The sequence below is a fragment of the Vitis riparia genome, chromosome 10 (genome assembly GCF_004353265.1).
Source record: "Vitis riparia cultivar Riparia Gloire de Montpellier isolate 1030 chromosome 10, EGFV_Vit.rip_1.0, whole genome shotgun sequence".
NCBI classification, from domain to species: Eukaryota; Viridiplantae; Streptophyta; class Magnoliopsida; order Vitales; family Vitaceae; genus Vitis; species Vitis riparia.
In genome coordinates this window covers 13,565,306-13,637,394 of record NC_048440.1, presented here as the reverse complement: position 1 = coordinate 13,637,394, position 72,089 = coordinate 13,565,306, and the positions used below count along the sequence as shown (strand labels likewise).

Genomic DNA, 72,089 nt, shown 5'->3' with positions numbered 1-72,089 from the left:
TCTCTGTTTGAACAGAGCACAGAGCAGAGCAATCATGGTTGTGTTATCGCAGAATGGTCGTCAGCAGTTGCCTCTGATCAAGGCATGCAAGCCCAATTATGGCTTCACTGGAATTCCTGTGATTGACATGACAAGCCCTCACGCCAAGGCTCACATGGTTGAGGCCTGTGAGGAGTTTGGATTCTTCAAGCTGGTCAATCATGGAGTTCCAATGGAGTTCATGTCCAGATTGGAGGATGAGGGTATCAAGTTCTTTAGCCTGCCTCAGTCTGAGAAGGACCTGGCTGGTCCTCCTCAGCCTTTTGGGTATGGCAACAGGAGAATTGGCCCCAACGGTGATGTAGGGTGGATTGAGTATCTCCTACTCTCCACCAATCCGGATTCCATTTCCCAGATATGCTCCTCCATTTCCCCGGAAAACCCTGAAATTTTCGGGTAAAAAAGACTTGGGTCTTTCTGAGTGTGGGTTTAATTGGAAAAAAGTGATTTTAACTAAACGAAAATTCTGATAAGAGTTATTGGTGTCTTGCTTTTATGGATGGTGTATGCAGGTCTGCAGTGGTTGATTATGTGTCATCCGTGAAGAACATGACATATGAAGTGCTGGAGATGATAGCTGAAGGGCTGAACATAGAACCAAGGAATGTGCTGAGCAGGCTTCTCAAGGACGAGGAGAGCGACTCCTGCTTCAGGGTCAACCACTATCCACCATGCCCAGAGCTTGAAGCATTGCGCGGCCGAGTTTTGGTTGGATTCGGAGAGCACACAGACCCACAGATAATATCTGTGCTCAGGTCCAACAACACCAATGGCCTGGAAATATGTCTCAAGGATGGGACTTGGGTCTCAGTCCCACCTGACCAGGACTCCTTTTTCATCAATGTTGGTGACTCTCTTCAGGTACTGTTCACCCCAACCCCTTCAAATTTTGTTTTTTTTCAGACGACAAAAAGCAAAACCCAACCAGATCACTCCTATTCCCAACTTCCCACCTCCCCTCTTCCCTTGCTCATAATTTCTCTCTGTTTTATCTCATCTCTCAAGAATTTTTCACCCAGAATTCAAACAAATGGCTTCCTCTGTTTCTCTCCCTATCTCGTATCAAGTCCGGTCTCTTGGTAATCTTCTTCTCCCTCTCTCTCTCTCTCCCCTGTTTTTTTTTTTTTAATGGGTATATTCTCTTCTCTTTCACCTTTTTTTCCCTCTTCCTTGGCTCTGTTTGGGTAATATTTTTAATTGGTATTTTCCCTTTTATCTCTTTGTGGTTTCTTTTTTGGCCTTGTGCATGTGTACTAACTTGGATGTGGACTACGAATGATGCAGGTGATGACCAACGGGAAGTTTAAGAGCGTGAAGCATAGAGTTGTGACAGAGAGCAGGAAGGCCAGAGTGTCAATGATCTACTTTGGAGGGCCACCTTTAACTGAAATCATAGCACCTTTACCCTCACTGATGAAAGAAGGAGAAGAAACTCTCTACAAGGAGTTCACATGGGCCGACTACAAAAAATCTGTTTATAAATCAAGGCTGGCTGATAACAGGCTTGGGCTCTTTGAGAAAAAAGAGCAGCCATGAATCATGATGGAGTCAATTTCCCCGTTTTAGGAAAACCCATGGTTTTGTCAAAGCTCCTAATAGGTTTGAAAATGTTGACTCTACTTACCTTAGTTGGAAACCGAATAGGATCGGATGGCTCCCTTTCTTTGTCTTTGTTGGTGTGCCTTCCCTTCAGTTTTATGATCATCTAGTGTAAGTTTAGTCTACTCTAGTCTTAGTACAGTCTAGTTTAATGTAACAACTACATTCCTAATAAGAAAGCTACTTTTATATATATATATATATACATACCATCATTGTCTCGTCATTTTTCATGTTTTAATCACTATTTACATATGATTATGTTAAATTTCCAATATCACCCATCAGCGCTGTTATTACTTGTAAAGGATTTAGGATTCACACTGTCAAATGGATCTTTCACCTTCAATGCTATCATATCACATCAAACACCACCTTACATTTGCAACCTTGACCACAATAATTATGTTGGAAATTATATCTGAGTGTTGATGTTGTTTGCAAAGTGATTGTTAAACATTGATGCTACCAAATGAGTCTTTCATTATAAATTCTATTCTATGAAACATTCATACTATCAAATAGATCTTTCATCTTCAATACTATCATATCAGGCTAAACACCGCCTTACATATGCAAACTTGATTACAATAATTATGTTGGGAATTATATAATCTAAAAACTTTTATTTGCATTTTTACCATGTTCACTATTATCTCTAAGTGTTGATGTTGCTTGCAAAGGGATCATTAAACATCAATGCTACAAAATGAGTCTTTTATTATTAATTCTATCTTATGAAACATTCATACTATAAAATAAATCTTTCGTCTTCAATACCATCATATTAGGCCAAACACTGCCTTACACATGCAAGCTTGGCCACAATAATTATGTAATCGAAAAACCTTTGTTTACCTTTCACCATATTCACTACTATCTCTGAGTGTTGATGTTACTTGCAAAGTAATTATTAAACATCAATGCTACCAAATGAGCATTTCATTATTAATTCTATCCTATGAAAGATTCATACTATCAAATGGATCTTTTATCTATAATGCCTTCATATCAGACCAAACATTACCTTATATATGCAAGCTTAATCATAAAAATTATGTTGGGAATTATCTAATCGAAAAATCTTTATTTACCTTTTCATCATGTTCACTATTATCTGTAAATGTTGATGTTGCTTGCAAAGTGATCATTAAACATCAATGCTATCAAATGAGTCTTTCATTATTAATTCTATCATAGGAAATTGAAGCATCCTTCTTTTATACACAAGCTTGAACACAGTAACTCTATCAGGAACTGCGTTATCAAACTTCGTTTACTTGCTTTTTCATCATGTTCATTGTTCGAGAATTGTATTAAATTTTCAAATAACCCCTAAGTATAGATATTACTTGCAAAGTCATTTCTAAACATTGATGCTACTAAATGAATCTTTAATCATCAATTTTATCATGTGAAGCAAGCTACTTCCTCACTTGAGGGGACACAACCACAATAATTCTCTAAGAATTGTATAATCAAATTATTATTTTTTTTCTTTCTCATTACCTTCATGTTAAATTTTTAAAATAATCCTTAAACATCAATGTTACTTGTAAAGTGATTCCTAAAAATCAATGCTACTTGTAAAGTGATTCCTAAAATCAATGCTACCAAATATGTCTTTCATCATTAACTCTATCATATGAAGTCAAGTTATTTATTTATTTTTTTCCATATGCAAGTATGAACACAATAACTCCCCTAAGAATATCAAAATTCTTTTATTTCTTTTTTCATGTTAATTATTGATAATTTACGTTAGATTTCCAAAATAACCCCTAGGTATCGATGTTACTTGTAAATTTATTTTGAAACAGTGATGCTAGCATATGGATCTTTCATTATTATTTCTATCATATGAAATCAAGCTATCTCCTTAGCTAAGCAAATATGACTCTAATAATTTTATTGAGAACAATGTAATCAATTAATGCTTATATTTGTTTTTATTTTATTTATTTTTAATCATGTTTACATATTTAGCGATAAAAAATGATATTAAACTTTTAAATAATCTCAAATTATGATGTTACTTGCAAAATGAACCCTAAGCATCAATTTTACCAAAGTTCTATTACATATGGCAAAGCCACCTTCCTTTTACATGAAAATCTAAACACAATAAGTGCACTTAGAATTATGTTATCAAAATTAGTTTAATTACTTTTTCTTCATGTTTATTAAATTTCAATGTTATTTGAAAAGTCATTCTAAAACACCTATCGTATGGATCTTTCATCATTAATTCTATCCAATGAAGTCAAGTTATCTCCTCATATATGCAAGTATGATAATAATAACTTTGTTGAGTAACAATGCTTATTTTTATTATAACGTTCACATGTTTACTGTTCAAGAATTATTTTAAATGTCTAAAATAGCCCTTAAGTATTCATATTACTTGCAAAATAATCCCTAAAAATTAATGTTAAATGGGTTTTTTGTCCATAATTCTATCTCATGAAGTCAACTTGGTTCCATATGTAAGCAAATGGTTTTACTAAGAATTATGTTATCAATTTTTTTACTTACTTTTTCAATGTCTTTTTCCCCAAGTGTCAATGTCACCGAATTGATTTTCTATCATCAATATTAGGATATGAAATTCAAGTTATCTTTTTCATAGGAAAAATATGACTATATTAACCTTATTTATGATGGTAGTATCAAAACTCTTTCCCTTATTTTCTTATATATTTCCTCAAATATCTTAATGTGAGAAAACTTATATTTCATTACCAATATTATGATATCCAATTCAAGCCACTAGTAACACATACTAGTGCAATTTGAATAAAATTACTTAGAAAGGGTGTTATCAAATTAATATTAATGTCACATTTCTATTATTAATATTAAGATATACAAATTCAAGTCACCTTTCTCATAGCATAAAACATGTCTATATTAACTCCATTTTTTACGGTGTTATCAAACTTCTCTCCTCTATTTACTTGTATTTTTCCTCAAATATTTGTGTGACAAATCACTAAGAAAGGGTGTTAAAAAAAATCGTTTTCTTGCATTTCATTTGTTTTTCATGAATATTGATATTAGCGAAAGGTATTCTATTGTAAAATCTTAAGTACCTACATAACTTTGTTTATAGTTGATGATGATATTATTATTATTGTTGTTGTTATTGTCATTGTCGTCGTTGTTATTTACTTTCTTAATAATTTTGCTACTTAGAGTTAGTTATTGCTTATTAAGTAACTTTTTTTCATACTTTTCTAAAGTTATTCTCTAAATATAAAAGAAAAATAAAACAATACTAATCTATCTTATAATTGATCTCATGGAAATATTTTTATTTATTCCTTTTTTCTAGTACTAGACTATATGATCCATGTCACCTCCTTACATAGAAAAACATGAATCTTCTCAATATTTTTGGAGTAGGAATTTTTCCATATTATAAGCAAAAACAAATTACCACTTATATGAACGAACATAATCATAATAATTTTACTTAGAATTGAAATGATCAAAATACATGTATTCAGCTTTTCCAAATTTATCCTTATATTTGATGAATATTTTGTTTTCTTTTAGTAGAAAATTCAAGTTGACAAAAAAATTCATAATTAAGGTTATTTAAAACCTTTACTTATTTTTCCAATGGATGTATGTATGTGGGGCATTTCATCACCAACATTTCAATAGAAAACCCAACTTACTTCCCTACCTTGATGATAGACATTACTTAATGGATACTTTATTGTATTGAACAAGCATGACCATAAAAAAAAAAATGAAAAGTAAATTATAGAAAATGTCAGTCGTACTATTTCTTTTATTATTTTTTCTGTCATCAAATTTCCCTTTTTAATCACGAGTTTGATGTAAACAAACAATATAAAAATAGGAAATAAATAATAAAAGCAGCAATGCATGTGGTACAAATGGCAAAAATCAGTAATTCCCAATAATTAGTGGGACCACCATTCCAAGAATGGGTTTGAAAAAGAAAAAAAAATGCTACAATGTGAAAATGGAAATGAAAAAAAAAAAGGGAAAAAGGGAAAACTCAAAGTGATATGACGGCTACCCTTTAAATGGCATACAATGTCCCACGACTTTCTATCATTGATTATGGAAGGATAGCCATCCAAAGTCATGGGTGTATGGAGAGTCCAACACAACTTGAAGAGAAAAAAGCTTTTACTTAAACAAACAGTCAGTCACTCTCACAAAGAGTTTGTACTGACCATCCAAGTGCACACCCCCCAACCCCAACCCCACCCCCCATCTCAATCCAATCCACGCTTTTCATCATTATGACAACATTCAAGATTTGCAGCTGTTTCTGCCGTCTCCACCTTTGATTTTTCACTCCTATTTCCACTTTCCTTCTTCTCTTTTGCTTTACCACAATCATGACCTAATGGAATGGAGTCTTAAGTTTAATTCAATATTACTGATTTCAGAAGAAATTATATTAACATTGATTCATTGAAGACAAAGGGTACAAAAGATGGTCCCTTGGACCTACTCCTGCTGGCCCGGTCAAGCCCAACTCCGGTGGTCTCCTCCTCATTTGTTTCTCTTTTTTTTATTCCCTTCCCTCTTAGCATCTTTCCCACTTGGTTTCCTTGTTCACAAGTCTCCAAAGACCATATAATAGCTGTTATATGGTATATAAAAGTATTTACCATTTTCTAATTTTAAAAATAAAAAGGAAATTATATCCAAACAAAAACTTAATTAATCTATTAATAAGAATTGTGACAGTGCCAACATTTTACTTTAGGGGCAACATTTAATAGCAAATAAAAATAATATTTAATAAATTATAAGTCCAAAAAAATTATATTGATCGATAACATTTTAATTGAATACATTTTAAAACTGCCTTCATTTTGAAAGTACTGTTGCATAATATATAGTTGCATTATTAATGTTATAATATATATATATATATTTTTCTACATATACAAACAACAAAAATATACTTCATTTTAGAACAAACTCTTATGGTATTAATTTAATATAAATATAAAATATAAAATATTAATACAAATTTCAATAAAAATGTATTCTATTTCATAAACAAACTCTTATGGTATTAGTCCAATATGAATAAAAATATAAAATGTTTATGCAGATTTTAACAAAAATATATTCTATTTCATCACAAATTCTCATGGTATTAATCTTATATGAATAAAAATATATTACAACATATTCATCATCATAATATATTTAAAAAATTATATAAACTAAGAGACCTAATATTAAGATGAAATTTCAACAACAAATTTCGTTCTTTTCAATAATAAATTTAACATTAAATACTAGTGATTATTATTAATAATAAAATCTAAAAAATTAACAAAGCATTGATATAAGATTTATTTATAGAAAATTCAATAAAATTTATGAAATATATAAGCAAAAAAAAAAAACTTACAAATTTTTTTCCTCCCCCTTTTTTTTTTTTTTTCTTCTTGTTTTTATCATTTCTCTTTCTTTTAGTATTACATTGTTTCTTAATGGTCCAGGCATCCCCCCCAATTTGATAGAAGTTAAGAGATTTTTTTTTTTGTTTTTAAACAATTCCGCCTCCATACCTAATTCCCATCCCCAACGGACAAGAAATTCCCCATCCTCACCCCATTTAATTAAAATAAGAAAATCAATTAAACTATATTTTTATTTAATATTATATTTGATCAGGACAGGACATGACATATATGAAACTATCATAAATAAGAAAATCAATTAAACTATATTTTTATTTAATATTATATTTGATTAGGGCAGGACGGGACAAAGTCATATATGAAACTGTCGTAAATCCATCCCAAGTTTTAAAAAAATTTCAACCCCGTTCCTAATGTAACAGAAATGATATGGATGAATACAAAAAAATAACTCATTAAGTTAAAAGAATTTTTTGTTTAAACAATTTCGCTCCATACCTAATTCACATCCCCAACGGACAAGAAATTCCCCATCCTCACCCCCATTTAATTAAAATAAGAAAATCAATTAAACTATATTTTTATTTAATATTATATTTAATCAGGGCAGGACAGAACAAAGTCATATATGAAACTGTTATAAATCCATCCCGAGTTTTAAAAAAATTTTCAACCTCGTTCCTGATGTAATGTAACGGAAATGGATGAATACAAAAAAATAACTCACTCAATTATAATACCATGTCAGACATTGATTTCCCCGTTATAAATTTATGCAAATAGCAATAGCCCATGAACATTCGAAAGATGCTTTGATAAAAGAAATCATATTAGATTTTTGTCCCCTTATCATGCTCCTTACCAAACAATACAAATTCATTTAGATTACAACCGCACTAAGGAAACCCTTGAATCCATCACCATCACTTAATTATAGATTTTCACCTTACTTAATCTGAAAAAGTATTGACAGAAAATCAAAACTTCCATCCATCAAGCTATTGACCATTTCTCAAGCCTTCCTCGAGTCCATTTGCCTTGTGATTAGAAACCATACACAGCCACTAATGAGTGTCGTTTTTATTCAGTCAAGCACAACTTATATATGAACTCAGAAAATGACTCAACAATCTAATACTTGTTGTCCACAATAGATGAAGATAGGCACATTACCAAATAGGTTGTTTGTACTCATGTAAGACTTGAAACATAGGTTGTTGGGGAAAAAAAAATTATTTTATTTTGTTCTCCTTTCTTTTCTTTTCCTTTCTTTCCATAGTTGACAATTTTGGTACTATTATCGCATATGATAAAAGATGGGGAATAAGCACCCACAAAAGTATGATCAAGAACAAGAAATAAGTTTTTTTGTTTTTTTTTTTTTTTTGTCCAATGTCAATGAATAAGTAGATGTTATACCCCTGAGAAATATCCTACCTTATATCTAGTCTGAAAATATTTTTTTATGAAGCATTATGAATTAGCCATACTTATTCAATTTTTATTTTTATTTTTAAAATTTTTTTCACCCTTTGTGGGGAATAATGCCTAAAAGTTACACATTCATTCCATACCATGTCATTTATGCTTCTAATTCCATTCCTCTGAACACTCCAAAGGAGGAAAATTACATATGGATACTCCTAGAAATGGTATGTTGAACCTCATTCTTTCAATAATTTTTACATTTTATAGTCCAACTAGAGGGCATTGATGTGATGTTCCTACGAAGAGTCAACTACACTTACATACCTTCTAGACCCACTTTACACTTGTCTCTATTTAATATAATTTAATTTTAGCTTTGCATATATTTGTATTTTTTGTCAAATATCACACTAAAAAAAGTAAGAGAAAGGCCTTGTACCAGTGATGATTTCACTAAAGTGGAGGTGTAGTTGTGATTAGTTAATTGATTTGGGATTAGAATCCAATACTAAATGGCATCGAATAAATATAAAAGGGTAAAAGAACCGTTGATGTTTAGGATTTCCTCAAAATACAATGTCAAATAAAGTTGTCCATCAGAATATATATATGACATTTTACTAGGATACTACTAATCCTCTGATGGATGATGCTTTGGAATCAATTTTGTTGGTGAAAGCTACAATAGATGACTTTTTAATTTTGGTTTCTCATTCTTCCAAATGCTTGAAAGTTTAAGAAGGGTAAAGTTGATTATCATGGATAGCAGTGTGTTTGCTTAACTTTGTAAAAATGAAAATAATAATAATAATAATAATAATAATAAAAAAATTAAACCATAGGATCTTCGCTTATGAGATTTTATCAATATTCATCACGTTATTTTTTAGTTTTATCCATCATGTCTTGTACCTTGATTGAGTATAATAGAAGAAATTAATCCATTAACTTTCAATCATTAATTTGTTTTCTTTTATAAATATCCTATTCATTGTGAATTGGTTATACTTTAAATCAACCTTGATTATAGGAAATTAGGAAACATCCCATATTTGTATTATTTGTACAAATATGTGTGTATTCATCAAAATAAAAGGAATATTGTTGTACCATAATTTACCAAACTCTTATAGGTGTAATATGGTATCAGAGCTATTAAGCTCCTTGGCTTGAAAACCCTATTTGTCACTAGTTTCTCTTCTTTACATTTTTCTCTCTGCCAAGTTGCCTAGTGTTGCTTCTCACTCTCACCGCCTCATGGCCACCCAAGACACCACCACCTCTATAACTTCCATTCTCACCATTCTCAACACCCATGAGTCACACCAAACACTAATCTCAATAAATGTTTATGTCCAAACCCCACTAAAACTCACCATTACCAACTATGTATCATGGAAGCTTCAATTCCAAACTCTCTTTCATTTGTTGTGACCCCCTTGACTATATTGATGGAACCAAATCTTGCCCACCCACTAATCTCAATGCCAACGACATTATAACACCAAACTAGACTTATTCCTCATGGCTTTGTCAAGATCAATTAATCCTTAAATGCTCTTATTGGCTCTCTTTCACCCACCATGATTCCATTCATTGCTCATGCCACAACCTTTTGTGAAGCATGGACCATCCTCACCAACGCCTATGCCAAACCATTGCATGGGCAAATTAAACAAGTCAAGGGCCATCGTAAGAGTCCCATCAAAGGTTTGCAAAGCATCATCGATTTCCTAGAAAACGTCAAAGCCTATAAAGATGAACTTGTTCTCCTTGGTGTCCCAATGGATGAAGATTATATGAAGAAAATTTTTAATGATCTTAGTGACGAATACAAAGAATTGGTCTACATTGTTCAGGCTTGTTATATCTCAATCATGTTTTATGAGCTACATGAAAAGCTCTTACATTTGAAGCATCTTTCCACAACAAGCAACCCGCATCTGATCACTTCCTTGTTATTGCCAAGCTTACCTACCCAAACACAAGTTAATACTTGTCCATTCCTCTAGCCATAACAAGGGTTGGTGTTTGTTTTTTTCCTCCAACAATTGCTACCTCCTATTTCCCAATGTTAGGCCATATACAACACCACCATGAGGTGACCATTCACATCCATGCCCCTACCAAGGTTTTTTTTATCAAATTTGTGGTGTCCAAGGTCACACTACTAAATGGCAACCATCATTCCACTTCATACTATTCAATCTTTAATTCATTCCCATCCTCGGATAACACATCCACAAACACTATGGCAATTCTATGCCCATTTTGTTGTCACCACCGCTTTTGACACTCCATCGTGGCTTCCTGATAGTGATGCTTCTCATCATGTCACCACTAACTTAAGCAACCTATCCTTCCACTCACTATGGAACAACATCGATGACATCATGATTGACAATGACACACCTCTTCTTATCACCCGTACTAGTTCTACCTTTGTTACCACTCCCACTGCTACATTTGCTTTAAATAACATCCTCATGCACCTATCATGAAAAAGAACTTGATTTCAATTTCTCAATATTACACATTTAATCATGAATCGATTGAATTCTTACCCTCTTCTTTTCTTGTGAAGGAACTTTGCATGGGGATAATCCTCTTAAAGGGTTGAATAAAGGATATAGTGTACAAGTGGTATGTTTCCCCTTTTAAGTCATCACCATTACTTGCATTCTCCCATGTCAAGACCACTTCATCTGAGTGGCATTATAAATTAGGTCACCCTATTTTTCCAATTTTGAAACACATTGTTTCTAGTTTTAAATTAGATTTTTCATCTTCTATGTCATCTTCTATGTTATCAAATCAATAATATCATGCTTGCAGTTGCAATAAAGTTCACAAATTATCGTTTAATACTTCATATCTTTCTCCTCTCAACTACTTGAAATTTTTTTAGAATATCTTGACTGCTTCATTCCAAACCTTAGATTGTTAAGAGCATGTCTCTAGATTTATCTCAGTAAAATTCAAAACTTTGAACCTTAGATTTAGGTGCTAAAAAAACAATACTTATGATTTAAATGTTCCCAAATCAATTCCAGTCGGTGAAGAGGGTGGCAAGGATCTTGAATACCTTACAATTTTATGCCTGATCTCTATCTCTTGAACTTTGACACTTGAGGATGATGAAATCCTTTCTATGGGAATGGAAGATAGGGTTTCTCTTTTAAAAGATTAAATGACAAAAACCTTAAGCCCTAAACTCTTAAGGAGGTTTATATAGGTTTATATGCGGGCTTAAGTGGCTTGATTTTATCTTGAGCTTGGGTCATTTAATTTAGCTCAATCTAGAAAGAGCATATAAGCTCTTATGCAACCTTGTGTTGGGATTAAGTCCTTAAAAACAAGACATGATGTAAAAAAGTTGGACTTTACTTTCCTTTTGCTATTTTAATTTTTTTTATGCATTGACATTAATTTGAACGTTTAAACCTATATCACTAGCATTGTAAATGACTTGGGTACATTAGAAGTTGCATAAATGATACAAGTCGTGAGTTTCTTGCAATATGAGAAGTTATTCATAGTCAATTCATAGATTTGAGCAATCCAGTAAAAACTATATTACACTACCTTCTAATTAGAATGATGATTTGTTCTTGTCGTTAGGATGGTTTCCGATGCTAAGTGCATAGTGTGTATAGTTACACATTGGAAATGACCTATAATGAATCATGGCGTAAGGCTATTGAGTTGTCATGATTCACTAAACTACTCTATTGCATAGACTCATAACCTTGAGAGAATGTTGAGTTTATGTTGAAATCAATAAGTAGCTTTGACCTATGGATGAGACCTTAAAATAGTCATACATTTCTTATGGGTTGAATCACTATTGATGAAAACTGATGGCAACAGGTATTCTCAATAGATGCACCATGATATCTTATTGAATTAAGACATTTTTTCCTCTTAGGTGATCCAAAGGACATGTGATAATGAAATTCATGGTCGTAGTAATTCCTTTAATGAAATTTGGCATATGTTTCTTAGAGTTAGAGTAGGAGGATCTATAACTCAAGGATTTGAAAGGTAATCTTGATGGATTGATAACACTACTCTATTATATTATTAACACCAATTCATGGGGAGTTTATATGCAATGGATAGTATGTCATAGACCTAAGCTTTGTCTAATTGTAATTTTATAGGATACTAGAGTGTAGTTGACTTTTTTAAGTGGAATGTTGAGTTAACTTCAAAGTTGGATTATGAGTGAGGCATTATTTTCTTATGGGTCCTAATGGCCCTCGCTTGAGCTCCTGGTTCATGGTAGCACACACTTTGAAGGTATTTTGGGTATATAATTCATAAGTGCGAATGAAGGCGTTTTGGTAAAAACATAAGGTTGCACTAGATCTTATGAATGATCTTTCTTAACTAGACTAATTAATTAATTAATTGGAATCTATTAGGGTTAATTAATTAATTAGGCCTTAAGTGAGCTAGATTAGGTTATTTAAACCTAATTTGGGTTCAAGTCACTTAAGCTCATAAGAAAGCCTATATAAACCCCTTTAGAGGTTAGGGTTTCAGTCTTCCTGCTCAGATGTTTAAGATTTTAGAGAGAGGAACCCTAGCCACCCTCATGGAAAAGAGAGAAACCCTTTATTTTCTTGTGTTGGATAGGATTTGATTTAGGAACATTTAGATCATAAGTTTGGGTTTCTATCTTTAAATCTAATATGTAGTTTGGTTTTTGAAACTATTTTTTTCCTATTGCATTATATCTAAATAGCCTTAAGGATAGATAATATGCACCCTACAAGATTTAGGCTCAAGGAATGGAGTAATCTAAAATTCCCATCAACTGATATCAAAGCCTTAGGATAGGTTCTAGCATATCCCTTATAAGTTGTGCTAACTCTATTTTGCAAGGTTTTTTTTTTTATTTATCTCATAGTCCAAATGGGTGGATGAATGATTTTTAATCATTCTTATATATATTGAATATGATAATCATAGTTGTGATTAAAATATTCATTCCCTAGATTGGGTTATACACCTTATAAGGGGTGTCAGATTTTCATTTCATTGTAAAAATGTTTTCTTTTCAATAGATGGATTATAAGCTCCATTATAGAAACATAGGAATTTTCTTTAGTTTTATAAAATAAAATAAAATAAATCCTTTTTTTATCTGTCTATAGTGACCCAAAAGAAAATAAGGATTCTTGAAGTTTCTTTTTAAGATCCAAAGGTGACCCAAGATAAAAAGAAGGATTATTGGAAGTTTCTTTTTTTAAGATCCATGGTAGCATAGTAACATTGACTCAAAATTAGGGTTGTCTCCTATGGGTTTCTTGGGGCTAACCACAGATGATTTTTAAGTTTAAGAAGTCAAGAATCCAACACTTTAAATGGTTTATAAACTGGAGTTGAAATGAAGGAGATATGACCAATTAAAGCAAGACTATGCAAATTAGATGTTGTTTTGGGATTGAGTTTAGGCCAAGTTGGATTTGGTTGTTTGGGATCATTTTAGGACTTCCTATTGGGCTCAATTTTTAGCAACAATTTTTTTTTATTAGGGTTTTTTATTTTTATAAACCCTAATATTTGGTTGTTGAGCTATTTTGGTGGTTTCGGTTTATCCAAATTATTCCTAATAGCCATGGGGAAATTTTTATTTAATTATTTCTTATTTGTTTTTTATGCTTGTTATATTAAATGCATGTGGCCTAAAATAGGATATTTTAGTTTTCTTAATTGGAAATAAATTTTTATATATTTTTCAAAATTAGAAAACTTATTTGAATTGGAATGTATATGGTTAGAAAATTTTATTTTAAGAAAAAAGATAATTTGGAAAATGATTCCTTTTTCAAAATTAATTTTTAAAGATTTTAATTTAATTCCAAATCTTTGAGATCTCTAATAAAACTTTTCTTTCTAAGGAAGAGCTCTTAATTTTCCAAATCTTTATAAAATAAGTTTTTTTCTTATTTTGCACAAGATTCCAATTTAGGAAACTAAGTTAATTTTGGAGATTCATGATAGATGATTTATAATTAAAGAGGTTACCAAAGTAAGTATTATAAAGAAAAATTATTTTCATATCTTAGTAAATTTCCATGAGAAGATTTTTCCAAAGTTATTTATGTAAATTGGTTATTGATAATAAGATTGTTATTCTTTTTTGCACTATTCTTTTGGTCTAAATGGTTTTTCAAGCTTTCCCCCTTAAGAAAATGAGAATGAGACTCGTGTTGGTCCTTCAAGCTTTCCTCCCTTAAGAGAATATTTTATTCATTAAGGAATCAACTAACATACTCTAACTCTAATGAACATATGTCACATTTCACTAATGGAATTATTACAGTCACAAATTTCATGATCACATGTCTTTTGGATCATCTAATGGGACATACTATCTCAATCCAATGAGATCATAGTGTCTCTATTGAGAACACCTGTTGTCACTAGCTTTCATCAATAGTGACCCAATTTGTGGGGAATATATAACCACTTTAGGATCTCACCTTTAAGTCAAAGCCTTCTTTTGATTTCAGCACAAGCTCAATATTTTTTCAAGGTTAACAATTCATGCAACACAGTAGCTTGGTGACTCATGACATCTTGATAGCCTTAGATCATGATTCACCATAGGTTCTGTCCAATGTGTAACCATATATACTAGTGCACTCATCATGGGAACCTCATTCTGATGACTAAGACAAGTCATCCATCTAATTAGGAGGTAGTGCACTATAGTCTCTATTGGATTGCTCAAATTCATAAACCGATTATGAACAACTTATCATCTTACAAAGAACTCATGACTTGTATCATCTGTGCAACTATTAATGCACCTAAGTCAAGTGATAAGGGGTGAATGCTCAAAACAATGTCAATGCGTAAAAAGGGATAGCTAAGAGACAATCAAGTCTAACTTCGTTACATCATATCTTACTTTCAAGGGCTCAATCCTAATAACTGGATTAGGTGATTGAAACCTAATTTAGGTTTAAGCCACTTAAACCCATAGGAAGCCTTATAAATATCCCCTTAGGGGTTAAGGTTCCAAACTTTTTTTCATATCATCTTCAAGAGAGCCTCAAAAGAAAGAAAACCTAGTTATCTTCTAGAGAGAAAAGCCCACACTTTTTTCATGTTTAAACCATTGGGATGAGAGATTAATTAGAAAAACATTGGGTAGACAAGCTCCATAGAGTTATCTATGGTTTCAAATTCTCCTTCATTATCTTTATCATCTTGGAAATGATCTAGGAACATCCAAATCGAAGGTATGTTATCTACTTCTCTAGATTTAAATTATTTTATGGTTTTCAATACCATATATTCCGCTATAGTAGATTTAGATAAGCCTATGGTAGATAACATGGTCTATATATGATCTAGGGTCAAGGAATGGAATAACATGGAGTTCCCAATACTAGAGAACCCTAAGAATAAGATGCATGCACCTCATGAGATCTAGGGCTAGGAATGGAGAAATCCAGGTTCCTTATCGACTGCACCCTTTTTTTATAGTATGATAGTATGGTGATATAGAAGGATTAATCAAAGCTCTAGAGGCATTATTTTGATTATGATACATTAAATTCTCTTGCCTACTTTTTTTGGTGTATAAGTTGTTCTACACAATCATGGGTTTCTTCTCTCACAACGTTGATACATTGTGGATTTACTTGCTCAAACCAAAATGATCGATGCCAAACTAGTTATCACACTTCTTCCCACTAGCTTGCCACTTATGCTCCACTCCAGCTCCGCCCTCACTAATCCCACAGCCTATCAAGCCCTTGGTGGTAGTTTATCGTACTTATCGCTTATATGGCTTGATATAGCCTTTGTGATGAATAAACTCTCTAGTTTATGCATTGCCCTACCACCAACCATTAGGCTACTATGAAGCATGCCTACTAGACTATTTACGCAATACTTCTGATCATGGACTTCTTCTCTTTTATAACTCTATGTTGTTGCTACATGCCTTCTCTGGTGCAGATTTAGCTTGCAATAAGGATGATTTCACTTCCATAGGCGCTTACATTATTTATCTTGGTTGTAACGCAATCTCATGGAGTTCTAAGAAGCAATATACAATTGCCCACTCATCTATAGAAGCCAAATACAGGCTCATTATTGCTACAGTTATAAAACTTAATTGGGTGTGCTTTCTCCTCTAATTGAACTTGGAATTAAGCTTCCAGAGACACATGATATGATCTATTGCAACAATGTTGGAGCTACTTATCTATGTTCTAACCCAATCTTTCATCCACACATGAAACATATGGCCACTAATTTTCACTTCATTCATGATCAACTTTAGAGCATTAATGCTCTTCACATTGTTCATGTATCATTTGAGGATCAACTAGCAGATGCTCTTAAAAAACCACTTTGTGTACCTAATTTGTTTCTCCTATATTCAAGATTGGACAATTCACTTGGAGCTCCATCTTACAAGGGCTTAATAGAGGAAGTTAACCCAATTATCTTTTAATCATTAATTTGTTTCCTTCTGTAAGTATCTTATTAACCGTAAATTGATTATATTCTAGGTCAACCTTGATTCTAGGAGATTAGGGAACTTCGTAGATTTATGTTCTCTATACAACTGTATATATTTAAAACCAACCTAAAATTACATATTATTTTTATTTTCACATCAATTTCTTTGCTCTATTACACACATGGAAGTTTGGTAAATTTCTCTTATAATTATTAAAATTTCTAAGACTTTTTCAAATTCAAGCTTGTTGTTTCTACAATAATTAGAACCTTGCTAGCATAGAGAGAAATTTGCCCTAAAATTGGCCCCAATTTATATTTTACAAGATTCATTGTACTTGGTCTATATGATTTCTCAAGTGTATATCATTATCATGGAAATAACTAGAATTCTTTGTCACTTGTAGCAATATATTCTCGTGGTTGACGTAGCAATCCATCAATAACTATACCAGATCCATTGAGTGATTCCTAGAATAAGGATGCCATGATATACTGAATCCTATATTTCCACTAAAAGTACTATTCTTCCACCCTCCTTTGTCATCATGGCTTTTACCATTTCACAATAAGAGGACAATTTGCAATGAGAAAGATAGAAGTATTAATACTTAGTAGTCTTTTTTATATGATGTAGCGGATTGCAATGTGAGAGGATTTTATGTCTCACATTTTCACTCCTTTATAATTATACAATTACAAGTTGACAACAATTGACCAAAATAATGATAAACATTTATATATTTATGGGGGTAATTCATAGGAAATTCACTATTACAAATTTTTTTAGACCACATATGATATAATTCACAATCATTATTTAATCGTATTTATTAGTATATTAAGTTATTTAAATTAAGTCAATAATTTTAGGGGTGTTTGATAAAACTTAAAACCTATTACTTAATTATTTAAGTTAACTTTAAGTTAAATTATATTTAAATTATTAATTTAAAATTTATTACTTAATTCTTACTTTAAGTGTTAATTTGATAAAATTAACTTAAGATATATTTGAAATCATCATATTGACATATTAATCCTCATAAATTATAATTAAGGTAAAGAAAGTCGAGTAACAATAGAGGTGGTGAAGTAGTAAAGGAAATTGTGAAACTAAGGCAACTAGGGTAAAAATGTAAAATAAAAATGTAGACTTAAAAATAAATTAATTTGTTTTACTTATTACTTAAAATTATTTTTTACTTTAAGTCATATAATTAAATTATTTTACTAAATATACTTAATTTATTTAATGATTTAAATTAAGTTATTAAGTTATTAAGTCGCTTTAAGTTATTAAAGTGGTTTACTAAACACCTACTTAATTAAATATGATTGAACTTTATATATTGATTCCTCATACATGATGTTTTTATTCACAAGACTCTAGTTCCTAATTTTATTTGTCAAGTAAAATAATTGAGGATGTCAAATCCTCAATTTGAGTTGCTGAAGTGAAGATACGAACAAATTCATGTGGCTGTGACAATATGTCTACATTTCTTAGGTTGCATGGTTATGAAATTCAGATTCGTTGAATTATGGTTTTTTATTTTTGTAGTCTTTCTAAATTAATATGGTTTTGAAAGATTTGGAAGCAAATGTAAGAAAAAAAAAAAAGAAATAATAAAGAAGAAAAATAGAAGGAAAGAAAAAATTAAATAAAATAAAAAATAGATTTATAATCACAGTTTATAATCAGATGTTGGTTATCATACAAAGCATAAGAAAAATTACATTTTAAAATTTTAATTGTAAATAAAATCAAAAACTATAAAAATAAATATTTTTTTAGTTCTTAAAATTGAACAATTAGAAATTTTATAATGATAAGCCACACATATATAGCAAATATTAGGGGAGAACAATGGAAATATAAGGGAGTAATGGATTCCTTGTCACCCCTTTGTTTTAAGAATTGATGAGAAGTGGTTTCATTGGATCTAAAAAATCTTGTTTTTTTTAACATGAAGAATTAACGAAGTCATTGCAATTGTCGAAAATACTAGACCCGTTAAAGGTACCAAAATAGAGGGTAAGTTAAGAATTATGATGGAATGGGTCCCCAAGGATAGGAAATAATTTGACAAGACAAGATATTCATACTCTTTGAACTACATTGGAGTGGTGAGATGTGAGGGGAAATAGGACATTAATGAGATATAAAATGCATGTTCGAGGATTAAAGTCTCACTTGTAGACTAGTTGGTGCCACGATGCATCATCCAACGATGAACTTTTAGGTCCACACATATCATTGAATGTGTGGAAACGTGTCGTCCATGTGTGACTCATTTTACTTGAAAATTTTTTTAAAAGCAATGATAGCTATAAAAGTAATTTGAGATTCATCTCAAAATCCATGTGGGTTAAACTAAAGACCATGTGATTAGGGTTGTTGAAGGTGACCAATTATGGCATTCCTTCTCCTTCGTGGCTGAGGTAACAAAGCATGCAACACAATTCTCACCAAAAAAATAAAAAAATTGGTGTGACCTCCATTATCTCCCGGGGGAACATTGATTCCAAAACCATTTCCCACAAACATTTATCAAAAATATTTCAACTGTAGAAAGAAGTAAAACATCAAGAATGACTCCCACCATCCTCTTCACCTTCCACAAATGCTGTTCCACTTCTTAAGCTCCTATGTCTTTTGTTGCACAAGCTTCTTGAACTCAAACCCCTCTCTCTCTCTCTCTCTCTCTCTCTCTCTCTCTCTCTCTAACTTCTGTTTTATTGTGTCTTGCCAAAACTCATGATCAGCCATCGGCCATGCATGCTGCTTAGATCAGATTTTATTTTTTTAATCCAAATCTTTAGAAATACTTTCAAAATGAATTGCCTGTTTCAGGGCTGTAAAAAATAATGGCAAAAAGTAGCAGGTACAGAACTCATAGGAATTGGCTTGAGGAAATGCCCTCATAAAGTTACCAAATAGTTTGCTTTATGTTGACATAGACTGGAAAAAAAAATTATTCTTCCTCTTATCATCACCATAATTCTGGCCGCCAATGTTGGTGGTTCTGTCATCTGTAAACACCTTTTATCTACCTTTATTCTCAAAATTAGAATGTTTCTTCTTCAATTTTAATACTTTCACACTTTCACAATTAGAATATATATTTTGAAACTCAATTAATCTCAATTATGACTCGTTTATTAAAATTAATTTTCACATATTTTTAAAAATATCATCTCATGAAAAATGTGCTAGAGTTGATTTTCCTCGAGTATTCACCAAATCTTAGATATTGTGGGCAAAGGAGGATTTTTTATTTTATTTTAATTGTATATATTCAACCCTTTTGTTAGAAAAAGAAAAAATAAATTTTTAAAACTTTTTATCCTTGATACGACTTTGACATTCTTCAAAATACCTTTTTTATTCATCTCTAAATAAGAGTTTACTTCATTTGATGTAAATATTATCGGTTACAGATTCAATGAACTTTTAAAACTTTAAAACATATCTATAAAATTGCTCGGAACATACATATATGCCGTTAAAATTGTTTTCTCTTATGTTGTTATTGGCATTAAAAGTAAGTCAAGGAGTGAGCTGGAAACTTGAAGGGTAGAGGAGGGAAGTAGGTAGGAGTAAAAGGTATTGAGGAAAATGTTGTGACATATATGGCAAAGTGTGAGGCATCAGTTGAAGCCTAGATGGGGTAGTCATTTGTTGTACATGAATTTTGCTTGGAAGGTAGGAGGCAACTCCTTCTAGCAATTACTTGATGATAAGCATTTGCCTCAAACTAACTTGACAGCCATTGGACCCGACCTGCCTCACTTTTTTTTGGGTCTTCTCTTAGTTTTGTTTCTTCCTTCGTGATTTTCTGTTTTCCTGCTCCAACTCCTATGTATACATCTAAGATTTAATTCCCAAAATATATGTAATTCTCAGAGAATCGTCGGTGGTTTCAAAAGACCAAAAGTATGACACTGACCAAAATCGAACTTTTTTTAAATACACCTTCCATCAGGGCCCTCTAATTTATTACTACTTTTTTTATAAATTGGTCAGTGACAACCAAATATTTTTGGGATTTCTGTGTCGTATAATTTCTTCCTTCCTCACCATTCAGCAGCCAAGTGGATGTTCTTTGATTTGCTTGTTGCCCTTTTGTAATTAATGGATTCAAGATGGACATGAAATGATATTTCAATTGTGGCCTCCAATTAAACGATTCAAGTAATTGGCATTTCAGCCTCATGAAAATTGGGTTTTTCTTTGAGCTAATCACGTGCTTTATTTAATTTTAAAGTTTCTTTTCCACAATAATTATTTGAAAATTGAAATCCCACGAAATTTAAGGCATATTTGGTAATTGTTTTTAAATTTAATTATAAAAAACTATTTTTGAAAATTATTTTCTAATATTTTATCGAATAAAAATCTATTTATAAACCTGAAAAAATTTAACTTGATTTAATATTTTTTAAATATATTTTAAAATTAAATTTATATTTACTGCTTTACTCTTAATCATTGTTAATGTTTGTATAATTATTTTTTTAAATGACTTTTCAAAAACATGTGAAAATAAGCGACATATTTTAATATTAAACCAAAAGTCATTTTATTAAAAAAAAATTAATTTAATAAATATAAATTTTAGATCTGCACAAATCACCTTTAATGACTACTTGTAAGTTTTTTTTTTTTTTTTTTTGGACTTTTCATACCCTTGGGTTTCTTGCAAAAATTATGTAGAATATAAAGATACTCGATGTATAAGACAAGTACATCAAAAGTAACACGAGTCAATATCTATTGATGGAGTATTTCTAAGCAGACAATTAGGCTTGTCGTAAGAGATAGGTAAAGTACAAATGCGCTTAATGTATAAGAGAATTATACTTTTGTTTGTACTTTTTAAAACATGTGTAGACCATTTTGAACATGTGTAGACCATTCCAAAACAAACTTTTTTAGTATTCACAAGATATTCAAGTTCCTTATCAAAATTATACACATCATAATGCACTAAGTGTATCAAATAGACACACCAAAACTTTGTCTACTAATCGCAACACAAAGTCAATATGATATGATACAAAATAATAAAGTATATTATAAAAGATGGGTATAAAATAAATGAGCGGAACAAAATGAAGAAAATGTATTAAAAGCATAATGTCATATAATAGAATTCAACATTAGTTTTTTGAGTATTATATCAAGACATTTAACCTTCTTATTAAGATCATAATGTAAGAAATAAATGAAATAAAATTACAATGACAATGGGTGGATTCAATGCATGTCGAGGAAGGACATATGCCTTCCCTGAAATTTTTTTTTAAAAAAAAAAAGGTCTTCAAGGGGATTTGAAGATCTTCTCAAAAATAAAGAAGAATTTCTTTATTAATATTAAAATTGTATTATATGTACTGGGTAGAGTAGCCCAATTGATCAAAACATAGGAAGTATGGTCCCAAAAGATGCACATGATTCTGGATTTGTAATTGGTTGTTATAGGATGGTCAGCATCCTGATGTTTAGATCTCTATGGAGAGTTTTAAAGGCTTAGTCATGAAAGGCTTCTCGATTATCCAAAAAAAAATTATGTTATATGTACCACAACTTTTGTCACAATTTTCACATCATGCTTACATGATTGGTGATGTCATGCTCTCAAATATATGTTAATATGCAAAAAAAAAATAAAAAATAAAAATCTAATATTCAATAATTATAAGTTATTTGGCAAATATGTTAAGGATATAATATAAGTAATGGTAACTTGTTAAAAAAATAATATAAAATAGTAAAAAAAAAAAAAAAAGATCTAATTATTTTCTCATATTAAAATTATTATGTAAAATATAAAATCAAATCAAATATAATTAAAATGAATTATAATTTATGTGTATTTAAATTATTTATTCTTTATATAAAAAGAGAATAAATAAAAGAAAGATATAAAATTACTTTATTAACTCTAAATTTAATTTTTTAATACTTTTTATCATTTCTTTCTTTATATTTGTCTTCTTGCCAGGTCTTTTCCTTCAAAAATTTCGGCAACCAAACGGAGAAGAGAAATATAAAGAAAACACCTGGCAAGAACAAATGGACAAAATTTTCGGGTTTGTACTAAAATTTTCAACGAATGCACATACACGACTGCACTTGAAGTAGATTACGGTGGGAATTTTGGATGTCTGTTCAAAAGAAAGGAAAAAAGAAAAGAGATATTTTCTCTGGGGTGAGGAGAGAGAGAGAGAGAGAGATATGAAAGTGATAGTGTGAAATATGGTAGAGTCCACCTACTAGATAGTGATTGTGTGAACTAAAACTCGTAGATAGTCATCGTGGGAAGTATATGTAGTGTTTAAAGGCAAACAAAAAAAAGTAGATGTTGGAGGATTGCCATTATCCTTCTCCCTATTATTTAAAAATTTGGTGATGACAAGTCATTTCTGTTTTATTTCAGGGAACACCCAACCGAATACTTGTGATCTCTTCCGTACTTAAATCAATCTCCATTTTACCTTTGTGGGCATTCTTTCTCCCAACTCTCCCCTCTCCCTTTTAAGTTTTAACCCCCTCTTGTCCTTTCAAACCTCAAAAGTCTACCATTTATGATTGCCCTCCAGTCTACCATTATATTGCTACAAATAAAAACAAGCTTCTTTGCAAGGAAAAGTCACTTTCTGTGACTACATACTACCCTATCACCCTCCGTCTAACTCCATCTCCCATGCAAAATTTCATGACACCTAATGCTAAACTCTCTCTCTCTCTCTCTCTCTCTCTCTCTCTCTCTCTCTCTCTATTGTCACACATGCACGTATTGTGTAAAATTTAATTTTTAAATTTGAATTTGAATCTTTGGAACTATTCTTTCCTTTTAAAGTCATGGTGTTTCCATTTTATTTTTATTAGCAGTTTGATTAATTATGAAATATGATGTATTTTTCCTTTTTGTAAATTGTGATTTAAAGACAACCTTTTTGGAGTTGTTTTGATTGATTTTATTTTTTATTTTTTATATTTGAAATAGTAGCTTTATTTAGGATTTAATATTTTGTGTTTAATTAATATTTATTGTTAATTTAAAATAAATAAAATCGATATTTAACGTTCACACAGAGAAGGCAATCACTCACAAGTCATAAATCAAAGCCCACAACACGCAAATGGTCCCCTGGTTGAGATTTCCTTTTCCATGGGTGACGGAAAGGGCATAGCATTAGGCTTAGGATCGTGGAAAAATAAAAATGAAGTCACTTTCAATTACAAAGACCCACAAGAGAAATGACATCAAATCAAAGGGCAAAGGGGAGATGAGGAGATGAAGAAACTTCCTTTACGAATATGCCCATCCATTACGGAGTTTTCATTGGTTGAATTGTGAAACCCAACACATATTGTAAATCAAAATCAATCGTAGAATGTTTGCCAACTCAGTGGCAGCTAGCTCATGCCCATCCACCGTTGTTTTCAAAGGCAAAGAATAAGAATAGAATAGAATGAACGTATGTGGCAAAGACAAATATTATTGCTTTCATGGTCGGACCAAACTTTACCTTTTTTTGACATTTGTGGATTGTTCCCACATTTCTTTCTCTTGCTCTCACTCTTTTGTTAGGTCTTTCAGATGTGAAAACCAACCCATTCTAACCCCCTTGTCCATTACTTGTCACCCTCGCTTTCAGATTCTGCTCTCCTTTTCTCGTACATTATGTTCCTTTACCTCGCTCAATGCTCTCTCTCTCTCTCTCTCGCTCTAACCCCTTTAATTCTTTTCAGACACTCCCTAGCTAGCTAACTTCTTTTTTTATTATTATAGTTGAGAATAAAGGGCATGGCTGCATGGCTGCATGGCTGCATGGTTGCATGGTTGCATGGTCGGAAGGAGTATTTGTAGAAAGGATATGATTGGGAGGACATCATTCATCATCATAATAAAAAAAGGTAAAAAACGAAAGGGCATGGGTTTTGCCTAGTTTGGGCATACAATGAAATAATAGAGTGGGCGGTGGGCACCATGATTGTCTAAAATGTGGAAAGAGGATAGAGGAGAAAGGAGATAGAGTTGGTTGGGGGCCAATTATTTGAAATCATTTGGGCATCGTTGGACCAGGGAATTTCAAAGGAGAGGACAACAATACAAAGGTGTGGTCCTAAGGTCCAGTCTGCTGTTAGGTATCCATCAATGAGAATCAAGTGTTGGAAACCATGGTAAGTTTCAGGTACTTTTGTCCCACTTTCGTATCGCTCCTAGGGGACCTGACTCTACCAGTACCTACTTTTGCACGTGTTGCTCGCCTTCTCCTACCCTCTTCCTTCACTACCCTAATTCTATTCTTTCTCATTTCACCTCAGTTCTCTGGATTTTTTTTTTTCTTTTGGGGCTGTGTAACCAACTTCATTGCGTTGCTTTCAGGGCCTAATAAGCCCAACCCATCTCTCAAGCCCATTAGTTCCATACACAACAATCCAGAAAAAGGCTTAAGGGAAAGTTTCTTGGGTCCAACATCCTTGTTGTTGGTGTTGGATGATTTTGTTGGACCCACTGCCCCCAACTTTGGGCTGGGTGTTTGTTGCTTGATTGAGACTTCTCCACTGATTTGGGCCTCCAATGAAGACAATTTAGGCTCTTTCCATCAGGAAAATCCTCACGGCGCAAAACTGGGCTTTGCTTGGGAATCAGCAGAGGCCTCATTTGAAATTTGGAAGCTCAAGTTCTCAACAACCTCTTGGAAAAGAAATTACAGGTCGATTTGACCATGTTTTCGAAAATAATTCTTAAAAAAACAATTTTACACAATACAAAAATTTTAAAGGTATTCTTCATCTTGTCAATTATTGTTATGACGATAAAATAAATAAATAAATAAGAATTAAAAACACCTAAAATTTGTTCTAAAAAAATAATCTTTTTTTAGAAGAAATTCTTTAAAAGTTTTTTTTTTTTTTTTTTTTTGTTAAAAGTATGTTAAATATATTTTCTAAGTTGGGAAACTGGTTTTTTGTTTTTAAAAATAATGCTTTTTCTTTTTTAAGAATAGTTACCAAACAACCCTTTAAGTGCTGAAAATCGTACACTTGCACCACCTCTCTAGAATATACAAATCACCATCATACCTGTTTTGGGCTGGGCCATGCATAGCCCAATCTGAGCCCAATCATTGACACTGATATCTATAAACACTGCAATAAAACAATTACTTTTATAGTATAAAGAGATTAAAAAATAATCATAGTAAGTGTACCAACCAACAATATTCAAATTAAATATGAATAATAAAAAAATTACAATTAATTGAATAATTGAGTTCTACCAGGATTGTAGAAAGGGAGAGAAACAGATGGAGCTTTTATGGTGAGAGTGTTCTTACCAAAAAGACAAGTTTTATCTTAGCCATATTTTAATCAATTTCAAATCCAAAATATCCTTCCACTTTCACCTTTTTTCAAATAAAAAATAAAAATTATACAAAAATCTCACCTTTATGGTTCTTGAAAAATACTAAGAAAATAAAAAATAAAATAAAATAAATTTTTCATATTTGATTTTATTATATAAAATATAAAGAAAAAAATCAAGTATAATTAAAATTAATAAAAAAAAATTTGATATTTATAAAATTGTTTAATCTTGATATAAAAGTGATAAAAATAAGTTAATTGAGTTTAAAATAATATATAAAGATAATTTATAGATTTTGGATCTACTTCTTATTCTGCTTCACTTTTTTTTCATTCTATTTTTCTTTTTTATTTTTTTTCCCTCACATTTTCTATGAATTAAACATGGAATTAGTAATTCATTTTTATTCATAATACATCAAACTTTTGCAATGAGAGGCTTTCCTAGTCATAGACCAAACAATAAAAGAACATTTTCATCTGGACAACAACTCATTAGGGCATTAGATTTCAATAAACCATGCCGCTAATAGGTTCAAATGCATTTGGGCCATATTTGATACATAAAAATAAGAAATGTGAACCAATATTTTGTTTTCATTCTTATTTCTCCTTAAATAAAAATGAATTTAGTGATTCTATTTTTTAATGTTTGAATGCACATTAGAAATGTAAGGTTATGATTATATGTTTCTATTTTAACGTTAGATACAAGAATTAGAATGAAAAAAAGAAATAAATTAACAATAATATTTATACATTAAATTAAAATAATTTATATTTTAATTTAAAAAAATTCTCACATTATACGTGATTTAATTTATATATATATATATATAAACATCTTTTTGAGAGATTTTTAAATGGGTTGTACACCCCGTAAGGGGTATAGGATTTTTGAAGGATCGTAAAATCCTTTTCAATTTAATAGATGAGTTGTAAACTTCGGTTTGAACAAGCATAGGACTTTTTATCTTCAATGTAAAAGTTCAACTTTTATTCACGGGAGCAATTTGGACGTACATCTATGGTGGAGAATCCAATGGAAAAAAAGTCAAGCGCGGAAGTGTTGCATCTCGTGGTGTAGGCTATTGAGGAGCAATTTTTAGACATTTTGGGCGCTCAAGTGCTCTCCTGGTTGTGGTAGCATGGAAATTTAGGGCAATTTTTAGGGTTTTTATTTTTGTAACCCTTATTTTTTATTGTAGGGCTATTTTGATAAATTTAAACCTTTTGAATTCCAAATTTCGATTACCAAAATGTGTGATAAGATCGTTAAGGACATGAGAATAATTACTTTTTCCGATTCTTATATATGTTATTTATGGCATAAGAGAATCTTTAGTAATCTTATTGGAAATAAATTTTCTTGAAAATTGGATTCCAAAAAGATATTATTTATTAAATTTTGGAATAGTGTGTATTAAAGAAATAAAACTTGAGAAAATAAAATTATGAGAGCTCTTTTCCAAAATTATTCTAAAGGATTTTAAAATATTTTCTTTAAAATTATTTTGATAAGAATCCTTGTAAAATAAAAGATATTCTTTTTTGGAAAAATGCTCTCAAAATTTTTTATTTTTAAAATTTTTGGAAATTTCCTTATTACACTAATCCCCAATTTGGAGAACAAATAATTTTTGAAAATTTTAAGATGGTAATTTATTTACTAACAGTTCTATTTTTGACCCGAGAGAGGTAAAGTTCCTCCTCTAACTTTTATTCTTTAAATTTATTTTTGGTAATCTTTGAAAAATTAAATTTTTCCTAATTGGAAGTTTCCTTATTACACTATAGTTTTCAATTTAGAGAATAAATATTTTGAAAATTTTCTTGAGGTAATTTATGACATTACCAAAAGATTTAAAGGAAACTTAGTAATTTGATAAAAATATTTATTAATTGGAATTGTATAGATAATGAGATTTTTTTATGAAAATAGGGTTAAAATTCGAAAATAGAGGTTTTATCAAAATTAATTTTTGGATGAAATACTTTCATAAAAGTTTTTAAAATTTTCAAAATTACATTATGCTATTACACTAGGTTTCTAATTAAGAAATAAATATTTTCAAAAATTTTCATAAAAGATAATTTATTCATCAAATTAATTACTAATGTTTTAAAAAAACTTTTTATTTTTTCAAAATATCAAGTGGGAAAGGACCTATGGCAAACCCAAAGCCTCCAAGATCAAACCCATCTTGATTTGGGTCATTACCACCCCAATGGTAGGTTGGTCCAAGGAATCAAGGGATATGAACTTTAATTATCATCTTAAGGCCTCTTTTGATTTTGGGCTATCACCACTCCAATGGCGGGTTAGGCTAGAGATGGACTTTCTTAAGGACGAGACTAGATATGTTAGTAGTAGAAGTAACCACCCTAATGGTGGGGTTCTTTACTTGGTAACAATGATGTCAAGGATCTTAGTTATACATTTAGAATATGAAAGTGACTTGCCCAATGTAGGGGCCTTCATGCATGGACTAAGGGCTAAACTAAAAGTTGTGTTGATCTTATCGTAGGAACTTTCCAAGTTTAAGACAAAGAGATCAATTTGAGAGGGTCTCTACTTAGTAATAAGATCAGAACCTGTCAAATATAGACTTAATACTTATGATACTATGATACTTAGTAAAGGCTATGTAGTCTTAAGAGCTTTACATTTACTAAACTATTGTTTGCCTTGAATGCTTAATGTTAAATGCATGACTATATTCTTTATTATAGATATCATGTATATTATTATTGTCACTCTCATTCGCATAATCAATTAATGGACCAGGCCCAACTATATGGATTGGAAATTTAATCTGGATATAGTAACTAAAAATAAAGAAGCTAAATAGGTTACTTGTAGAGTTAGCTAAAGGTAGCTCAAGATAGATTAGAACACCAAGTGTCTCATACTTTGGTTTTTAGATAATGTGTTGCAACAATGATACATGTCTATTGTCACGGTCTTTGATATGCTCTTTAGTTTGTAAGGGATATATGATGATAAGGTCAAGTTAGTTAGACAAGCTGCCCTTAGGACTATCATGAACATAAGGTTTGTATCATCTTAGAGACTGTATTAGATTCCTATGAGATGGCTAAGAGGATTCTTAAATATTATAAAGGTGTTCATATGAGAGTCAAAGGTTTTTCTACTAAGAAGACAAAGAACAACACCAAAAAGGAAAGTCTAAGAAAGGGAATACGATAGTAAACTCAAGGTAGGTGGTTCCTTTATGGCCTTTGAGGCATTGGAAAGAGAATGTTCGAATTACCTAAGGAAAAAGATGTTGGGATAGAGCCTTGGAAATCATGACAGGATGTAGTAGTTTTAGATTCATTAATAAATTTATTTATTTATGTTGCTTGTTCACTTTACTATACCATATGTATTAATTAGATATTTAAACATATATATCCATATCATTTGTATTATACATGACTTAGGTGCATTAAGAGTTGCCTAAAGGATACAAGTCATGAGTTTCTTGCAAGATAATGAGTTTTTCACAGTCTATTCATGGCTTTAGGTAATCTAGTAGTGATTATAGTGCACTACCTCCTAATTAAATGGATAGTTTGTTTTGGTCGCCGAGACAGGTTTCTCATGATGAGTTTTCTTGTGTGTATAGTTACACATTGGATAAGACCTATGGTGAATCATGATGTAAGACTATTAGTTGTCATGATTGATTACTACTCAAAAAGTGCTATTTGATAGCTTATAATTAATCCTTTTAAACACTTTTGAGTAGTAGTTATTGCCTTTTAACCCAATTAACATGTTAAGGCCCCTTGCAATCAATTCTAATCAAATTGTGTTAAGTTTTGGTGTTTTGATAGCTTTTTGATCACCAAAGCAATATAAGATTGAGGAGAGTTATATGGAATCCTAGGCAAGAAATGGGAAGCTTAGAGGCATGAAGAACCAAAGCTTTGAAGTCCTTTGCCATAAGCAAATCCGGAATGCAAGAAGAAAAGCAAAAAGGAGAAAAGCAAAGAGGAAAACAGAGTGAAGAAAACAGAGGACAGTAGCTGCAGTCTTACTTTGCATTTTTGGAGCACTTCCTGAAGTCCATTTTCTACATGCTATATACCATTTCAAAGCTCAGGAAGTCAAGAATCCAATGCTTCAAACCGTGTACAATTTGGAGCTGAAATGAGTAAGTTACAGCTGTTGGAAGCTGATCACTCCAAGCTGAAGGAAGGATTCAGCAAAGTGTTGCTGAATCACCCTTTTGTTGCGAGATATTTCGCAACATTTTTGCACAGTGCTATGGAGTTCCCCTGAAGCTTCACGCCGCGATGGAAGCCAAACACCTCAAGATGGAAGTCCGCTTTGCAAAGGTGTTGAATCAGCTGGTTGCTATGAGGAAATTTCGCAGCTCTTCTTGTGCACCTGCGAAATCTCGCAGACCTCACTTTTCACCTGCGAAGTGGTCCTTAGTGCTTCCCGATATTTGTAACCGACACTTGGAGATATTTTTCATTAGATTTTTGTTGCCCAAATGCCCAAATTCTCCTTGTAAGTCACCAATGATAGGTTTCCTTAGTTTTTAAGCTAGGAATTTGGCAAAATATCAAGGGAATAGCTATCATTGTAATTTTGGTTTAAAGGGAGCCCGAGGAGCCTGTTCTGGGAGTGGTAGAGTTTTGGGTTCCAGGGGATCCTTTGTACAGTTTTGGGAAGGAAGTAAAATACAGAGCACTTGCTTTGTTTTTCCTATATATTCTTGTCTTCTCTTTTATTTTCATTTTCTTTCTACCCAATCAAACTCTGAGGATTTTTCCTCAGATGATGAAAGGCTAGGCTCTTTGTCTCTTGGAGCTAAGGTAACCGGGTAAGTTTCCATATGCATAAATTGGAAGTTTTGTTGTTTTAGTTTTTAATGAAGAGAAAGTGTGGCCCGTTAATGGTTTTTATCTTTTTAGTTAACTTAAAACGCCTTTAAATCACCTGGGCCAACACTTGGTAAGGCAAGTGATCTCCATCCATGGAGATTCGCTAGTTTACCCCTTGCGAGCCTCTAGGAGGTGACTTGAAGGTAGGATTTTCTAGAATTGCCAACACTTGGTAAGCTTTTGGACTCCAAGGAGACATCCATTAGTTATCTCTTGCGAGCTTGTGAAGGGAAATCCAAGGTTAAAGATCACCTTGAATGGCAAGTGCTAGGTGAGAGGCACGAGCCATTGCAAGTTGCATCAGTGAGAGAGATTTAGTGTTTGAACCCATTAATGGGAAGCATCTGTACAACACCGATTGGAAAAGGAACTATATGTTAATTCTCTAATGCGAGGAAAAGAAACAAGTGACCGGAACTCTCCTTTTTGTATGATGAATCCGAGCCCAGTGATCTAAACTCCAAGAAACCTTTTCTTTGTAAGTAAAATCAGTTACTATTTTTGATTAGTTTAAAACCTTTCCTTTTTCATTCAAATATCTTTTTGTCTTCTTTTAAAGCTAACCTTGAAATGAAAAGACACCAATTCATCTTTGAAATAATATCATTTGTGAAGTGAAAACCCATCCCAGTGAACGATCCTAGAGCCACTATGCTATAGTAGCTTTGTCTTTGCTACCCTAGTATATGGTGTAATAGGTTATAAATTTTGTTGATTAATCCCTCAATCAAGGAGCACCAGCTGGACACGAATCAGCTGAGACACCAATTAGGCATGAATCAATGATTCACCAAACTACTATACTTCATGCACTCTCAACATTGAGAGAATATTGAGTTCGTGTAAAAATCAATAAAAAGTTTTGACCTATGGGTAAGACCCTAATATAGTCATATATTTTTATGAATTGGGTCATTGTTGATGGAGGTTGGTGACAATAGATATTTTCAATCGAGACCTCATGATATCTTATTGTATTAAGACAATGTATCTCCTTAAATGATCCAAATAACATGTGATCATGAAGATTATAGTCATAACATTTCCTTTAGTGAAAATTTAACATATATTTCTTGGAGTTAGAATATATCAATTGATCACATAATAGATGAGATCTATAACTCAAGGATTAAAGATGTAATTTTGATAGATGATAACACTACCTTGTTAGATTACAAACACCAGCTCATGGGGAGTCTGCATGTAGTGGATAGTAGTAGGTCACAGACTCAACTTTCATCTCATTATTATTTACATAGGGTATTAAAAATTAATTCTTTATAGTGAGATGTTGAATCAATTTCCGAATTGGATTTTGAGGGATCTAATGTTGTTTTATGGGTTCCAATAGTCTTCGCTCGACATCATATGCCTTGATGGCATGGTTTATGAGGGTTGAATAAGCTCTAAGTTCACTTATGTATATAAAGTCATATTTGTAATTTCATAAGGTTGCACATGAGTTAGTGAACAATATCTCTGGTTGAGGTTAATTGTTTAATTAGACGACCTTATTAGATTAATTAATCAATTAGGATCCTTTTTAGGCTAAATTAAGTGACTCAAACCCTTAATGGACTTAAGTCATTTAAGTCTAGTAAAGAATTTTATAAATACCTCCTTAGAGGTTAAGGTTTTTTATTTTTCAATCGTCTTCTATCATCCAGAGAGAAAATAGAGAGCTGTAGTCTCCACCCTCCCAAACAGCCCATAGTTTAAGTACCAAAGATCGAGGTGGAGTCATTGGGTAGAAGATCGTGGGTATGTGAGACTTTTTGTGACTACAACTCTTGTCTTCTTCGAATAGAATTGATTTGAGAACATCTAAATAAAAGATGATATTTTCTAAAGCACTATTGCAGATACTATTTATGTTAAACATTGATTTTTTTACTTCCATTACTAAGGTCTAGTTGACTTAAGGAGTTTTCATGCACCTAACCTGAGCCTGACATAGGGAATTAAGAGATCCGAGATTCCCTAGAATTGGTATTAGAGCCTTAAGGTTGGCAAAAACATGTTACAACTTTTATAGGGTCTATAAATCTTGATTTTACATTATGTTTTATTCATCCCATGGCTTTAGGGATTAATATACGTTCATGTGATTTTATCATCTTTTAATATGATGGTTATAATTGTGAATATTATGGTTGATGTGTTTTTTATCTTTCTTAGATGGGTTGTAAACCCCATAAAAGGTATAGGATTTTTTGGTTCCTTGTAAAATCTTGTTTTGTCCTTAGATTGGTTTGTAAACTCCAAACCAATGGAGTATAGGATTTTAATGTAAAAATCTTATTTTTACCATTCTATGTAACTATTAGAAAGTTTGGAAGTGATCCGAACAATCATGAGGTAGTTATGTGCATTCCCTTACTAGAAAGAACAATTCCCATGGAGAAAACAACGATTGGAGATGTAGAAACTAGTCATCGAAATCTGGGTTTCTACAAGAGTGCTCAAGTGGCTAGATTAGTGTTCAAGCATTCACAATGTTCAGGCGCTCAAAGCTACATTAAATGCTCAAAGCCTTTCAAGTGTTCTAAGTGATTTCCAACACCCTTTTTAGAAAATTTGTATGCTCGAGTGGTCATGACAGATCGATAGTAAGGAAAGATGTATTGGTTAGATAAGGCTTTTTGGGATAATTGTAATAGTACAAGGTTTGCTTGTAAATTGCTTACTAACCCTATTTTGTGTTGCAAGTATTATTTTGGTAAATTTGGATGGAATCCAAATGGTATTACCAAATTTATGAAATAGAGTCCCAAAGGCCATGGGAACCATTATATTCTATTATTTCTTTTATGTCATATTTATTTTTAGCATGTGTTAAAGATTAATAAAATATTGGAAAAGTGATTTTGGATTTTTCTTAAGAAATAAATTTTCATTAAAAGTTTTTCGAATGTTATTTTCTTGAATTGGTTATTGTTATTCCTTTTGACTATCCACTTGGTTTTAAATAGGTGGTTCTCCAGGCTCTCCTCCTCCTCCGTAAGAAAATAAGGAAACCACCTAGTTTATTAGGCTTTTCTCCCTTCAAGAAAAAAGACCTTTGTGGATATGGATAATTCAAGGATAGCGAATAAGATAACAATTCTTTTAGCACAAGAGTCTTAATTTAAGATATAAATAATGGATTTGGAAAGTCTAATGATAGAGAATTTATTTGAGAAATGTTACAAAAATTTCTAAATGTTTTTCTTTTAAAAAAAAAAAAGTAGAAAAGAGCCTTAGCAAAGCCCATGGTCTTTATTGTTGAGCCTATCTTCATTTGGATTCATTAGCACCCTACCAGTGGGTTGGGTTCTAGGAATCAAGGGAGATGGATTTTCCTTTAGGATGAGATTATATATGTTTATAGTAGGAGCAATCACCCTACTAGTAGGGTTCCTTAGTTGGTGACATTGATGGCTAGGACAATGGTTGTACACTCAACTTAGATATAAAGTGGTCAAATGGCCCACTATGGTCTCACTTGCATAGTCCATGGGTATGTTGATCTTGTCTTAGGCACCATTATGGTTAAGGTAAGGAGATCAATCTGAGATGGTCTCTAAATAGTAATAAAGTCATGACTTACCCACCATAGGCTTGATTTTTATGATACTAGGATACCTAGTGAATAGATATATAGTCTTGAGAGCTCTACATTTTTGCTAAATTTAATCTTGCTTTATATGCTTAGTTAATTAACATGTTTCTTATTTTTGTTACAAATATCATGTTGTACAATCCTCTTAACTTGTTTCTCACTACTAATAAATTGACTAGTCCAAACTTTTTGGATTGGCAAAGGAATTTGGACATAGTATACACTTTAGAGGAGTTAAAAGTGGGTAACTTAGGAAATCACTCGATCTTTCCCTAATGAACATTTCACTTAAGAGGAAAAGGATGCTTATCATAGTTGACATAAGGCGGATCAGAAGACTAAGTGTACCATGCTTGGATCTTTGGATAATCTTGAATCTTTGGATAACATGTTATAACATCAACACATGTTTATGCCTTAATGGCATGATTTTTAAGGGTTAATAACTTCTAGGTTCACTTATATGCATAAGGGCATTTTGATAATTTCATAAAGTTGCATATGGGTTAGTGAACAACATCTTTGGTTTAAGCTAATTAATTAATTGGACAACCTTGTTAGATTAATCAATTAATTAAAACCTTTTTTGGGTTAGATTAAGTAACTCAAGCCCTTAATGGGCTCAAGTCACTTAAGCCTAATAGGGAACCTTATAAATACCTTATTAAGGGTTAAAGTTTTTGACTTTTTAGATTCCATCATCCAAAGAGAAAGAAGAGAGCTTTAGCCTCCACCCTTCCAAACACCCCACCATTTGCGTACCAAAAATCAAGGTAAAGTCATCGGGCGAAATATCATGGGTATACAAGACTTCTTATAACTATAAATCTTGTTTTCTTTAAACAAAATTCATTTGGGAACATCTAAATCAGACGTGGTGTTTTCTAAAGCACTATTCTAGATCCTATTTATGTTAAAAATTGAATTTTTTTGCTTCCATTGCTAGGATCTAGTTAACCTAGGGAATTTTTATGCACCTAGTTTGAGCCTGGGATACAGTATGAAGAGATTCAAGATTTTTTACAAGGGAAAGTACACATCATATTGTTGAATAAATAGTAGTGGATACATTCTCGACCCACCATTTTTTATTCTTTATAATTCTTTCAACAAGTGAGAATGACATAATGAGAATGTACTTACTTTAGCTTCAATTTCAAGGTTAGCCATGTAGGCTAGTGGGACATACTCTTTCTTCCATATATTTTCATTACTAGTTTTGCCAACTAATGAAAATAGTTAAATCTTACTAAAGGGAAAAATCTAGAATTGATCAAACATTTGATATATAGACCTATATCATATTAATTTAAACAAGATCCAAAGATTGGTTAAGTTTAGATACTTTGATTCCAAAGGGTTTTTCAATCTACAAATCTTGTACGTATGATAAAATGACCAAAAAGCCCTTTTATTACTAAAGAACATAGAACCAAAGAACATTTGGAGTTAATGCATACTGATGTATGTTGAACTTTTAGTGTTCATGCATATAGAAATTCATCACCTTTATTAATGATTACTCTAAGTTTGGATATGCATAGGAGTATGATGCCTTGGATAAATTCATTGAATTTAAGGTAGAATCAGAAAACCTATGGAGTAAAAATATCAAGATACTTTGATCAACTTGTAATGGTGTGATTAGTAGGTTTAATTATTTACTTAGGGAGTATAGAATTTGTACATATTACATTGCAATGACCTTTTAGTACCAAAATGATGACTGATGTGGTTCAATGGAATTGGTAGATGAAGAATCTTTGTCTTCTTGTTAGAGATAATATTGCTATCAACTCATTAAACCTCGATAGTATTGATTAAAAATTCGAACATGTCATTCATAGATCTCTTGAGTCCGACCCACTACCTCTACATGGATGGGATACTTGAGGTTCACTCATATGCTCGTGTCAAATCCTCATTGCATCTGATATGGAACTTGGTATGACATTTACACAAAAGGAGAATAGTTTGACATGCCATACTTTTCATTGGTTGAACTTGAAGGTTGACCATAACTTGTCACATAAGAAGGGTAAACATTAGTCTCATTTGATGAGTCACTAAATTGAGTCTTTATACTCAGACTCAAAATTGTTTGAACATAACTCTTCTTTATGAAAAAAAAAAAAAAATCAACTAACAAGTAAGCTCATTGAATTCAATAATTTAATTCACTTTTTTCAAAAAAATTCAACACTTTCAATTTAAAGATAGAACCAAATAATATACTTTGCATAATTAATTCATATTTAAAAATATTTCATAAACAAACATTTTACTTTGGTCTACTCATATTAACACTATGCACAAATAGTTGAACTTGCACTAGGTGACTAACCTCAAATTGTTTCTTTTACTGATGGATGGAAAGGTTTCCAATCAATAATTTACGAAATGCCAATAACACCCTTATTAGCTAGAGTTGCACTGCATTACTACTCCCGAAGGTTAACAACTTATCCTTTGTTGACCAAGACCATTAATAACCAGAGTTTTAAAATTTTTATAATAAATTAAATGATAAAAATTTCCTTGTAAAATAATAAACAAATCATAAGATATTCTCAATTTATTTTGTAAACCAAGAACAAATGAAAATATATTTAAAAAAAGTATAGCTTGATCCATTCTAGGGAATCCAAATATTTTGATACTTTAAAAGACAAATGAAAAATAGATAGGGAATTATAAATGACTTACTCCACCATTAACCCTTTATTTCAAAGAAATCACTAAAATTTATGAAAGAATTAAATCACACCTAACATAAACATAAATAAAAAAATTATTATTATTAATTAATTATCTAAAATTAGTAAGTTAAAGAATTAATGCACACCTAACATAAATATAAAATATATATATATAATTATTAATAATTAATTATCTAAATTAGTAAGTTCTTAAATTTTGTAAAATTGTATAGGTTCCAACTCTCTTCCAAGAATATATTTTCTTCTATTTATTTAAACTAAAACTCTTAATATTCAATTTCTTTTATTATATTATTTTATTTTTATCCTTCTTAATTTTTGCCACTATTTCTACCCAGATTTATCAGGCATAGGGCCTTGGAGTGAAGATTTCATACCCTAGCAAAAGTTGGTTGTGCAGTAGGGTGGGAACCACTAGCCTGCGCCCACTTATGAAACCTTGCACTACCCTTGACTTAGTGGCATTGACTTGCCCATACCTGGCATGGGAAACAACATTTTGTTTTTTCACGGCAGCAATACAGCCTGCAGGTGAGCCATACACCATCCAAAACCATTTTTCTTCTCTTTCTTATGGTACACATGCACCGCAATGCTATGCTACGGCCCTAAAAAAGCCCTTAATTCTTTCGGTTCCCAACCAAATCTTTTTTTTTTTATTAATAAAACGTTTAGTATTTTGAAATCTTAAATTTTAAATTTTTTTCTTTTATAAATAAAAGGGCAAATGTGGTATTACAAAAGTTATATTAAAGTATATCGAACTTCCCATAAAAGTAAAAAAAAAAAGTCTTTTCGAAAAAGCTATATTATTCTTTTTTTTTCTATGTAAGCTACTTTAAAAGTCATAAACATTATGATTAAAACTTCCCAAACATTACTAAAATATTCGTATTATTTAAAATTTTAATGTTTGTTTATATATATTTCTTTTTTATTTTTTAATAAAAAAAGTAAATAATAATAATTTTTATATAAATATAAAAACTTTTAAGGGCTAATATTAAAAAGATAAAAAAAAATTTAAACTATTAAAAAAATTGAGATATTAATTTTTTTTTTACTAACTCATATTTAAAATTTTTAAAAAATTAAATTTCTAAATAAAAAAATAATAAAATATATAGTAAAATAATAATAATGCATGTTAAAATAATATTAATATATGTATTATTTTTATATTTAATCATATAATATATTTTAATTTATAAATTTTAATAATTTTAATCATAAATATTATTAATAAAGAAATAAAAAATGGCTTACTAATATAAATAAATAATATTAAATGTGTGTGATATTTCATATTTTTTTTAATAGCATATAAGAAATTGTTATTATTTTTTATTTTTAAAAATACAAAAAGAGTAAATTTATCCCAATCATAACTTAATTAATTAAGAATATGTTTGATAGTGATTTAAAAAAATATTTTTAATATTTTTAATATTTAAAAGATAAAATTTTTTAAATATTAAAAATGTTAGAAACACTTCTCATAATTACTATCAAACACACTCTAATCGATTATTGGTAGTAATTTAGAAAATGAAACTAAGAGTTTGTTTGGTTTTATGATTTAAAAACAATTTTTTATTTTAAAAAATATAAAATTATTTTTAAAAATTTATTTATCATAATTGTTTGAAAATAATTTTTAAAAATAAAATGAAATAGAAAATAAATTTTAGAGAATGAGTAGGAGTTGCTATTTAATTATATTTTTTAGAATTTATTTATAAAAATTGTTTTTAAGTTGAAGAATGAAAAAAACGATTTCTAAAAACAAGTTTTGTAAATATGTGAAAACGAGCCCTAAGTGTTGGTCACGTGCTTTGGCAACTCTATTGTCATAACCTAGAAAGTTGTAGTGTTGTTGGGACCCCCTGTGAATTAAAAGCTTCAATTATGCTCGAGTCTTGTGCCTGGAACATTTTACGCATCTATCTAATCATGCAATGTCTTCTTAAATCAACACGTGCGGTCTAACCATATCACAACTACGCAAAATAAAAATTCTAGTACCCGAAAATTTTATTTTCTAATAAAAATACTTTTTTAATAGGAATAAATTTTTTTATAAAATCATGAATTAATTAATTGGTTAAAGGGGTAAAATAATTTTCATATGTATGAATTTAATTTCTTTGATATTGTTATTTGAAAAATAACTCATTTTGATATAAATAATACCCTTAATTATTTTAAAAATTTAGATATATAGGTTTTAATAAAAATGATTTTTTTTATAATTAAAAAATATGTGTAATTTTATTTAAATTTGACAATAAAGAAATAGAAGATATTTTAAGAAAATTAAAAAAGATAGGGTAAGAATTCTTAAAAGTGAACAATAAAATATTAACATATGTGTCAATTTACTGATTAAAAGGGAAATAAAATAAAGTTTGTTTAATGTGGGTGAGAATTGAAGGACGAAGGCATGTTATTTAATGTAATTGTGGAAATTGTGGTTGTCACTTTTTGCTTTGTGCACTTCAGTGTGACAGCTCAGCCACACTCTGCTCCAGCTCTCCTGGGAATCTAATGTATCAATGCATTTCTGAATTGATTTCTATGATATAGTTTTCACGTTTTTACATTATTTTTATGTGGCTTCTTTCTTCTACTCCTTTTTCTTCGTCCCTGGTCTCCACCCGGACAAGGGATCAAAGAAGAGAGACAAGTATCTGCTGATCTCATCTGAATATATTTCTTCTCATTCTCTCTAGATTTTCGTCAATGGCTGACGAGCCTTTTCTCACTCGCTGGTCCTTTCAGGTGCCAATTCTCTATCTTTCACTCTGTTTGGTTACTGAGAAAATTTAGGGAGGATCAGAAATCGAAGTCTTGAATCGTAACCTTTTTTTTTTTTTTTTTTTATCATTGTGAAGCCTCTACTAAATTGCGGTTGGTTATTTTATTTGTTATGGAAAATTTTCGAAGTTTTCTTTTGCCTTCTTCCTTTGCCTCCACAGCCAGAGGGTTATGATGATTTTTATTGCGTTCAGATCGGATCTTATTACCATTTTTCTTGTAGTTATTTCGTTTTAATCTATCTCTCAACTTGAAGCCTAGATACGAGCGGTTTTATTTTTATTTTTTTGGTTTCGATAATTGGTGCTTATGCGATGTTGCCTGTGTGAGTGTGAATCTTGTAATGAATCAAAATGTGTGGGCAATTTATGCCTTAAATTGAGCCAATTTGTCAATATTTAGGATTTTAAGATGTTTTATGATGTCAAGTTTGGGAGAAAGAAGGAGCCCGAGAAGCACGATGCGGCAGAGAGTTCTGGTAAACCTGTGTCAAATGGGAATTCTTCAAATGGGACAGCTAATGGGGGTGGACATGTAAAAAACACATCTGACCTGGCCATTTATGAGCAGTATCGGACTCAGGTAGTTCTGATTTGGTTCCTTGGAAGGCGATGGTAAAGGTTTTTTTAGTACTTGGTTGGTTATTTTATATACTTAATTCTGTTTGATTTCAGGAACGGGGATCAGCCAACGGCAATGGGGTTCTGTCAGATAGATATGATGAGAAACCGTATGATTCATCATTCATTACCTGAAATAGTTGGATAGTTTATAATGCTTCTACCAGTAGTCTTAGAGCAAGACAATCCATACATTTGCAATCCCACCACCTTAGTTCTTAACTGCATTTATAAGTGTAGCCGGTTGAGAAATGGCAAGATGATGCTATCCAGCCTACCCTAATATACTTTGAAGTGAACTGTGGGATGAGGCCTGCAATCATGGAGGATAGATCCACTATTGTCAGGAGTAAGCAAAAAATAAAAAATAAAAAGAATATCCAGTTCCTCAAAATGAAAGAAATAGGAACACCTTAAACCTATTATTAGGTTTAGCATAGCTTCCATCTTCTTATTCGAAATTTTACTATAACCATATATGCTAACTTTTAAAAATTTCTCTAAATTACAAAGTTTTGTTACTATCTGGATCAAGAACAGCATAAGGAGCTAGACTTCTAACATTTGTTTCACACTGGATAATAGAATGGCATTTATACAAGTTGTTTCAAAGTTTTGAGTGTGATATTGATACAATATTGTGGATGTGCATCCCCAGTCATATAAGATTTGTGTCCTCAATAAATTCTGGAATAGAGGTAAATACATGTACGTTCATTTACCAGTAATCACTTGCCTACAACTTCCAAATGTAAAGATGCACAAGTCAGTTTTAATTTGTATCATCTAACTTTACCAAACTTGTTAGGTTGGTTCTCTATCATCTTCATCAACAAACATAAAGATAATATGATGACTAATATTTCATATATGAGACATATGAGAACAAACTGTTTCAAGGAGTGAAGGGACAGAAACAGATCAAATAAATGGACCATGCTTAGTATGACAAAGTAGCAATATGATGCACCTATGTCAATAGTGGTTGAAGTTGGAGTCTTTGGCATTCTATCATCTTGATGTAGATTAATCATCTTAACATGTCCTGGGAAGGACCTAATTTTTTCACTGATTATTGACTACATATGACACTACATCTTTTTGTTTTTGGTTTTCCCATGAGGTATGAAACTAGTGAAAAGTTTTGCTTCATGTGGGAACCTGCTGACAATAAATGTTCATTTGTTCAGGCAGAAGTCTCTTCTTCCTTCTTTTGAGTCTGCCGACATGCGTGCCTTAGGGGAGAGTTTAAGTAGGTAATTGAACTTCTTACTTTGGACCTGTAATATATCTGTTATTTTTGCAATCTGTATTGTGCACATGGCCAAGATTTTCATATTCTAACAGAAGATCTGAAAATTGTATACCATGCTTCCTCGCGTTATTGCCTGTCCAGGGATATCATTCGTGGGAGTCCAGATGTGAAGTGGGACAGCATCAAGGGTTTAGAGAATGCCAAACGTCTGCTTAAAGAAGCAGTTGTCATGCCAATAAAGTATCCCAAGTAGGTCTTGCTGGTGTAAATGCTCATTGACCCTGTTCACTTTGAAACATGCAGTAATTTGGAAGCTTGTATTTTTTTGTAGAATAACTAGTGTAATATGTCGAAACTGTGGTGATAGTAGTTGTGAGTCACCAATGCTTCTATCCATTCAGATAGAAGCTGATTTCAGTTGATAACAGATACCTAGTTACTATGAAGTGTCTCAACTTTTCATTTTTGGAAGATTTACTATGAACACATGAAGAATTGCCCAAAGATAATGCTTTGAAATCTTCATTTCACTATAAGCTGACCTATCCCTTCATCTAGGTACTTTACTGGTCTTCTATCACCATGGAAAGGTATTCTCCTTTTTGGTCCTCCAGGAACAGGAAAGGTTTGTGTTCTCCAAGTTTTATTATTATTTTTGGTGAACCTTTTATTTATTTTATTTTTATTTTTTAATGCTTTATTCATGTTTCCTTTTCATCTCATTACATCTGCAGAACAGTTAGTCATATTGATTGTACTTTCCTGTTTAAATTGATTATAAATCCCAATTGAATTATTTCTATTAAAAGCTAAGCTTTACGTATACTGACTCCCTTTTCTTTTTTCAACAATAACCAATGTACCACATGCTTGTGGGATCTAAGCTCCCCTTATTAAATTTGGAGCAGGCCATGTCATGAAAGGATGCGACGTTGTGAATTTTTTTTGGTGGGGGGGTGGGGGTGGAAATAATTTATTAAAGGTGCTTAAAAAACGAATGAGTGCAACCCTAGTAGATGAATACAGAGATCATCAAAGGCAAACGGCAAGAAGACCTTAGCTCATACCAAGAAAGTCTACAAAATCAAGAATGTTATTAAAGTTACAACCAAAAATTCAATTACACCAATAATACAAAGAATTAATAAAGAATTTTTTAGCACCAACTCTGAGCTCTCCACACCCTCAAAAAGACCACATCAAGCAAAGTGAAGGCAACCTCCAAAATTTTATCCATTTCTTTGCCATGAATCTTCTCTGACGACCATGTTGAGAGAGAGAAAGAAGAAAAACCTTAATTCTCATTAATGTAATGATCTACTTACAATTGAGAAATATATATATATACAAGGCTAGGAGTCCTAACTACCATACATGTATCCTATATTAACAAGGAAAGGTTATATACTATAAATACATTATATTCAACACTCCCCCTCAAGCTGGAGCATATACGTCATATGCACCAAGCTTGTTACAAATATATTTAATCCTAGGACCTCTGAGAGATTTAGTGAAGATGTCAGCTAGTTGATCATTTGAATTAACAAAACTTGTAGCAACACATCCTGATGCGATCTTCTCTCTAATGAAATGACAGTCAACTTCAATATGTTTGGTCCTTTCATGAAAGACTGGATTGGATGCAATATGTAATGCGGCCTGGTTATCACATATGAGTTTCATCTGTTCATCCTTTCCAAATCTCAACTCTAGAAGAAGATGTCTCAACCATATGAGTTCACATGTTGCCAAAGCCATAGCTCGATACTCGGCTTCAGCGCTAGATCTGGCCACTACATCTTGTTTCTTACTCTTCCAAGATATTAGATTACCTCCAATAAAAACACAGTACCCTGAAGTGGAACGTCTATCTGTGGGTGAGCCAGCCCAATCTGCATCTGTGTAACCAACAACCTGAGTATGACCTCTGTTCTCGTACAACACACCTTGGCCTGGTGTACTTTTGATATATCGAAGAATGCGGATTACAGCATCCCAATGGCTATCACATGGTGACTGTAGGAATTGACTAACAACACTCACAGGAAAAGAAATGTCTGGACGAGTAATGGTGAGATAGTTCAATTTACCTACGAGCCGTCGATATCTCCCGGGGTCTCCTAAAGGCTCCCCCTGTCCTGGTACAAGTTTGACATTCGGATCCATAGGTGTGTCTACCGGTTTACAGTCTAACATACCAGTTTCTTCCAGGATGTCTAAAGCATACTTCCTTTGGGAAAGGACCACAGCAGAACTGGATTGAGCTATCTCAATTCCCAAGAAATACTTGAGTTTCCCCAAGTCTTTGGTCTGAAAGTGGGTAAAAAGGTGTTGCTTTAGTTTCTGAATACCATCCTGATCACTGCCTGTAATGACGATGTCGTCCACATAAACAACCAGATAAATACACTGCCCCAAAGAGTTATGATGATAGAAAACTGAATGGTCTGCTGTACTGCGAAGCATGCCAAACTCTTGAACAACAGAACTAAAACGGCTAAACCATGCTCGAGGAGATTGTTTCAAGCCATATAGAGAACGGCGTAACCTGCATACTAAACCAGACTCCCCCTGAGCAACAAAACCAGGAGGTTGCTCCATATAAACTTCCTCGGCAAGATCACCATGAAGGAAGGCATTTTTAATATCCAATTGATAAAGAGGCCAAGAACACATGGCAGCCATGGAGAGAAGCAGACGAACAGAAGCAATCTTGGCAACCGGAGAGAATGTGTCACCATAATCAGAACCATAAACCTGAGTATAGCCTTTAGCAACTAAGCGGGCCTTAAGGCGATCAACCTGACCATCAGGACCAACCTTAACTGCGTAAACCCAACGACAACCAACGGTAGATTTACCCGAGGGTAAAACAACAAGATCCCAAGTGCCATTAGAGTGCAGAGCAGCCATTTCATCCACCATTGCCTGTCGCCAGCCTGGATGGGAAAGAGCTTCATGGGTGCTCTTTGGAAGAGAAACAGAGGATATAGCAGAAACAAAAGCAGAATAGGGTGAAGATAATCGATGATAACTCAAAAAATTGTAAATAGGATGAGGATTACGAGTAGAGCGAGTACCTTTCCGAACAGCAATGGGTAAGTCATTAGGAGAAGGCAGAGCCGGGGTAGGTGAAGCCGAAGGGATAGGAAGTGAGTCAGCAGGTGCCTCAGCAAAAGGGAGAGGAGCAACGACACGAGGGCGACGATGATAAACCTGAAGTGGCCGAGGAGGCATAGCATCAGGTGGGGAGACAATGGGAATAGGCAAGACTTCAGAAACAGGAAGAGACTCAGAAGTGGTGGAAAAGAATGGTGAGTCCTCAAAGAAGGTGACATCAGCGGAGATAAAGTATCGATGAGTCTCAAGGGAATAACAACGATAACCCTTCTGAAGTCTAGAGTATCCCAAGAAGAGACACTTCATGGCTTTGGCGGAAAGCTTGTCCTGTCCAGGAGTGAGAATATGAACAAAGCAAGTACAACCAAAGACACGAGGAGGAAGGAAATAAAGTGGTTGGTCAGGGAAGAGAAGGGAGTGAGGAATCTGATCATGTAAGACAGAGGAGGGCATACGATTAATCAAATAACAAGCGGTAAGAACAGCGTCCCCCCAAAAACGAAAAGGAACATTGCTATGGAGGAGGAGAGTACGAGCTGTCTCAACAAGATGTCGATTCTTGCGTTCAGCTACCCCATTTTGTTGAGGAGTATGAGCACAAGAAGACTGATGAAGAATCCCATGATGAGACATAAACGAAGTAAATGGGGCTGAAAAATATTCCCTGGCATTGTCACTGCATAACACACGAATAGAAACATTGAACTGGGTTTGGATTTCAGCATAAAATTTCTGGAAAATAGAGAATAACTCAGCTCGATTTTTCATTAAAAATAACCAAGTACATCGAGAATAATCATCAATGAAAGTGACAAAATACTGAAATCCTAAAGTAGACGCAGTCCGACAAGGACCCCAAACATCAGTGTGGACAAGCTCAAAAGGAGACTTTGCCCGATTATTCAAACGCTTTGGGAACGAGACACGAGTATGTTTCCCAAGCTGACATGACTCACACGGAAGCGACGATAAAGTGGAAAAACGAGGGACCATCTTCTGGAACTTGGAGAGACTAGGGTGGCCCAGACGATTGTGAATGAGGAGAGGAGCATCAGTGGAAATGCAAACTGCAGGAGATGAATCCGAGGTGAGGTGATAGAGGCCTTGAGACTCACGTCCTATGCCAATCGTCTTCCCCGTACTCCGGTCCTGCAAGGTCACAAATTTATCAGAAAAGGTAATAGAGCAATTAAGAGTACGAGTGATTTTGCTGATGGAAATAAGATTAAAAGGACATTCAGGAGTATAAAGGACAGAAGTGAGAGGTAGAGAAGGCAGAGGAAGGGCCAAACCAATACCTTTAGCCACAGTTTGAGAACCATTAGCTAAGGTAACATTAGGTAAAGCAGAGGTAGTAGTAATAGAGGAGAAAAGATCCTTATTACCAGATAAGTGATCAGAAGCTCCAGAATCTAGAATCCAGGGTCCAAGAGAAGATGTGTGGGTAAGGCAGGCAGAGGCATTACCAGGCTGGGCAACAGAGGCAACAGAAGCCTGAGATGCGGAAGAGCTCGGAGCTTGAGGCAGCGGAGAATCAGAGGACTGGGCCACATGGGCAGTGCGAGGAGGTCGTCCATGTAACTGATAGCAACGATCGCGAGTGTGGCCAAGTTTATTGCAATAGGTGCAATGAGGACGTTGACCTCTACCTCGGGTACCACTACGGCCTCCTCGAGAGTTAGTTTGAGAAACTAACACAGAAGAATCTGAAGTGCTATCAAATGGCAAAGTCTGAGTGGAGGAGATACGGAGGAGGCGAGCAAACACATCATCCAAGGACGGAACTGATGAACTACCAAGAATCTGATCGCGGACAGGCTCAAGATTCGGACGGAGGCCAATAAGAGTAAGAACCATGAAGAACTTGTCAAGCTGTGTTTGTTGAGCCCCAACATCAGGAGTAAGAGGCATCACAGTCAAGAACTCCTCCTTAAGAGAGGCAATCTGGCCAATATAAGTAGATAGATCCAAGTCCTGTTGGCTGAGATGGACAATTGCAGAAGCCACCTTATAAAGACGCTGGATATCATTCGTATATAATCCTTTGGCCTGAGTCCAAAATTTAAAACAAGTTTTGTAGGCCCGAAGATGAAGAAGAATCTTGGGATCAACCGATTGCCATAATACACTACATAACTGTGCATCTATCTTCCTCCACTGTACGCGGTCAACCTCAGGGATATCTGCCTCCTGTGTAATCAAGTGATCCTCATATCCTTGACCCATAAACCAAAGTTCAACAGACGCAGACCAGGAAAGATAATTGTCACTGCCAACCAATTTCTCCGAAGTAATCATAGGAGATCCAGATATAACAGCGGAAAAAATGGAATTTTTAGTAGTCATATCTACTTATCTGAAGAATGAAGTATGTTTGGATCGAAGAGAGCCCTAATACGGCTTCAGATTGCGGCGTGGCACCACCGAAAAAGGGAGACGGCCTCAGATCGCGGCGTGGTACCACCAGAAAGGTAGAAGAACACTTCCCAAGGCACGTGCAGGGATTGGAGTGGAGAAAAAGTAGTCGGAGCTTCGCCGGAAAGGCTGTTTGGAGGGCCGACGGAGACAAAAATCCCCAAAAGAGGTATGTGCAGGGCTCGGATGGGAGAACCAGGGAGGTAGGGAGGCTGGTCGGCGTCAGGCGAAGCTGGAGGAGGAGGCGCGTCGCCGGAAAAGGCCTCACGCGCCCTCACGCGCCGGCGCGTGAGATTCAGTCGCCGGCCGGAAATTTGCGCGTGGACGGCGCGTGGATGGGATTTTGGTGCCGGTGCCTTCACAAAAGTTGTAGATCTCCTCCAGGCGCTCCTTCTGGTATAGTCGGTGTCGGAAAAATACGTCGCCGGAAAAGTCGCCGGAAAAGCTCGCCGGAAAATTCGCCGGAAAAGTTCGCCGGCGGTGAGTAGTTTCTGTCGACGATCCGAATGACCGGAAAGTATTGGAAGATGGGGAAGGTGACCGGAATGAAACACGGTCACCGGAAGGTTTCCCGGAGTTGATGACACGAGAAACAAGAAAGAATTAGGTTTTCTTCCTTGGCTCTGATACCATGTTGAGAGAGAGAAAGAAGAAAAACCTTAATTCTCATTAATGTAATGATCTACTTACAATTGAGAAATATATATATATACAAGGCTAGGAGTCCTAACTACCATACATGTATCCTATATTAACAAGGAAAGGTTATATACTATAAATACATTATATTCAACAGACCAAATAAGAACTCCTCGATTGAAGCACCCATGACATATTAAAACAAGAAAATACCAAATTCCATAAATTGTAAGCCATTCTATAATGAATCTGCTCCTCATCAGTTTACAAAAGAAACAACAATTAGCTAAAAGCCATCCCTACTTAAGCTGATCTGACATATGAATTTTCTCCTAAACTAACCCCTAAGAATAGAAGCTGACCCTAGTAGGCAACCACGATACCTAAACCTCCCTCATAGGAAAGGACCCTTCCTCAACTTATCTGAACAATCTACCTCAGAAATATAGGATGGACATGCCAAAGAAAACCTTGAACAAGGGGGGCATCCATACAGAAAGTTTAGAAAGTCCTCTATCAAATGGCACTTCTGGATTGGCAATGCAGTACCCCATGTGCCAAATAACATCAAAAGAACCTGAAAGCATGGTTATCTGTTATCAATCAGTTTCATTTTAGTGGTCATATTTTATAATATATGAAAATGTAAGGATGCATCTAAATGGGTTTGTGAATATTAACTTTCCTGAAACTGGAAGCTTGTTGCATGCCTAATTCTGGCTTAAAAGTACACAAACCAATTTTTGTGTAAAGCCACAAGGATAACATTATGCCATTATACAAGATGATTCCTTGGGAAAAAGAAAGTGGTTAGCTGAACCATCTAAGGTCACTTGCTATGTTAACTTGCCTTTCCAAATTTCTCTGTCATGATGTTGCTTGATCATGCTCTTCTTCTAGGTTGAATTGTTAATTGTTAATTGAAATCTCCATTCTTTTGTTGCAGACTATGCTTGCAAAGGCTGTTGCAACTGAGTGCAAAACCACATTTTTCAATATTTCTGCATCCTCTGTTGTCAGCAAATGGCGAGGTATGTCAGAGTTGAAAGATTTTCTAATGATCATGTTTTTTGATAATGCTGTTGCTCGTTCAACCTAGCTACGAAACTGTGTCTTCTGATTAGGTTCTCTGATAGTTTTGGTCACTCATTCACGTATCAAAAAGATAAAAATAAAAATAAAAATGTTTTGTTTCTCATTCTACATATAAATGAATATTTATTTGCTGACAAGGATTATTTATGTACATAATTAGATTTTAACCGTTTCTTTCTTTCTTTCTACTTTATTTACAAAAATGTCCTTATCTTCTTCTTCTTTTTTACTTTACCTTTTTTTTTTTTTCGTTCCTTCTGTTCAGATTTTATGGTGCATTTTTTTCCTGTAGGATTATCTTCTAAGTTACATGATAGATTATAAATTTAGTTACATAATAATTCTTACAATCATCAATGCATGGCATTTGGACATTTGGATGATAATGATAATGATCCATGTCATAATGTTTAAACTGGATTGTTAAGAGGTAATAAGGCAGACAAGAATATGGAGCTCAGAAGCTGGGGTCTAAAAGGTTTCTTTGACATCAATTTCATCTACTAAATGGAAGATAAATATAGTAGAGTCATGAAGGTATTAATTTTTTTTATAAAAAAAAAATTAAGAAACATTTCCTAGCATTGAAAATGAAGGAAAAAGTACAAATGAAGGATGAGCTCTCTTTCAAAGAAGGATACAATCATCCAAATGACAAAGGAAAAGGAAGAAAAATACATCAGAACCAAAGAGGTGTCTATGTATGTGGTGCTGTATTAGTTTTAACGACAATAACTATTCCCAAAAGTATCCCTTTACATGGTTGCTCAATTAGAGAATTTAGATCTTACATTGGCTATATCAACTTTCTCTTTCAAAGTTAGTCAGCTCATCAATAGTACAAGTTTTAAAAGGTTGAAGAAGTGTTTTCTTGCGCCAGCTCTTTATTAGGATCCCAAATCTTTAATACAAAATTTCTTTGGACCTTGAGTACCGATGAACTTTAAAATTCCTAATGAATGGCATCTATATGTTGTGAGTTAAGATTTTAGGAACATGGAATATGTACAAATCTAAAACAACAATTGGATAGAGCACATGTTCGAACTAAAGTTATTGGTGAGAGAAAAGTGTTCAATTCTTTTCTACCCTCTATCTCTCTGTATTGTCATCTTCCTCTATAATTATGTATACATCCCATAGTTTATTATTAAGGTTGTACATTAAATAAATTCAAAATTTTTATATTGAGCCGCATGTACAAGGTTCATTGGACTGAAATTTATGACATAGCCACTGCATGGGATCTCAGACATTTGGAACCTCCTTTTGGAAGCATTTGGACTGGCTCCATAGAGGGTTTTTTTGGAGAACTTTGGCCTAAACTGGGACAGCCCTAGGAAATATCTGCCATAAGTATCCTGTCAAGGAATATTCATTAATTCTGATAGAAAAATGTTTTTTCCACTGAAAGGTTTGTTGTAAATTATCACTTAAGATAGGCAACCGATCAGCTTCTGTGTTTGCATCTCCATGGTCATCAGACTTCAGGACATTATCAAAACAATTTGCAATTTCTTATAGAAATCAAGATAGTAGTGCATTAGATCCTGAATTCCTGGATATAGGAATAGAAACTCCATGGAGTCCATTGAGCAATCCTAGTGTGTTTATAGCTGTTATATAGTTGTTAGTCTCCCCAGTGTGGATATGATAGTGCCCCATGTGGATGGTTTGAGTCCCACAGCAATAAGCCCAGCTGACCCAGTCCAGTGCTGTAGATTTAACCACAGGCCAAAATGAATCCTATTTAAACTATTTGTCATTTCAAGGTTGGGGGATTAACTCACACCACAAAATAAGGACCTGTGAAGCAGAATTGATTTGGGATTTTACTTTTGGCTGCCATATGTCTCCTTGGTTAGTGCCATATGAGAACAACTGAATTCAAAATACTCGATATGCCAATAATTCAGGAGAAGGATTTTCTCATGAGCATATTCTTTCTGATGTTTCCTTGTACAATTTGTATATTTTAAAGCTAGATTAACGATTGATATTGTCATGTAGTTATCATGTTGTAGCTCATCAAAACTCTTAGATTTGTGAAGTAGGGATCTTAAACTAAATGTTATAGTTTCCCCTTTCCCCCAGTATGGACATTCATGACTTTAGCTTATAATAAATAATTAGATTCCTTTGGTTTCATTGAAGTAGTCTGAATATCAACACTATCTTTAGATTTATAATCATTACTAAATGCCATAATATTTAAATATTGAAGGGAGAAACAAGTGAATGCTGCACTTCTCACTGAAAAATGGAAGTTATGTCTCTAGATTTATAATCATGACTGAATGCCATAGTTTCTAACCATCGAAGGAGAAACCAGTGAATGCTGCACTTGTCAAATGGATGTTAGGCAACTTCAACACTGCCACAAACTAGCATTATACTTACATAACATGGCACAACCATTGATACATCTAAGAATACATATCCTACATCAACAATCATAGAGAACAATTATTGTCCTACAGATGTAAAAGTAGTACTTCATCACATAAGCACAAGGAGTGACTTCACACTTGGATCAGTGGTTTCAGAGGTGGTTACTGTAACATGGTGTTATAATGGTACTATAGCATCTAATAGCATGTTATTTGAGAGAAAAAGTTGTCTTATTTGCTAAGAAAATAATAGCAATGATATTTATTTGTGTGTGTAAGGGGGATTCTGTTTGGATCCCTCTTTTTACCCCTTAGACCTCCTTTAAGTGATTTTTTTTTTAATTAACAAAATAACGTTATGGTGAATTGAGCAAATTGCCTGTCTTCTAATATGAAATACAACCCAAATGAGTGGGCTATGTAGATTTGCCCTGCTGAAATTTTTAAGCTTGAAGCTCAATCAGTAAAATCCATAGGGGTGGATTTTAAACATGCTTTTAAAAATATTTTAATCTTTAATTTTTTTTTTCATATTTTTAAACTATCAAAATGAATTTTGAATTAACAATTTTTTATTTTAGAAGTACTTTTAAACTTCAAGATAGTTGTTTAATATTTTTGATAAATAAAAATATTTTTTACAAGGCACTAAGGGGCTGAGCAGCCCCTGTTGCCCAGCGAACTAGGGCCAAATGACTTTCCAATTTTTTTTATCCATTTTCCACTAAAAAAACTTCACCTCCTAGGAGATTCTTGTGAGCTTTGTGTGTGGTTTATCCTATGGAGCTTTTAGTGGCAACAAATTGACCTTGGGAGTATTGGAGAGGAAAGAACTTGAGAGGAAGAAAGGAAAAGGTGAGGAATAATGTGGATATTGGAGGCAGGAAGATAAGAAGATGAATATTTGAGGGAAGAAGAAGGTATTTGAGAAGGGGCTTTTACAGGGTTTTTAAAGTTTGGCAAAAAATATAATTAAGATAAAATATTTGAAAATTAATAATTCGACAAAAAAAATATGGTAATTTAAAACTTTCCAAATATCTCAAAAACCCAAAATTTATTAATAATAAAAAGTTTAAAAAACTAGTAACATAATGTTATTGTTCTTTAAAATAATTATTTTTTATTTCTTATTTTATATAATTATTTATAAAAATAAAAGTAATAAAACTTTTAAAAATAGTTTTAAAAAAATGATTTTTCTCTTTAAGAAGGGATTTGAGGTGGTAGATGATATAATATTACTCAATTTGATGATCCAAGAGGAGTTTGGGGCGGTGGACAGCGGTCAACAACAGCAAGGTAGGAGAAGGTAGCATTTGTGTTTTAGTGTTGTAGAACCCAAGGTGAGAAGAGAAAAGAGAAAAAGTGACTTCTTCAATTTAGACAAAAGTGAAAACTTTTCACTTTTTCCATTCAAACAAAATTATTTTTAAAAAAGTGATAAGTTGAAAACAAACAAATATAAAAGGATGAAGTTTGAAACAGAGTTACTTGAGTAAAAAAAAAAAAAAGAAAAAGAAGAAAAAATAGTCACAATCTTCAAATAACATAAAAAAACTAAATTAATCTTTACTAAAGAAAACTACTACTAATAATCCTTTGACAAGACTATCCTCTATTCAAATGGTAACCAAACCTAGTGATGTGTTCTCTCTCTCTCTCTCTTTCTCTCCAAAAAAAAAAAAAAAAAGATCCTTGGAAACACAGTAGAGGTTCAATGTAGAGGGGACACTGTTGAATGAATAACCAAATTTTCCTGAAAAGCTTGAGCTTGTAGGATTTGGGCCCACAATGTTAATCATGTACTCTGCCTAATCTCATTTATTGGCCCTTGTCAAAACAATCAATCCCCAAAGATGGAGATCAGAGGGACTTTGAATTCAATTATTCATTTTCTTTTTCCATCTTTTCTTACCTTCTGCCCATTGGTCAAGCATCTTCATGTCAACTGCACTTGTTGTACATGACTGATTACAAAATGCTGGTAACTTCCCCTGGGGGTAAGTCTTGGTTTGGTGTTGAGTTGAAGACGTTTAAGATTGGCATAGAGGAGTTCAAAGGAAAGGTGCGTGGGAAGATTTGTGAAAGAGTCCCAAGTTCTCTTCATGGATCAGATTCGGAGGGAAAGGTTTATCTTTGCTGCTAGAAGGGGTGGAGTCTTGTTGTGGTCTAAAGGAGAGAGCTCCCTTTCGGAAGTTTTGATCGGAAGGATATAGAGACTACAGTCTGGAAATCCGTAGTAATAGAGCAGGGTGTTGTGAGAGATGCAGAGAACAAAAGATTCTCCTTGGCTTTTCCTGAAGGAAGAGGGCATGTTGGGGGTTAGAAAATTCTCGCTAGCAAACTGAGAAGTTTGGGAGTCTTTCCCTTTTCGGGGAATGGAACTCTGTTGGAAAACCCCATGCCATCTCAAGTTTCGCCAAGCAGAAGTGTGGAAAAAAAGGATCAACTGAAAAGAGACATAACAACTCTTCGGGATTGCTCAACGCCTCGTGATGCTGTTTGGTTAGAAATTGAGAAAGAGGTCCTTGATAGAAATGAGGAGTTGCTGGACAGGTGTCTTGTGGGTAAATGGGAGGGAGACATTGGCCACCTCCCCGACCTTGTCTCCTTTTGCTTCTGGAGTTTGAATTTGCAGATGAAGCGGAGAGGGTGTCTAAATTAGGGGTGAGACATTTCAAAGGAAGAAGCTTCTGTCTAGAAAGATGGAATCCTTCCGTTGGATGTCTTGAGGGAGGAGGAGGGGGTGCGTGCCTTGTGTGGGTCAGAAGTTTGGGCCTCCCTCTGCATCTTTGGGGAAGAAACCTCTTCAAGAGATTTGGGGACTCTTGCGGGAGATTCGTGGCTATGGATGAAAACACAACCGAGCGCCGGAATCTTAAATGGGCCAGAGTCCTTGTCGAAACCAGAGATTGGCAGCATCCAAGCTCGTTGCAGGTGGCTGGTTCTTCCTGTTTCGCTTTGCAACTATGGTTGGAAGAAGAACCCTGCATCTCCACTGTGCTCCCCTCCCACGAGCTCGGTGCAAGGAAGCTTAAGGATGATGAAGTGGCCCCTACACGCACTGAGGGGAGCGTGGGCACCTTGCCCTCTTCTTCAACCTCTCCGTCGCCTGAAAAGCTGCCCCCGCCGGTCTTGGGGAGTGGTGCACCTGCCTCGGACAAGACTGATGCACCTGATTTCCTTACCCAAGCCTGCGAAGAGGATTTGGGCCAACGTCCAGATGCTAAGGCCCATTTAGGCTTGGTCTGCGCTAAGACCTTCGGGCCTGGGCTGGCCAAACCTGGGCCTTCCTTTAAGGCAAACGTCCCTGCCCTTTCTTGCGTTTTAGGGCAAAGAAGCCTTGGATGCTCGTGTCTGAGAAAAAGAGCCCCTGCATCGACTCTTGCCATCGTTGAGGCTCCTCAGATGGAAGCGTCGTCGCCTGTAGCTGAGTTTTCTCTCTCCGTCGAAACCCATAACTCTCAAGGTAAGCTTTCTTTACCTCCGATCTCCTCGAGAGGGGAACTCTTCTTCTTCTACTCCTTTCTAGGATATGGGGCTTGAGAGGGAAGGGGGATCCTTTTCCAGTCTTGTGGAATTTCGCCAAGGGAGGCGGAAGCATCGCCGAATCCCTTGTCCATGATGCTTAGATGATGGGTTGACAGTGGTTCTGACTGAAGCCCCAGGTCCTGGTTTGGAAAATAATGTGGCGAAGCAGAGGGAATCGTCGACTGATCCTCCTTGTGAAGAAGGGTGGTTGGAAGAGGAGCTTTCCAAACTAACTCACTTTAGCAAAGTCTTGGGAATGCCTGTTGAAGGGCATGAAGTTGAAATTCTGGCTCTGCTTAAGAAACTGAAGCTGAGGACTGGTAGCAGCACCCTTTGCAAGAGAAGTAAGAAGAAAAAACATGCTCTACCTGTTTTGAAAGAGAGTTAAAAAGATTGGAATGTTCAGTTAGTTATGGGGGGACATCAGGGATAGCTAAAAAATCCGGTCAGAGCTCCTGTGAATTGATTCCAGTTGATTAATGAGAATTAAAATCCTTTGCTGGAATGTACGGGGGCTTAATGATATTGAGAAAAGAAAGTTGATCAAGGGTGCGGTGAGGAACCAGAAACCAGATTTGGTTTGCCTAATGGAGACGAAGGTGAAAGATATGTCTCTGCAAATGGTAAATAGTGTGGGAGTAGGAAGAAGGTCTTCTTCTCTTTTGAGATAATAAAGTCTTGGAGAAGTTGGAGGTGGAAAGCGGGGGGTACATCTCTGTTTGTTTCAGAAACTGCGCTGATGGCTTTACTTGGATGGGAGGACCCTTGGTTCATAGGAGGGGACTTTAACGCTGTAAGATTCCCAGAGGAAAGAAGGAATGCCCCAAGTCTCATAACTAATATGAGGAGATTTTCAGAGGTGATAGGGGACTTGAGGCTGAGGGATTTTCCCCTGACTGGAGGCCCTTTCACTTGGATAGGGGGTTTGAATTCTTAGGCTGCCTCTAGATTGGATCGCTTTTTGTCGGACCAATGGGAGGACCACTTTTCTGCAGTTACTCAATATGCTCTTCCTCGTCTAGTTTCTAATCACAACCCCATAGTCCTAGAAGCTGGAGGCTTTTCCTCAGGAAAAAGTCCCTTCCGTTTTGAAAATATGTGGTTGAAAATTGAAGGTTTCAAAGATCTAGTAAGAAGTTGGTGGAATGGTTACTCTATTGAAGGCTACAGTAGTCACTGCATTGCTGAGAAACTAAAAGCCCTTAAGAAGGATTGGAAGAATTGGAACAGGGAGGTGGTAGGCAATGTCTCGTTCAATAGAGTAGAGATTTTCTCCCGCCTGCAGTGTTGGGAGGCCAAGGAGAATGAGAACCAGCCAATGCTAGGGCAAGGAGGAACTTCATGTCTAAAATTAGAGTGAATGAGGTGTCTCTCTCTTCTATTGATGAAATCAAAGAAGGAGTTTGCAGAGCCTACCAGTCCCTCATCTCAGAATCTGGGGATTGGAGGCCTAGTATTAATGGCCTAAACTTTAAGGTGCTGGGGGAAGGCTTGGCCAGCAGCCTAGAAGTAATGTTTTCTGAGGAAGAAATTTTTGCAGCCTTGAGTAGCTGCTATGGTGATAAAGCCCTAGGCTCGGACGACTTCACAAGGGCCTTTTGGTTGTTTTGTTGGGATGTTGTTAAACCAGATATTTTGGGGCTCTTTAGGGAGTTTTATCTCCATGGGACCTTCCAAAGAAGCTTAAATTCCACGTTCCTTGTGCTCATTCCTAAAAAAGGAGCTGAAGATCTAAAAGATTTCAGATAGGGGGTGTGTACAAATTGCTTGCCAAGGTCCATGCTAATAGGCTGAAATTGGTGATGGGGGAGGTGATTTATAATTCTCAGCAAGCTTTCGTCCAAGGGAGACAGATTCTAGACGTTGTACTAATTGCTAGCGAGGCCCTTGATTCTAGATGGACAACACGCCGAGCCTCCTCCTTAAGATGAATATTGAGAAGGCATTTGACCATGTCAATTGGGACTTTCTTATGGATGTGATGTCCAAGATGGGATTTGGGCATAGATTGATTAACTGGATGAAATGGTGTTGCTCTACGACTACCTTCTCGATCCTCATCAATGGGAGCCCTTTGGGTTTCTTTTGTAGCTCTAGGGGATTGAGACAGGACGACCCCCTTTCCCCTTATCTTTTCCTTTTCTGCCATGGAAGCTCTTAGTCAACTGTTATCAAGTGCAAGAAATGGGGGCTTTATTTCCGGTTTCAAAGTGGGAGGAAGAGGAAGAGAGGGGTTGATTGTGTCCCATCTCTTGTTTGCTGATGATACCTTGATTTTCTGTGACGCCGATGCAGAACAGTTACAATATCTTAGCTGGACCTTTATGTGGTTTGAGGCGATTTTAGGGTTAAAAGTTAACCTGAGCAAAATCGAGGCCATCCCAGTGGGGGAAGGCATTCCTATGGAGACTCTTACCCTGGTCTTGGGTTGCAAGATTGAGAGTTTACCTACCTCCTATCTGGGTCTCCCCCTTACAAATCCACTAGGGTGTGGGATGTAGTGGAAGAAAGATTCAGGAAAAGGTTGTCTCTATGGAAAAGGCAATATCTCTCTAAAGGTGGCCGACTTACTTGCTAAAAAGCACCCTCTCTAGCCTCCCAACCTACTTTCTTTCTCTCTTTGTGATTTCCAAGAGAGTGTGTGCAAGGCTTGAAAAGTTCCAAAGGGATTTCTTATGGGGAGGAGGCGCCTTAGAGAATAGACCTCACTTGGTGAGTTGGAAGATTATTTGTGTTGCTAAAAAGGATGGAGGCCTGGGCATCCGTAACCTAGCTATCCTTAAGAAAGCCTTGGGAAGTGGCTATGGAGATTTGCTTATGAGATCCCCTATGGAAGCAAATTATCTCTAGAAAGTACGACTTTCAAGAGGGGGGGTGGTGCTCCAAAGGTGTGAGAGACCATTATGGGGTGGGGGTTTGGAAGGCCATAAAAAATGGCTGGGAGAACATTCGAACTCACTCTCGCTTCATTGTAGGGGACGGTACTAGAGTGAAGTTTTGGAAGGACGTATGGTGTGAAAATCAATCTCTAGAAAATGTTTTCCCAAACTTGTTTAATCTAACAGTCAACAAAGAAGGCTGGGTTGCTGAGGCTTGGGAGGAGGACGGAGTTGGGGGCAGCTGGTGGCTTTGATTTAATAGACACCTAAATGATTAGGAGGTGGGGGAAGTAGAAAGCTTGTTAAGCAAGCTTCATCCGTTGACTATTAGAAGAGGTGTGGATGACTTGCTTTGGTGGAGAGAAAACAAGAATGGGACCTTCTCAGTCAAGTCTTTTTATAACTCGTTCTCAAGGGGCATTAAACCTCCTTTCCTGGCTAAAATTATTTGGACGCCTTGGTTTCCAATTAGGGCTAGCTTCTTTGGTTGGGAGGCGGCTTGAAGCAGGCTGCTCACCATTGATTGCCTAAGGAGAAGTGGGTGGATCATCCCCAATAGGTGCTATTTGTGCAAAAATGAAGAGGATAAGTCACCTTCTTTTGTTTTGTGAGAAGACCAGAATGTTATGGCTTCTGATCCTCTCCCTTTTTGGGGTGCAATGGGTGATGCACTCCTCTATGAGGAGGAACCTCTTGGGATGACATGGTTCTTTTGTGGTCAAGAAAAGGGAGAAAGCTTGGAGAGTTGCCACTCTCTGCTTGATGTGGATCATTTGGAAAGAAAGGAATAGGAGGGCCTTTGATGATGTTGAGAGGAATGACCAAGAAATTAAATCCATTTTTTTGTACACTTTTGTGAATTGGGCTAGGGTGTATATAGAGGATCACACTTTCTCTTTGATTGATTTTGTAGACTGGTTAGCTACCAAGTAAGGGTCAGGCTTGTTGCCTTACTGTCTTTTGTTTTTTTTTTTTTTTTTTTTGATTGGAAACGACAAAGGCATATATTGATAAAAAGGAAAGTACAAGAGAAGGATGAGGAATCCTCCCACCAAAGAAAAACAAATCTACAATGAAACAAAAGCGAGAAAATACAAGGTAGATACAGGCAACTGCTATGAATTAGGCCACCCCAATGGAGTTGCACGCCGCTAACCAATCAAGGAGTATCACATTAAGGGGAATCCCCTTAAAAACCTTAGAACAAAAAGCCCATAGAGAAGCAAGGAAGTGAATCATGTCCCAAAGGTTCTCTGAATTCCTTGTTTTATCCTCAAAGATCCTTGCATTTCTTTCCCGCCACACCACCCATAATAAAGCGATGTTCTTTTGTTCCTTGGTATACTCCGTGTATACTCTTTCTTTAGCCTCTTTGGCTTTTAATGAAATTTCCTTTACCTATCGAAAAAAAAAATGTACTCTAACACCCTCTCTCACATGAAGCCTCTGTTTTTAGGCTTATACATGGACTAAATTAGGTAAATAAACATGTGGTGGTAAGGTTTTGAATAGATAACATCCCACCAAACAAGGCCTTGATATCATGTTGAACAAACAATTTTCCTAAAAGGCTTAAGCTTGTAGGATTTAGTCCCACATTGTAAATCATGTACTCTAACACTAAAGACACGAAATTCACAAATAACATGGCAAGATGTGATTGATTACTGGAAACCAAAAAAGGAAACTAATGGAGGTACCCTTACTGATAGTATCACATAAATTGACAAGAAAGTAACAACTTCTCTTGTTTTGCTTTTTATATTGGTAATAAATAAGTGAATCAAACCGTTTTCAATGTATTATTCAGCCAATAGGGTCATGTTTATAGCGTAAAATTAAGTTTATAAATCAGATGAATGGGATCAGTTATCCGAAATTTCTCATATAACCACTTATATATGATGACCTGAAATTTCTCATATTAGCCTGTCCACATGATCTTCAGTCCCTTTTGTTACATGCTTTGTTTATATATATCTTAATTTCTTGTCAATTATATGATGTCCAAAGTCAATTTAACAGCCTACATTTTTTTGATAGGTAATTCAACAGCCTACATGATACATTGACCTCCTGCTTTGCACATAAAGTGATGAGACCTTACCCCCTCACCACGCACCACCCCCCGCCCCCCAAATATTTGACAAATAGCACTCTTCTAATCCTATAAGCAAACTAGATAGTTTATGATATCTGATATGCATCCTTTTCTTAGATGATGGACTGTCAGCAAGTTATGGTGGGAGTGTATCATTCCTTTATGTTTTTGTTTATGTAGGTGATTCAGAGAAGTTAGTGAAAGTGTTATTTGAGCTTGCTAGGCACCATGCCCCTTCAACTATATTTCTTGATGAAATTGATGCGCTTATTAGTCAACGTGGTGAAGGACGCAGTGAGCATGAAGCAAGTAGGCGGTTGAAAACAGAACTACTCGTACAGGTGATCTTTAATCTTTTCTCTCTTTTTTTATTTATTTTTATTTTTATGTGATCACATCAATATCAATATATATGAAATGCATGACCTTGTCAAACTCAAACATAGTCAAAGCCTCATGAATAATAGGATATCCTTGTATTACAATTTTGAAAATCCTGTTTAGAAAGCTCATTTCCTTTGTTTCTTTTTCTTGGATGTTGTTGTGAAAAACAAGTTCTAGAGGCATGAAAAATCAATAAAACTGAGGATAAGTTTTAAAAATACCTTTTATGGAGAAGGAAACACATCGTCCTTAAAATTAAAGCTGCTACATTGTATTTGTGTAATGGTTACATTTCAGTTAGGAAGAGTTCTGAGTAACTACATTCATAATCCTACTATTATAATTCATTTGGTTTTGAAGGTGCTTGTCCTGGACACTAACACTTGCTTTGAGTCTCCTTGTGTAGGTTGTTTATGTACATAGTCTTTATTGATTCTACTTATTCCAATTAGACTCTAATTGGAGCTTGAAGACCTCTAGGGCAAAGGAAGGCCTCAGAGTGTAGCTCAACAATAATGCCTTCTAGCAATTGAACCAAAAGGTTTTGCGTTTGAGCTTCTCTAATATTTAAGTGGTCTAGGGTGTAAAGGGAGTGGACCCATGTCACCTATGGTTTGCTTTGTTGTTAGTTGGGATAAATGTCTTACCACCGAGTTGGATTCCCCATTGTCAAAACAAAAAAGAAAAAGGAAAAATGAAAAAACTTCTATGGTAAAGAAATAAATTAGAAGGAAGCAATTTTCTTTTAATTCATTGTCATGAAAAATGCAAAAATAATAATCGAGTTCAAGCTCTTTCTTCTTTCACATTCCCCATTTTCTTTGTTACATTAACAAGCCAATCCATACTTGTATTTAGATCATTTGTGCATTTACCTAAACGCGATATACTAGTCATTATGCATTATTTTTTAGTTAGTGAGTATAAATTATGTGGCAATCATAGATTTAAATATCATCTAACATTGTGATATGCTAATTTTAATTATATCTTGGATATGTAGACAAAGCTTTTAAAAGATAAAAAACATATTTTTGAGATGATGATATCAGCAGACATATCAACTAGAGATGGGCATTTTCTTTTTAACTTCCACCTTTTCTTTTGCACTGCTGCAGTAAAAATCCAAGAACTATTAATAGAATGGGTTATGGAATATCTAATAGGTTAAGATACCTGGAGCAATTTTGCAGTGACTACCAATCATGAGCTGTTATCTATTATAACAAGAACTTGATGTGGTAATGACCTGTTGCAGTGGTGTAGCATGTTGTACTTTGAAATGTTCATGTATTTGGATGTTAAAATTAAATAATTGAATGGTGTTTTACCGGAATATTATCTACAGGCTTGGTTACGGAGCTTTCTACCCACTGTATATAACATACTTGTTATGCTTGAACTTGATTTGGAATATTTTAATTCTAAATTGATCATTATTATCTGTTTGTTTTTTTTAGATTTCATGGAAATTTTCACTTTTTGACAATCAATTTCCAATTTTCTAGTTTAAAATAACCATTGATATTCATATTGATGCCCTGATATTTTATGAACACAGACCATTTTACTGTTGATGTCAACATCTTTTCTTCCTTAAATTGATCTTATTGCATCTCATCTCACAGATAACTAACTCTGAATATTTTTTATTCATTGGAGATGAATCAAATATCACTTCAACTATACTTTCTCAGAAATTGATGACTTGGATTAGATTGCAGATGGATGGTTTGACAAAGACAGATGAGCTTGTTTTTGTTTTAGCAGCAACAAATCTGCCATGGGAATTGGATGCAGCGATGCTCCGTCGCCTTGAAAAGAGAGTATCCTTTTGATGGGTCAAATCATACTTTGTTTCAGATGGCATTTTTAACTTTCTGTCAGAAAGTTCTAGTTTACTATATATATGAGAGAGAGAGAGAGAGAGAGATTAAGAAGTTGCAGTTTATTGTTTGTGTTTATATAGGTGGGTGTGTGTGTGTGTGTGTGTGTGTGAGAGAGAGAGAGAGAGAGAGAGAGAGAGAGAGGGAGGGAGGGAGGGAGGGAGAGCTTGTGTATGTATGTGTACATGAGGGAGAGTGAAATGGATTAAAAAGCTCTAGTTTGTTTGTGTCTCTGTGTGTGTGAGAGAGAGAGAGATGTTTTTTATACTACACATGTCACCAATTGCAATCACTTTCTCATGTCAAGTTCACTAATTTATGCACAAATGAAGTTATTGAATGTGATCAGCTTCAAAATTTGGGCAACCAACTTCACTTAGTTTTGGTACAGGATATGATTGGATTGGATGTTAGGTTCCTGAAACTTTTTTTCCCTCTTGCCATTCAATTTGTTTTTCAGCATTGAATTTTGTGTGTGCTGACATTTTTCTGTGTAATGAAGAAAGAGATTTTGCAACTAGAGTTCATATTATTTTATGTATTGAATGATTTTTCTTTAACCTTGGTCAATAAGATCCTTGTACCCCTTCCGGAACCAGAAGCAAGAAGAGCCATGTTTGAGGAGCTCCTGCCATCAGTACCAGGTGAGGAGAAGCTTCCATATGATTTGATGGTGGAGAAGACTGAAGGTTATTCAGGTTCAGATATTCGGTTGTTGTGCAAAGAGGCGGCCATGCAGCCTCTGAGACGGTTAATGGCACATCTTGAAGATAAAGCAGAAGTGGTTCCAGAAGAAGGTATGAACTTTTCAGAGGTTATACTACATGAAATTGAGAAATTTATAGACATGCTAATTATAGCAGTTTTCTTATGCTTGTTATACTTTTCTTTCCTTCCTGAAAGGGGAATAATAGAAGGAAAAAAGAAATACACCATAAGTCACACCCACATGCATGCATTCAAGAAGAAGTCTACACCCTTATATTTCTATGTTGTAATTTCTTTCTACTCGCTGCTAGATTTCTCTTAGGAGCTTTTGTGTCTAGATTCAAATTAATTACTATTGTAGTGATTGCTTTCTACTTGCATACTCATATCACAATTATAGTAATTTCTCCCTACTTGCTGCTAGATTTTGTTTAGGAGCTTTGGTCTCTAGATTCAAGCTTTCATAAACCACCATGGATTAATTCCACTGCTGAAATTTCTAGGGTTTAGCAGAAGTAAAAAATTTAGAAACTTCAATGTTTGATAACAAAATTTGATCAACTTCCACTGGTTTATTCCATTCATATAGTGGATGAGGTAAATATTTTCGAGCTCAATCAAAGTATAGTATCTGCAAATTACTTTCCACCCCTGGAATAACTCAAGATAGAATTTATAGGTCAGGTTGTAGAATATGATAAAGCATCTCACTCTTTTGTTACCGTAAAACTGATTGTTTACATTGTGATTTTGACGGCCAATCTGTGTGTGTGTGTGTGTTGCTTGTTTTGATGGCTAATCTGTGTATGTATGTGAGTATTGGTTCCTCAGGAGAAAAACCTATGCTATTGTCATATATGACCTTTCAAAGGCAAATGTAAAAAAGTGAGAGGGGATCTATAGATGTGGCTTAAGTGGATTCAGCCCTGCTGTTTGCATAAAACACACCAGTTGGTACCATATATTGGAAGACAACCATAATTTCTAAAATGAAATTAAAGTGAATCATTATGGACCTAGCTTATCCATGATGAATAACTACATGCCTGCAGGTTATCTACTTATTTATTTATTTATCATTTTTTTTTTCTTTTGTATTTCTAAATTCCCAATAGACCAGTGTATATGTCCTTTTTCCTAAATGTTCATATGCCTCAACATGGTTCATATTCAACACCTGTGTTGCTCAGTTGATTATGATGATGGGGTTAGGGTTCCTTGAGCAACTTGAATCTGGAGAATATTGAAAACGAGACAACAATTGTTCTGCCCTCAATATGCATCCCACCAAGTCTTAAATTGTCTTATAGTCTTGCCTTTAGTATGCCATCTGGTTAGGATTCTTTTATTTCTTTGAACATTTATTCACGTTCCTTCATGTCTGCTGATTAAATTGGCATATCAACTTCCTTAATGAAATCATGTAGAAGTACATGGGCTGATATGGTCTCATCCACTTATATTATCATCAGATAAATAAACTTTCCCAATACTGTTAATGCATTGTAATTATATGTCTATTTCAATTTGTATGCCAGTATCCTTGGTGAGCCTGATAAAATTCTATTTTCCACCATCTAGACATACAGAGCATGCATATCTTTCTTGTAAAAACAGGATTTTTCTAATGCTTTCAAGTAATTTGCACTGAGAGATTAGTTATTGGCTTACAGAGCTGCCGAAGGTGGGACCAATCAAACATGATGACATAGAGACGGCTTTGAAGAACACAAGACCATCTGCTCATCTCCATGTCCACCGTTATGATAAGTTCAACACTGATTATGGCAGTCAAATACTCCAATGAGACGCATAAACTCTTTTTTAACTGTTATACTTTCTTCCGGGGCCAACTGATTCACCATATTATTTTTCCCACAATATGTGGTGATGGACAGTAGCGGTTATGGTTTTTATGTTTGTGATCTCATTGTTTTTTAGACTCTGAATTAGCCTATCCTCATTGATTTCGAATGATCTCGATCAGGATTGTGAACAGGTGTTGCTCCAGATGCCAGGTTGCTTTATTATTATAAAAAAAAATTGAAATTCATGTTTAATCCGAAGGAAATAGTCCGTATCCTACAAAGAAAAGCCCACTCATCGAATTGAATTTGAGCGTAGGATCGATCGTATGAGAATGGCCTATCCCCTTAGCCACTTGATTTTTATGACACTCAAGACATGTGGGCACTGTGTCATGTGTCCCTTACACAACTTAGGAAAAGTGAATGAAATCGACCTTCATTTATATTCAAAGTTTCCTAAATGAATATCTTTGATGGATCACATTTATCAGGAAAAGAAACCCCCTTACCCTTCCTGATTCCCATTAAAGTTTATGACCTTCATGGTAAATATAAACCCAGCACTGTCAAGATTGGCAAAATTCCCTTTTGCATGGTCTAAACTGGATTTGGATTGTTCAAGACGCCAATCAATTGCAGCATTTTGTGTAGTACATAATATAGACTCGGAACCTCGTTCCATGAATACACCTCATAAATAGTCAAAGCATAACATGTTTTACATGACACCATAGGGACCAAAGAATCTGCTTCAACTAGAACAGTGACAGCTCTCTCCAACATACCCATCATGTCACCAAAAATGAAAGGACCAAGTACTATAACAAGAACATGAAAAATAACTAAAAACACCATATCGTTTTTCAGGTACTGAATGCATTCACCTCGACCTCATCTATTCAGTGATATCCCTTCAGTGGGTCTGCTGTCTTGCCAGATCTTGCATCAGACCATGCTTTAGCAATTGTTTGTTTCATTTCATCATCCCCTTCCTCGTACATATTCTGCAATTTGCATATCACAGTTTTCAGAATAGAATAGCATAAAGCAAAAATAAAATCATCAAAATAAGGTCGAGTATGTGCATGCTTGTATCCACGCGCACCCACACATACATATACATATGCAAGCACAGAAATGAAGGAAATCTCACCTTCATTAAGTCCATAATTCCTGCCATAGGATCTCGTTCCTTGTCCAGATCTGGCTTCAGCTGTAATATCATCAAATCACACAATCACTTTCCTTTTCTTTGAAGCACAATCACACAAATTACTTCTGAAGCTAAATGATCTAATCCCTATCTATATAGACAATTACCTTGTCTTCTTTGAACTTCAAATCTAACCAGTTCCCCTTAGAAGCTTTGAACAATGTGATGATTACTCTTGTAGGTTTGATTACCACCTTACATTTCTCAGGCACAATCTCCTTGTTCAATTTTGGTATAGCACATCTGTAGTTCTTACCTTGAACATCATGAAATTTGACATCAATGGACGTTGGCTTGAACAGTGTATCCATTTTCTCCTGCTCAACACCTTCCAGGGACACATATATCTGAGGGGAGGGAAACAGACAATACCAAATTCCATTGTAAGAATACCAGGAAATCATATATTAGAATCCCAGGAGCAGCAGGATTTAGGAAACCTTTAGATATTTCTCAAACCCCAATACCCTTGTGGCTGTGTCCCCATCTCCAATGGGTTCCCACTTTTTCTTGAGTAATCATAAATAAAGAAATATTTAACCCTTTTTCACATTTAAATCTACGCGTACCTTGACTTTTTCATTATCTTGATCCCAACTGAATGATCCAAGTGTGACATAGTTCAATGCTGGAGTGGAGGTAGCACTTGCTGGAGTTGGAAGTGGAGCAGGAGTTTGCAAGGTAGATGTAGAAACAGCTGCTTTTGATAACTAGAATGTGTACATGGAAAATCAATAGCAAATAAGCAGTTAGAAGGAAAATTTAACCTTAAAAAATGTCTTTTTGGTTAGGCTTGCTCAAAAGGTAAGCATTATATAAAGTTTACAACTCAATGATTTAAATAATGTCTGCTGCATTACAAAAAAAATATTATTAACATGGTTTCACAAAAATCTAGCAAATAGATTGGTTAACTAAAATATAAGATTTGGAAGATGGACGATGTAAGACTTAAAAGTACAAACTCCCATCTAAAAGTTGTACCCAAATATGTGCAACATAAGGATATAAAGCTTAATTTCTTTTCCTAGAAGCGATTACTCCAAGCTGTTCCAAGCACTTTAGAAGAAATCTAGACATCCTCTAACAGCATGTTCATACAGATTCACATTTATTCTATATATTGATGACTAGCCTAAAGAACACTTCTGCCTGTGACATGTTGCAACTTTTACCACATTTCAAATTTTTTTATCTTCCTAATTATATTACTTCCATAGATCTTTTATGTGCAACAGGCAAGAATGCACACACAACCTTACACATGTATTTTTGAAATACTAAATTCACTGTAAATTCAAGTAAAGTTACATATTATTATGCCAACTAGCTCAAAGAATTTTCCTTAAGGAAAAAACGAACAAATCTGGAAAAAGAATGCAAATACTTCAAGCATATAGAATATTGATGTATCTGGTTTAGTTGACAATTTTATTCCCTTTTTTATTGACTTGGATGCAACATATACTTCCTTGGGTCTTTCTATTGTAAATTCAACTTTGAACAATTTCATAATCAATTTCTTTTGAGGTATGCATGCATTTAAGGATGTTAGAGCTTTTTGAATGGCTTGTACATGAAATTAGGAAGCACATTTTGGAGAAAAATTTGCTAAATAACAATCAGAGGACTAAAGGAACAGAGAAGAACATTCAAAAGCATCCATCCAATGTTCAAACACCCTCTTTGTGGCTTTCAAACATTCGGGCTTCTGAATTTCCCAATTTTATTCTAAACAACAATCAGAGGACTAAAGGAACAGAGGAGAACATTCAAAAACATCCATCCAATGTTCAAACACCCTCTTTGTGTCATTCAAACATTCGGGCTTCTGAATTTCCCAATTTTATTCCGTTCTTATTTCTAAAGTTCAATTTTATAAGTTTACAAAAGTAAAACTCTCCATAATTAAATCCATGGGTTTCCAAGTATAAATAGACATGTTTTATTTAAAATTGCATGCACGGGAGAATAGCAATTCTTAGAGCCATAAACTCTATCCCGTACTTTGGCGATAAAAAAGGTAGGAATTCGCACCACCATAGTTCTAAAAGGCGCGCTTAAAGGCTCAGGGCATCACCCCTCCCTAGTTATAGCATCTTGCTAGCCAAGATATGTGCCTTATTGAAAAGGCGCGCCTTGTTGGCTTTACTCTTCCTTTTTAAATACTTTATTCTTGAAATTTCTAATTATATATTGAATTTTATACAATTTCATTATTTTTTTTTATTGAATGCTTCTTTTAAATGTTTCAAATCTTAAATTTTTTATTGATTGAATTAGATTTTGAATCATATTTTACAAAATAGATGTGTATCCTAGGTCACATTTCACTTCACTTAGACGCACTATGCCTTAAGCTATAAGAGACTTTTGTGCCTTAGGTGCTCCAAACCTCAATAAGGTTTTGGAGGGATCCACTAAAGCTATGTTTGGTTGACTGCATATAACATGAGATAGGATAAGATAGGGGATATTATATCTTATCCCATATTTGATTGGTGATGGGACAGGATAAGTTATCACATCACTTATCCTATCCTATATTCAACCAAACATGGGATAAGATAAGTGGTAGGATATACAAAGATATGTTAATCCCATGCTAAGATATGAGATATGTATTAACCATGTATCATAAATTTATTTTGTTATCAATTTTTTATTTCTTTATATGCTCATTTTTCAAAATAATTTTTTTTATTATAAATTAAATTTACGGTTAAAAAATAAAAATTAAAAAATATTTATAACATATGTTATAAAATGATATTAATATATGATATATAAATTATTTTTATATATTGAAGAACATAATATAAAAATATTTTATTTGTAAAAGAAATATTTTAATCATGAATATTGTTAAACATAAGAGAAATTTTATTTTTTAAAATATAAAATATTAAAATATGATATGAATTATATTTTAAACATTGAAAAATAATATATATTTCATATTATATTTTTATTCATTTCACAAATTAAATATAAATATAATATAACATAACATATCCCATTGAATATACTACCTTAGAATATCATATATATCCAAAGATATCATATCCCATTGAAAATTATATCCTAGAATATGTATTTTCTATCTAATGGGATATGATATCTTAAAATATATATATCTTATCTTATCCTATCCTATCCTATGCAAAAAGAGTATAGATACTTACAATATTAGACCCTAAGAAGTAGGAGCATTTGATTAGGTAAATATTTGTATCTTTTTCTCATAATTTATAGATTATTTATAATTGATAAACCAACCATGGTTTTTTTACACCTAGGGATTTCCAGGTGCTTTCTCCGCTTCAAGTCCTTTTTTTTTTTTTTTTTTTTTTTTTTTATAGATAAGAAAGAAGATATATTAATCAGGGCAGCCAAAAGAACAACCCACAGTATACAGAAAGTATACACCTGCCACCAACACACACCACCAAAAGCCAAAGCTACAAAACAAGAATGACTTGAACCAAACCACCCTCACCAAGAGCCCATCCAATCAAGTCTCCACTTTAAGTCCTATGTCTATCTATGTGATTGAATATCTTGTGTATAGGATTGATGAGAAGGCGGTCATAATTCAAAACTGGATAGAGTAATTGGCATAAAAATTATACTTTTGGGCATAATGGCTTAGACTACCTATTCAAACCCCCCAGGAAGCTTAATGTTTTCATATAAGCTCAATGTTTTCCAATGTATTCTACTCATTCCAGCAAAATTCCAACATCACAAAATCAATCTGCTTATCTAATATTACCACATTGATTATCGCAAATCTGAAATGTCGATTGGGTTGCAGAAAATGGAGCAATAAACATACGAACCAATAAATTGTATAATATCCCAACTACATGACGAGATAATAAACATAATCTATCTACTATTGAGTAGAGTGTCAACAAAAACTAACATTCCCTTGTTCCATCTCTCACAATCTACCCACAAATACGAACTCACTCACACCACGAAAATGAATCTTCGGCGTTACCCATTTAACAAAATAACAATAAGACACAACCCTCTTGTTTGGTTGCTAAGAAAATATGGGTTGATGATTTTTTTTTTGAGTGAAAAATAAAAGAACCAATAAACTAAACTTAGGAAGGAATATTTAAGAGTAGGATTGAATTAGGTTTTCGACATTTTGAGGAAAAAAAAAAACAACTGGAAACATCAAATATAAGAACTTCTATTCTTTTCATGGGTTATCGAGGAAACCAAATAATGGGTGAGAGAAATAGAATAGAAAGAAAACCTTTTCCAAGTTGCGAATCTCAGAGGAGATAAGTGAGACAATCCGAGGCCTCTTGGCAATGCTTTGGAGATGGCGAAGTTCCTCCAAGTCTAGCTCGAAATCTTCTGCCATATTTTCTTCCAACACTTGCTTAACAGAATGATGAAAAGAAAGGAACGCGATGCTATGAGCGAGAAAGTGAAGGAAACTGGTAGAAAACGTAGGAATCAAGTGACTAGCGAGCGATGAGAGGGGCAAATTGGGGATATAAATATATTAGGGCTTTCAAGAAGGTTCTGGATTTGTACATTCTAAAAAGAACCAATAGAAATATAACACGCATAAAAATTTGGAAGACTTTATATGGGGAGCGTGGCACAGTCAGTTGGGCTAAGTATATGGGATTTGGGCCTACTGTCGGTTTAGCCAAATGGACCAGGTGAAGTTTCGAGTCTGGAGGCCCAGGCCATCAGCTATGCATGAAGTGCTTGTGCAAATATTTAACTTGCACAAAAATTAATAATATTTGCATGTGAAGATATTTCAAAATTAGAGCATCATTTTAAATAAATAATACTGAAAGATGAAATCATAAAGTTTTGGAATCACAAATTATGAAGGGAAACCAGTTGATCGTTATTCTTTTAATAAAAAATTATATAAAAAAATTAAATTAAGAAATAAATAAAAATAAAAGCAAGGAGTTGTGACATAGTAGTACAACTTTTGAAACAACGTACTAACACCACTTGAAAATGACACGAATTTTACTAGGTACAAGTTAGATAGAATCATATTTATATCTTAATTATGTGAACTTTGTATAATTTTTTTTTAATAAACGGGTTTTTAAGTAGATACAAGTTAGATATAATGGTATTCATGTCTTAATTATGTCAGCTTTATATATATATATATATATATATATATATATATATATATATTAAATAAATGGGTTGTATTCAGGTTTAATTACTTAATTTATTTAACTTGTTGACTCATTCATGTCAAAATGACTTGTTTATTTAATCATGTCAAATTTATCTATTTATAATCTAATCCATTTATGATATGTTTAACTCAGTATAAATTTATTAATATTACATATTTAAAAATTAAGATTTTTTTAATTATAAATATTATATAAGTTAGAAAAAAATTGAATAACTAATTAAATAAAATTTTATATATTTCATTATAAAAATTGGTTAATTTCATTGACCTCTTCGAAGGTTTTGGATAAATAAACTTAGTCCCCATTACGAAATAAAGGTTTGTTAATATGATTTTGATGATAACAAAATAAGATTTTGAATTAAAGTTTTATCTTAAATATAATTAGGCAAGAAGATTTTCAAAGTAGCAATTATA

The 72,089-nt window shown here is 33.9% G+C and overlaps 3 protein-coding genes across 5 annotated transcripts in view; 2 read left to right on the top strand and 1 right to left on the bottom strand.

The window, feature by feature from the left end:
- LOC117924149 (gibberellin 2-beta-dioxygenase-like) overlaps positions 1–1,843 on the top strand; it is a 1,916-nt gene extending 73 nt beyond the window's left edge. The window contains exons 1-3 of the mRNA XM_034842723.1: positions 1–435; positions 552–900; positions 1,324–1,843. The exon at positions 1–435 is cut by the window's left edge and continues 73 nt beyond it. Of these exons, the coding sequence (XP_034698614.1) occupies positions 35–435; positions 552–900; positions 1,324–1,575 (1,002 nt within the window). The 5' untranslated portion in view covers positions 1–34 and the 3' untranslated portion in view covers positions 1,576–1,843. The remainder of the gene's footprint in view (positions 436–551; positions 901–1,323) is intronic.
- Positions 1,844–40,161: 38,318 nt separating this feature from the next.
- LOC117923509 (katanin p60 ATPase-containing subunit A-like 2) lies at positions 40,162–65,505 on the top strand. Of its 3 annotated transcripts, none has more exons than XM_034841831.1 (11): positions 40,162–40,380; positions 40,819–41,001; positions 41,091–41,146; positions 42,227–42,292; positions 42,433–42,540; positions 42,850–42,916; positions 49,415–49,499; positions 60,648–60,808; positions 62,576–62,677; positions 63,312–63,534; positions 65,119–65,505. In XM_034841831.1, the coding sequence occupies exons 1-11, from the start codon at positions 40,342–40,344 to the stop codon at positions 65,250–65,252; spliced, it is 1,224 nt and encodes a 407-aa protein (XP_034697722.1). In that variant the 5' UTR covers positions 40,162–40,341; the 3' UTR covers positions 65,253–65,505. The 3 variants fall into 3 exon arrangements, with proteins under 3 accessions (XP_034697722.1, XP_034697724.1, XP_034697723.1); XM_034841833.1 differs by having other exon boundaries at positions 40,163–40,380; positions 40,846–41,001; XM_034841832.1 differs by having other exon boundaries at positions 40,163–40,380; positions 40,819–40,998.
- Positions 65,506–65,846: 341 nt separating this feature from the next.
- On the bottom strand, positions 65,847–70,982 carry LOC117923511 (calcyclin-binding protein-like). Its single transcript, XM_034841834.1, has 5 exons — positions 70,740–70,982; positions 67,036–67,176; positions 66,574–66,813; positions 66,407–66,466; positions 65,847–66,257 (listed from the first exon to the last, which is right to left on the bottom strand). The coding sequence occupies exons 1-5, from the start codon at positions 70,848–70,850 to the stop codon at positions 66,153–66,155; spliced, it is 657 nt and encodes a 218-aa protein (XP_034697725.1). The 5' UTR covers positions 70,851–70,982; the 3' UTR covers positions 65,847–66,152.
- Positions 70,983–72,089: the final 1,107 nt, after the last annotated feature.

Excerpts from the sequence above, each read along its gene's own strand:
- LOC117923509 (XM_034841831.1), top strand. The coding sequence starts at position 40,342 with ATGGCTGACGAGCCTTTTCTCACTCGCTGGTCCTTTCAG. Across the intron at positions 60,809-62,575 it reads AAACAGAACTACTCGTACAG|ATGGATGGTTTGACAAAGAC; the intron begins GTGATCTTTAAT and ends ATTAGATTGCAG. Across the intron at positions 62,678-63,311 it reads TCCGTCGCCTTGAAAAGAGA|ATCCTTGTACCCCTTCCGGA; the intron begins GTATCCTTTTGA and ends TTGGTCAATAAG.
- LOC117923511 (XM_034841834.1), bottom strand. The coding sequence starts at position 70,850 with ATGGCAGAAGATTTCGAGCTAGACTTGGAGGAACTTCGCCATCTCCAA. Across the intron at positions 66,814-67,035 it reads AAGATAATGAAAAAGTCAAG|ATATATGTGTCCCTGGAAGG; the intron begins GTACGCGTAGAT and ends CCCTCCCCTCAG. Across the intron at positions 66,467-66,573 it reads TGAAGTTCAAAGAAGACAAG|CTGAAGCCAGATCTGGACAA; the intron begins GTAATTGTCTAT and ends ATGATATTACAG.